Below are 72,089 nucleotides of genomic sequence, written 5' to 3' on the forward strand. Positions count from 1 at the left end.
TTGGACAGAAAGCTGTGTTACAAGAAAAGTAAAGAGAAACTTCAGCTTGTAGCATACAGTGATGCAGATTGGGCAACAGATCAAACCAATATGCATAGTACAACAGGTTATTGCTTTAACCTCAATAGAGATGGGCCTATTATTTCATGGAAATCAAAGAAAGAACAAACGGTAGCTTTATCTACGTGAGGCAGAGTACATGGCATCGGCAGCAACAACACAGGAGAGTTTGTACCTTGTGCAGCTGTTGAGTGGAATGGACGGAGAGGGCAAGTATGTGCCAGTAACAATATCTGAGGACAATCAAGGAGCAATCGCTTTGTTGAAGAATCCAGTAAGCCGACAGAGATGTAAACATGTTGACATTAAGTATCATTTTGTTAGATCAGCACTTGATGATGACAAAATAAGCCTTGAATATTGCCCGACAACGGACATGGTTGCAGGGAGAACACCCGACGAGAAAATCCGGAAAGCATGGATCCGCGAAGAAGACAGAAGAAGGTCAGCGGGTTGCAAAACCGACCATGCAGAAGAACCGGACAGAAGGCGAGGATGCCGACATGGGGAAAGCCATGCTGGAGGCCGACATGGTGGTGTTATCGGACGGCCGTGGTGGTAATGAGACGAGCAGGTGCGAAGTGGTCTTAGGGGGTAGGGGTGATGGGGATAGGGTGGGGGAGGGTTAGGGAGGAGTTAGGGAGGGGATAGTTAGGGGTTAAGTGAGGGAGGGGGGTTTAGGAGTTAGGGGTAGGGAGTTTAGGGGTGGGTTAGGGTAGGAGTTAGTAGTTAAGTGAGTTAGGGTTGGGGAGTAGGAGGAGGCGGGTTAAGTGAGTTAGGGTTAGGGGGAGTGGGTAGGTAGGTAAGTGTGTGATGATAGCTGATGGACCTGGGTTAGTGTGGGCTTGTAAGGATTTAGTAACTTGTGTTTTGTGCTGTTGTGTGTGTGGTGGGGATGGTTTTGTTTTGTTGTTTTTTATAGGGTTTCGTTGTTGTTGTGGTTATTCGCGTTATTTAATAGGTTGTGTGTGTTGTTCATGTTGGAGTAATAATTAATTGTGGGTGTGTGTGTGGTTGTCGGTGTTGTTGTGTTTAGATTATTATGTCAGGTAGAACCGGTTGCAGATATCTTTACTAAACCTGCTACGAAATCGAAAATTGAAAGGTTCATGTATTACGTATTTGGAATGTGAAGGAAGAGTTATTCAAAATATGTCCTTAAAATGTATTTGTACACAGCGTAAGAGCAAGTGGAGGTGTTGGCTGATAATAATAAAAGAGAGTGAATGATCGTATGTGTGCTCTTACACTGACTGTTGGTGTGGAGAGGTCAAGAGAGGTCATGTGACCATGTGCTTTATAATAAAAGAGAAAGCGAGGTTGTTCCCCTCTTCCATTTTTAACCAGATTGATTGCCTTCACGTGTGTTTATTTCCTCTGTAAATGTATGTTTAACCTGACTTTCTTGCCCTTAAGATGACACCGCCAACACCTACCTTGGTTTGTGATTTATTGATCTTTACTGTTAAAAAGAAGTGTGACTGCGAGCAATAGTGAGCAGAAACTACTGGGTGCCTTCACGCATGCCGTAAAGGAATTAAAGCTTTTGTCTTTCTTGCAGAACTTGTGCAGGCAGAACAACTTTACTGTACTTACTTTAGTATTTAGTTGTATATTGCTTGTGTAATTTTTGGTCATAGAAGTTGATTTAAGTTCTGTTTGAATTTTGTGGTTACAGATTTTGATTATTCTTTTCTTTTACAATATTTTATTTGTTTGAAGCTGAATATGGAGTCGCTAAATGAGTATGCAATTAATGATTTGCTAATGCACAAATATCTTGTAGAGTGTAATAAATATTATGCATATTTATTGATAACAGCTGATAACACTGGTGATCTGTGTTCCTCGTGTCAAAAGTTAGATGATTTGCTTATGATTGTCAGAAGTAAATCTAGACTTAATGATGATGATTGCACTTGTGCAATTAGCATGACTTGGAGAACTGTTGTTTCATATATAAATAACTGGACTGGTGAAATAAATAATGTTATGCAAAGAACAAATAGAACACATTTAGGAAATGGTGCATCTATTGTCTGCAAAGATCATTCAACCCCTATGAAACAAGATGATACCCCTGACAACTTTGGATTTCTGGATGCAAGTATTCGGCAATATGAGGATCCAGTTTGTTTAGAAGGAAACAAAAAAGAAAGAAAGGAAGACGTTCACAACAAATAACAAGGAAGAAAAAGAAACTGATTAATGTCTGTAAAGTAAAAATAATACATACTAAAACAACTCTGCTTTGTTATGTAACACACAGGTTACAGGGAATGATAATATTTTTGTATCAGAAAACTTTCAGTCTAAAGAAAAAGGCGTCACTGTTCCAAAAGATAAGGTAGAAAAAAGAAGCAAGGGGCAGGTCATAAGGAATAAGTCAAAATTGAATGTGGAAGGATTGAAGAACATTACTGTAGGAAAAAAGAAGAGATAGACAGATGCTGACTACATGGCTCAAGCTGTGGATTTACATTGCCAGCTGGATGACAATTTAATAAACGATAGAAACAGTGGCATTAATAAGACTAACAGTGATGAAGCTCTATCCTTTGTAATAATTGATAGAGCAGATATTACTGTATTAGAAGTTGAAGATTCCTCAGAGATGGTCAGCATGGAGATGCAATTACTAGAGAAACTGGTGCTTATATTTGCAGAGAAGATAATGAACATTGAATGGGTTATGCAGGAGCAAAAATAGAAGATGTGAGACAAGCCTTGGAACATCTTAATGTAAGGAAGTATGGATCTGTTTTTATTCATGTCAGTTCAAACGATGTCATCCGCAAGGATTCTGACTGTTAGTAGGGAACTGACAGCCCTCTTAGTATAGCTTGTACTGGCATTAGGACGTGTTTTTCACAAATCACCTATAGAAAGGATTGTCAAGTCACCTTGAATGAGAAGATTTTTTGGGAAAATACCTAAATGGAAAAAATGTCCTGTTTTAAAAAATGGAAATGTGTAGACCATCCTAGCCTAGTTTGGGGCACACGTGTTCAAACAGGATGGCAAGCATTTACCAGGGTCAGGGAAGAGGATATTTGTGCATTAGCACATTTTGCAATATCTGTCAAGCACTAAGCAGGAGTTTTGCCAGGTCAAAAATGTACCAGTTCACAGATGGCAACATTTGATGCATCTCTGATGGTTGTTAAGGCTAGGAGCATTAATAATATTTTTTTTTTATTAGAAAATTTGTTGCATTCCCACAAGACTGATGTTATTGTTTGTGAAACATAGTTAAAGAGCAAGAACTAGAAATCAGTTCTGTCAGGGTTTAAATGTTTTTGCTGTAACAGACATTTTAATAAAAAATCAGGTGGAGGTGTTATGATAAGGATTAAAGATAGTTATGAGACCTGTAATTATTACATGTTCAGTGATAACACCAATACTGTAGACTGTGTAACTGTGACAATAAAGACAACCCTGGAACATATAACAATTGTTGGAGTGTATAGGCCACCAGTGTAAAGTGCTGATGATCTAGAGGAATTCATACATTTCTTGCATGAAACACAGGAGGGAAGAATAATATTAGCTGCGGACTTAAACTTACCAGAAACAGACTGGAATAATATTGATTCAACAATGATAGTAAGGAAATTATTCAGAATGTATATTCAGGAACAACAATTGCTTCAGACTGTAAAAAAAACCTAGCAGGAGACTAAACATACTAGATATTGTTTGTGATCCTAAAGAAATTACTGTTACTTCAAGTCAAGTTTTGCCACCGTCGATTTGCAGTGATCATGGGTTATAAAACGTAATTTGTTGCTAGATAATTCTACCAAACTGAAATCTAATCCAATGCACAGAAGGTTAATTACAGATTACATGGAAGCAAAACAGTCACTATGTAAAACTAACTGCAGTGATGTAGTCAGCGGAAAAGCTGCAGATGGAATGTGGAAAGTTTTGAAAGAGAAATTGTTTGAGTGCAGAAAGTCAAAAAAATGTTTAACATCAGGATGTAGGCATATAGCATCAGGGGTATATATTTCTATAAGAACAAGATATCTGATTAAGATGAGAGACAAAAAAATATAAGAAATGGAAGAGCAGTCGAACTACGACTTTGAAAACTGAAATAACCAAGCTGGACAAACAGATTAAGCATAGTGTGAGACAAGATCAAGAAAAATTGAAGAAAATTTATATAAAGATATTGAGCATACTAGGAAACCTTTTTATAGATGCATAAGATGTGGAAGGAGTAAGGACATACAAAGTGATAAACTGTATGCAAATTCTAAAATTTATTCTCAGACACAACAGATTATAGATATTTTTTACAAAATCTTATGCAAAACAGTTTGGGTCCACAAAAGGGGTGATAAGTTGTCTTAGTGACATCTAGGTAACCCCAGATACTGGAATCAAATTATATTATATTGAAAAAGAACTGTGTAAACTGGATCCAAACAAAGCACATGGAGGAGATGGAATTAGTAACAATGACCTGAGAACACTTCAGCAAAAACTTACGATACCAATGTATCTATTATTCACCAGGTCATATAAATATGGGGAGATTCCTCAAGATTAGAGGCACATGCTTATTAAACCCGTCTTTAAGAGAAAGCCGAGTAGGGCAAACTCAGAGTCATATAGACCCTTAAGTCAATTTTCATGTTGTGGAAAAAAATGGAGAAGGTAGTATTGGATAAGTTATTGTCAGAATTGGATAGGCTGGGACTTGAAACCGTATATCAGCATGCATATGTTGAAAACAGATCTACTACCACCTGTAACATGATGTTCTGTAACAATATAATCACAGCTATTAATGAAAAATTATGCTGTAATGTAATTTATACAGCTTTAATTTCAGCATTTGATAGGGTCATACACAAAACACTGATCAATAAATTAGCACAACTAGGTACTGATGGACTCTTGATAAGATGGATTGCTGCAAGGCTTACAAATATAACAGGGCAAGTGTTATACAGCAAGTGGACAGGTGGAATCCTTGGTTATAGTCAGGATGTCCCACAGGGCTCTGTCCTAGGCCTATATTTGTTTAGATTGCATCTGTCAGACCTAACTTTTTCATCTGAGGTGTTCTACAGTCTATATGCAGGTGACCTGAAACTGGGTAAACTGATTACATGTGTTACAGATAGGGCATGTCTGCAAATAACTTCACTAAATTTACCATTTGGACACAGGCAAATACATGCTGATAAATGCATCAAAAACTAAGCATATGAGATTTGGGGGACATAAATCGAAAGGTGAATATTTAATACAGCACACAGTGATGGAAACTGTCGACTCATTTAAGGATCTGGGTTTATGGGTAGATCCAAGCAGATTTCCTTATCATATCAGCCAATTGGTTATTGATAGCTATAGAACTATAGGTTGTATAAAAAAGATTTGTAAAGTCTAGGAAATCAAAAATGCTGAAGTCGTTGTTTGTTAGTTACATCAGACCCAAACTTGAGTATGGAATAACAATATGGAAACCCTATAAGAAAACAAGCACGAGTAACCTGGAAAGAGTACAGTGGAAATGTACCAAGGGCCATCCATGTATGTGAAAATTTAAGTTATTATCAAAGACTAAAATATCTGAACTTGTACAGTGTCTCTTACAGATATCTAAGAGGAGATTTTATTCAGGCATATAGGCATTTAGAGACAACTACCTCTGGGAATGTTTGGGGTTCTCAAAAAGTACTAGACAATCATCAGACAACCCATGTAGAAGATTTTATAGGAATAAGAAGTTTACTATTTGGTTCTCTAACAGAGTAGCTGATGCATGGAACAGACTGCCAAATTACATTAAAGCAAGTACTAGTTTAGATTTTTAAGAACAGCCTGGACACTTATTATGGGAACAATTGTTTTGCTATATTGGCAAGCTAGAAGGGCATTAATGCCCATGCTTTAAATATTTATATGTATTTATTTTATGTAAGACCACACATTTTATTTATTTATTTATTTGCATTTGTTTACCAGGAAAGCCAACTGGGCTAGAAGCCCATTTTCAGTGGAGGCCTGGGAAGAAAAGCTCCAGATATAAAAGTTTACAAAAAGTTTACACTGCATACATACATGCATACTTGATTGAGAAACATAAGTAAAAATAAACATTAATAAAACATAAGTAAAAATAAGGCTCTAGTTAGTAAGCATGATTTCAAGAGGGTTCATAAACTTGAGAAAGAACTGTGGTAATTTGCAGAGATGCAAAAATCAACATTCATCATAAATTTTATAATAAGAGATCTGAGGGTGATGAGAAGAAGTGGTGATATAAGGTAGTATAGTAGGGAGATAAAGCAAAGAAGTGGGCTAGAAAAAAAAAAGAGTGGTAGAGAAGTCGGGTGGTGAGAAGTTGTGGAGACAATATGACAGAAGGGAAAATGAGAGAAGGGTGGGTGAGAGAGAAAAAAGGCGGTAAGAAGAAGAGACTACATTGAAGTGAGAGATTAGTAGAAGAGGCAAAGATTAAAGGGGAAAAACGGAATTTATCCGTTTGGCATAGCACAGGGACATATATGGGAGTTAAGAAGGTTTTTTTTTTAGTGAGAGCTTAAAATTCTTGAGGCAGTCTATGGCACTGATGGTTATGGGTAATGTGCTCTATAGTTTAGCAATAGAGTAAAAATAAAACATTGGCAACTCTTTTCGTGGGTCTGTGCACAGTTAGGAGTTGTTTGTTATCAGAGCAAAGAGTTCTCATATTGATGTAGGGATATAAAACAGTTTTTAAGGCAGTACAGCTTTCAGGTTTGTATATCATGTTTTGTGCTATAGATAGGTGTAGGAAGTCAAGGTGATGAGGGAGTTCAAGCCAGCTAAGTTTCTTAAGAGCATGACAGTGGTGTATGGGATATGATGTACCTGTGGCAAATCTGGAGATTTTGTTATAGCAGGACTGAAGCTTATTCTTTAATGACATATGTAGGTTGGTGAAAATGGGGGCACTGTATAGGAAAGAAGGGAGCTGATAGGTATCAGCAAGTGTTTTTATTTATTTATTTTTTTTGGTGGGAGTATCTATGAAATGTTTGTGTCTGTAAAGTGTTCCTAGCTTGAAATGCATTTTTTATGGCATTTTGTATGTGTTGCTCAAATGTAAGTTTATTGTCTTTGGTGCTGCCTAGTAGCTTTGTGTTTGTTACAGTTTCAGTCACTGTCTTATTAAAATCAAATGCGAATGATTTTGGTGGGAAAAGTAGAAGTTTTGTCTTAATCGGGTTGAAGAGTAGTTGTGCTGCATTGAGCTAAGATTTGACTGAGGCAAAGGCATTTTGTGTTATTTTTAGCAGGTGGTGGGTTTTATTTGTGGAGGAGATGATACAATCATTGGCATATTGAATAACAGAGCTTTGAAGAGTGGCTGTATGTAGATTATTAATGAAGATATTGAAGAGCAATGGTCCAAGGATGGACCCTTGTGGCACTCCAGTATTATTAACCAGGTAATCCGACAAACTGTTTTGCCATTTTACATATAGTTGTCTATTAGTTAGATAACTAGCAAACCACTGTTGGGAAGATTGTAAATAACCCAAAACAGAAAGTTGCTGTAGAAGTTTGTTGTGTGTACTATGTTGAATGCCTTTGACAGATCTAGTAGAATTACAGAGGCTATTTGACCAGAGTCCGTGGCTTTGCTGACAGCATCCACAAAGGAGATAAGGGCAGTGATTGTGCTGTGTGGTGGTCAAAATCAAATTTTGGGTAGGTGAAAGAAGGTTGCTATGGGTGAGATGGTTTAGTAGTTGTATGTATATGCATTTTTCCAGGAGTTTAGCTAGAGGGATGAGGATAGAGATGGGTCAATAATTTGTTAGATCATTTGATTTTCCACCTTTGTGTAGTGGGGTAATGATGGCTTTCTTCCAGAGGTTAGGGACGTGGGACTTTAATGGATTGATTGATTAGTATGCTTACAGGATAAGCAATTCCATCTGCAGCAAGTTTTAAATACTCTGAAGGAAGATTGTTGGAGGAAAGGGAACAAGGTTTTAGTCTGAGAATAAGCATATGTATTAATGTAGTAGGTACTGGTTGTAATGAAAAAGGATCAGACGGAGTACTAGATATAGAAGTAATATGGTAAGGGAGGCAGGGGGTGTTGGTGTTTTTGTGAAATGTTTGAGAGTGGGGTGGGGTGGAGTTTGATTTCCAGTTGAGTTAGAGTTTATTTTAGTACTAGAGTCTGATACTAATTTGAGTATGCTATCAATAAAGTGGGTGTTGAACATTTCTACTATTTGGGAGGGTGTTTTGTCTGTGGAAGGTGATGGATTTTGTTTTGAGCCTGGAGTAAGGAGTCTTGAGATGGTTTACTAGAAAGTTTGGGGGTTATTTTTGTGGATGGTCATTTGTTGGGAGAAGTATTTTTTTCTTATCTGTGATTACTGCCTTGTTTGCCTTATTAAATAGTTGCTTATATTTTAGTAAGTGTGTGTCATTTTTGTCTTTATACTATTGTTTCCAGGCTCAATCTTTGGTTTGTAGTATGTATTGTGCTTTTGGTTAGCCATGGTGCGTGGTTTGTTTTTGTTCTTTTTGTGTGCAGAGGGACTAGGCTGTTGAGGGTATCCAGAAATATTTTATTGAAGTGATTGACCGCATTATCAAGTGCTAGTCTTTTTAGCTTGAGCCATTTTTTTAAACTGGTATTAAATAGTTGTTTTTGAAATAAGTAATTAAAAAAAGAATGAAATCAATCACTTTTTTTAAATTCTGTGTCAGACAAAGTGAAAAAAATATTTTTTCACCATCAGATACTGTTTCACTGCTAATGAGTACAAAGAAAAAATAGCAGGTGATTTTGGGGAAGTGTAGTTCTACCAACAAGTATTAAACTGAATGCTGGTAGATTGAATTGAGGAAATATAGCTAAAATAACTTTCAATGATAGTGGAGTTTCCTCTTCTCTTCACTTCTGTTCAACCTGAGAGTACGTATATATACGTTTAGGGGGGTATGGATGTACACCTGACATGATAGTGCATGGTGGCTTGCACCCTGCAAAAATAATTTATTGCTAAGGATCAATTAAAGTTTGGTTAGGTATTTATTAATTTTAATTGCTATTGATAGATCAACATTGTCCATAATTTTAAAGGGTTAAAAGTTAAGGGTCTATATTAAATCAGCGAATGCTTAAAAAAGCAAACGCTGATTTATTGACCCCATGTAAGCGAAAGCTTACAATCCCGAACACTAAGAACAGCGATATTTTTCCAAGGGAAAAAATTGCTGTTCCACAAAAAAAAAATTAATAAATAAATATAAATTTTAAAACATTGCATAAAGTGGGGGGCTTTACCCCCACACACCCCTACTTAAACTCCATGATCGCACTACAGTGATGAAAATGGCAAATTAATGGTGGCAGCCAAGAGATTTCTTTCCCAGGGAAAGAAATCGCTTATATGCCATTTTGCTATTTTGCTGTTTCATGCTTTCAAGTTGGTCAATATGCATTCGAAGGGATGCATCTTCGATCATACAATAGGAACCCAAAAGTTAAAATGCATTGCTAAGTTTTATGTTCCTCTTAAAGTCAGAATACTCTAATCAAAACATTGATAGAAATGGTTTAACTGTGATGTTAATTTAAAAATATTTAGTATTTAATATATATGGTTGAAAACTCAAACATTCCTTAAATGGTGCTCATAATATTAGACTAATAAAACTATTTTACAAAATAATTATTTATTTTTAAAGTTTTGTATTTTTACTATCATTGCAAACATAGTGCTATCGTTTGAAATTACCTCATTAAAGTGATATTAAAACTATTGTGATACATTTGTTTAATTGCCTAAAGACAGAGTTAGAAATCTAGTTGTTTACAGATGGGATCAATGCTATCTTGTTGCTTTGTTTGATACCAGGCACACAAATTCAGTTACTGACATGTGAAGAACCAAATAGTAAGTCTTAAAGACTGCATATTATTGATTGTTTCAGTTTTGTTCAGGAAGTGAAGTATTTCATCAAGAATCTTCCTCCCCCCAAAAAAGCATTTGATCTCCAATAATACACAAGAAACCATTTGTTGTTTTTTTTATCCAGCTGTGTGCTGTGCCAAAAATTTAAAATCATACTTGAAAACAAAACTTGACCGTTTCTCTAATTTCCCTAATTAATATTCTTTTTAACCAGCCATGGCCTCACGTTTTTTAACTATATGAAAAAGCCTGCCTGTCAGAGTGTCCTGTGCTTCCAAGATATTTACTGTATGGTGCTGCTATAACTGACAGATAATGCATATATACTTTGTAAAGATGCACACAATCTAATTCTAGAAATGGCATAAAGTCCATTGAAACAACTTTTATTAGACAAGACATCCTTTCATTAAACAAAGGAGGAGTTGCCAATTTCAGTGTTCTTGAAACACACAAATGCGATCACCAAATTAGCCAGCTCCTACAGGCAAAAGCCACAAGGAGTAATCTTTCCTTAACGAATACCAGAAGGTGTGCCTACACCAATAAAAAGCAAACGAAACCACCGATACTTGAATAAAACCTTAACGCCAAGTTTATTTAAAATAACAAATGCGTTTTCGCTGAAGTACAACCACAGCTTCATCAGAGATTTGCAAATAGCCCGCCAAACTCAGTTTTTATACACACGTCATAGCGTGTGCCTAGCATAGATGTTAAAGGGCTATGCTTATAATTATGTATAAAATTTATAAAACATACAATCACTGAATTTAATGTGTATCAACTAGATATTCTATTAGCCATAATTTAAATACACATGGGACTAAGTAAAAACTACGTAAAAACTTTCTAACATACATAAAAATAAATACATTTAAACAAACCCTAACATGGTTTAACCATTATTATTAAAATATGTCATAACATTGCGTGTTGGTTTAATTTGCATAACATCAAAACCTGTCCGTCTTTATTTGACATTATTGCTTCCATCCCGAACTACCTATACATGATCCCAGGCCAACATCCCCTTAAAATTGGACAATTGTTGTTCATTATTAAATATGCCTTAAGACCACATGAAATACTTTACTCTAATTAACCGAATAAGTTTTAGTTGACATTATAATAGAATACCTTACATCTACAAATTTGTGTGACATATAGTTCTTGATGTAAATTGAATAAGTAAATATTTGGCCACCTTATGGCCAATTATATTAATGTGATAGTCATATTAAATGTACTAAGTATATAACAACCTCACCCTTCCTAAGCTTTTGCTACCCTGTATACTCTAAAGGGTGTTGGCCAAATCATGATATCTATCTTTTATAACTTCTTAGTTTGAGTATGCATGTTATATTACAATGCTCGTTCAAACCGGGGTATGAGAAGGCGTCCAACCTCAACTGCCATTCTAATTCTTTGCTTTCTAGAAACAGTGAAGTTGGTCCCCCTCTTCCTGTATTCAAGATTTGGTCAATAGGTGTGAATTCAAAACTGTGTCCTGCATTTTTTGTGGTATGTTTAGCTAAAGCGTTCTCAATGTTTTGTTTCCTCATAGCATACTGCGTGTTCGTAAATTCTGTCCCTCAGCCTTCTATCAGATTTACCTATGTAGAAGGCTGGGCAACAGTTACACGTTGCCAAGTAAACTATAGATTTTGACTCACAATTCAGTTTTTTGTTAATACCAAATTGTTTACCACGGATGTTGAAAACACTTGTTGCTTTCACTAGATGGCAATAGTTACACTGCCCACATTGAAAGGATCCCTTTAGTCTACTAGTGGAAATAATTCCACTGTGCCTCTGTAATAGGACTTTCAAACTATTTCCTCTTCTGAACGTGAACCCAGGTTTACTACCTAATTTGTCCAACAATTGATAATTGTTGGAGATGAAGTACCAATTTTTATACAAAATAAATTGTATTGCTTTAAAATCGGTACTAAATTTAGTGATAAAATTACAATCAAAAGTGTTCATATTGTGAACACTATGGTCAGTTGACTGCCTATGATCAATACTTATGGTTGTAGTTGCCTCTCCATTGGTAGTCACAACCGGGCTCACCGTCATATCCACCGTGTGTTTAGTTGGTAACAATGGTGAAAAATTCCCCAGTGTTCTTTTAATGTTAATCTCTTGTAGTAAATCGTCGAACAAATGTACCGGATAATCCCTGTTGATGGACATAATTTTTAAGAAGTCGCATTCCTTCTGGAATAAGACTTCGGTACTGCAAATCCTGGGCCTTGAATTAGTTGTCCCTTAATGATTGCTTTCTTTTGTTTGTATGGGTGACAACTCTTGAAATGTAATAGGGAGTTACAATATGTAGGTTTTCTGTAAATACTTGAAAAGTATTCACCCTTTATTACATCTTTACATAGTTTAATGTCCAAGTAATCAATCTCTTCATCAGAGAAGTGAGAAGTAAACCTTAAAAAAGATGTGGTGTCATTAATAGCAACCACAAACTCCTCTGCTTCTTTCTGGTCACCCTTAAACAAAATAAAGATATCATCCAGGTACCTGATGTAGAATTTAATTTTAGCTTTCCTGGACTGGCAATTGAAAATATTTTCTTTCTCCCAATGGGCCATAAACAAATTAGCCACACTGGCTCCGCAAGGGGACCCCATGGCGACCCTTGCTTCTGTAGAAAATATTTACCATTAAATGCAAAGTAATTAGATGATAAAATTATGTCCAGTAACTGAGTAACTACATTGATTTCTTTTTTATTTGCTTTCAAATCCATTAACATTAGGAAATCCATTCAGTTGCCTCAGAATGAGGAATAGATGTATATAAATCGATGACATCTATTGTTAAAAAATTAACTGTTTCATCGAATTCAATATTACTAATCTTATCCAGAAACATCCAGGAATCCTTACAAATGTGAGGTACTTCCTTTAGATATTTTGAAAGGATAGTGTCCACTAGTTGGGCACAAGGGTAAGTCAACGAAAGTCTGCTATCTATCAGGGCTCGAAAAGGGGGTTTCTTGGCATCTTTGTGGATCTTAGGGATCCCGAAGATTACAGGGGTTTTGGGCATCTGGATATCTATATAATTATAGGTGTCAAGATCGATGTCCCCATGCAAAAAGAGATCCCTAAAGTAACTTCTATTTCTTCTATATGAAGTGTTTACTTCATTTAATGATGATGGAATGTAAGCTGGCCCTTCAAGTATGGTTTCCATGATATTATCATATTTACATATATCAAAGATGGCCAGGCCACCTCCTTTATCTGGTTTTATAGCCCTTACTTGTGCTTTACTTAACCTATCCAGTTCGATAAGTTGGTCCTTTGTTGCATTTTTGCTGAAATTAAATCTACTATTTTTATTTAAATCAAGGTGTCTCATGTCTAATTCACACACTTTCTCAAAAAGAAGTAGACCTGTATGTAAAGGTGGGTTATAGGTGCTGCAAGCTTTAAGCCTGACCTAGCAATGGTCCCTTGGTTGTCAAACATCAATTTTAAGTTTAACTTCCTAACAAAAGTTTTTAGATCAATAATGGTCCTAACCAAATCGCAACCAGAAGAAGGGACAAAATTGTTCCCATAAGCTAGCAGTTCGACTAAGTTAGGGCTGATCTGAAATGAGGAGAAATTATAGATTTTAAAATCACCCTTCTGGTTGAGCAAAATAGTTACATCATCAGTATCACTAAGACTATTAACAGGTGATAAAATCAGTTCTTGTTGTTCCAGTTCTTTTTCTGGTACTGGCGACCTGTTCTTTGTCCTAAAAAACAGTCATTGTCAGCTTCCCCAGGTCTTTCCCTGTTGTCATTTTTGCTCCTGGTATTATAAAATCTCCTTCCATTATTTCTTTCAACTGTTGCTTTAGTCGAGTCGTTAGCCACCTGTCCTTCTACATACTGTTCACTTCTTTCAGATGGTGGAATGTCATTGCCATCCCCATCTCTTACATTATTATGATCAATATCATTAAGGCGGGGGAACTCCTTAAGTTTAGGGTAAGCAGAGTTGTTTTGGTAACTCAGTCTATCACGAGAAAGCTTTTATTCTTGGTCACTTTAAATTTTTCAATCACCCCATCGATGCTAGAGAAAATTCTGGAATAATCAAATTTGTATCTTTCAAATTCCAGGTTTTTCTTAAGCTCCTTGTCAAGTGAGTTCACTTCATCCAATAGCCTTGTTATCTCCATATTATAATATTTAACAATTAGTTCTAATAATTGTAGCCCTTGGTTGTCGAACAGAAGCGCCAGTTCTTTAAAAAAGTCATTATTAATAAACAAGGTGGTGGGGCAAAAGTTAGACCGTAGACCTTTCGGTATAAGCCTTTCTTTAATGCATTGGTTGAAGTAGGCTACTTCCAATTGTAATTTTTTTAACTTTAATAGTTTAATGTCAAAATCCTTTAGTAAGTTATTGATAGAAATTCCACTTACTGAAATCGATCCGGAGCTGGACCCTGGAATATCAGTGTGGTTGCCGAAAACAAGATTGTCGGTATTATGTATCCACAAGCCCAAGTTTGGAACACCAGTTATACCTGGAGGCATTGGTAGCGTTCCCGCATGCCCTGCTGTCATAGCATGGTTTTGGAAACCGGAACTGCCCCAAGGAATAGGTTGTCCAACCAAGACGCTTTCTTCGTCCTGCCTAGGTTGCCCTGCTGGTATGGAAAAGCCGGTATTTGACGAACTGGAAACCCCGGTAATTAACGGGTTATCGTCGTTCCTTCTACACGGCTCCTCGGCAAAATTAAGCCTTCCTGTGGTATTCAAACCACCCGTGGAGGTCCCGTTCGCTTTCGGTGCAGCATCAAGCCTTTGGTGGAGGGATTCCAATCTATCGGACATCTTATCCATTCTTGATGTAAAAGCCCTTATAAGGGCTGTTAGATCAGCTTGTTCGTTGTTAGAACTGGAAGTCCCAGTATTAAACATATTAGGGCTAGCAGAGATGGGTGAACCGCTAATAGACATACTGTAGGATTACGGAAAAAGTACAAACTCTTGAAACACACAAATGCGATCACCAAATTAGCCAGCTCCTACAGGCAAAAGCCACAAGGAGTAATCTTTCCTTAAATACCAGAAGGTGTGCCTACACCAATAAAAAGCAAACGAAACCACCGATACTTGAATAAAACCTTAACGCCAAGTTTATTTAAAATAACAAATGCGTTTTCGCTGAAGTACAACCACAGCTTCATCAGAGATTTGCAAATAGCCCGCCAAACTCAGTTTTTATACACACGTCATAGCGTGTGCCTAGCATAGATGTTAAAGGGCTATGCTTATAATTATGTATAAAATTTATAAAACATACAATCACTGAATTTAATGTGTATCAACTAGATATTCTATTAGCCATAATTTAAATACACATGGGACTAAGTAAAAACTACGTAAAAACTTTCTAACATACATAAAATAAATACATTTAAACAAACCCTAACATGGTTTAACCATTATTATTAAAATATGTCATAACATTGCGTGTTGGTTTAATTTGCATAACATCAAAACCTGTCCGTCTTTATTTGACATTATTGCTTCCATCCCGAACTACCTATACATGATCCCAGGCCAACATCCCCTTAAAATTGGACAATTGTTGTTCATTATTAAATATGCCTTAAGACCACATGAAATACTTTACTCTAATTAACCGAATAAGTTTTAGTTGACATTATAATAGAATACCTTACATCTACAAATTTGTGTGACATATAGTTCTTGATGTAAATTGAATAAGTAAATATTTGGCCACCTTATGGCCAATTATATTAATGTGATAGTCATATTAAATGTACTAAGTATATAACAACCTCACCCTTCCTAAGCTTTTGCTACCCTGTATACTCTAAAGGGTGTTGGCCAAATCATGATATCTATCTTTTATAACTTCTTAGTTTGAGTATGCATGTTATATTACAATGCTCGTTCAAACCGGGGTATGAGAAGGCGTCCAACCTCAACTGCCATTCTAATTCTTTGCTTTCTAGAAACAGTGAAGTTGGTCCCCCTCTTCCTGTATTCAAGATTTGGTCAATAGGTGTGAATTCAAAACTGTGTCCTGCATTTTTTGTGGTATGTTTAGCTAAAGCGTTCTCAATGTTTTGTTTCCTCATAGCATACACGTGTTCGTAAATTCTGTCCCTCAGCCTTCTATCAGATTTACCTATGTAGAAGGCTGGGCAACAGTTACACGTTGCCAAGTAAACTATAGATTTTGACTCACAATTCAGTTTTTTGTTAATACCAAATTGTTTACCACGGATGTTGAAAACACTTGTTGCTTTCACTAGATGGCAATAGTTACACTGCCCACATTGAAAGGATCCCTTTAGTCTACTAGTGGAAATAATTCCACTGTGCCTCTGTAATAGGACTTTCAAACTATTTCCTCTTCTGAACGTGAACCCAGGTTTACTACCTAATTTGTCCAACAATTGATAATTGTTGGAGATGAAGTACCAATTTTTATACAAAATAAATTGTATTGCTTTAAAATCGGTACTAAATTTAGTGATAAAATTACAATCAAAAGTGTTCATATTGTGAACACTATGGTCAGTTGACTGCCTATGATCAATACTTATGGTTGTAGTTGCCTCTCCATTAGTAGTCACAACCGGCTCACCGTCATATCCACCGTGTGTTTAGTTGGTAACAATGGTGAAAAATTCCCCAGTGTTCTTTTAATGTTAATCTCTTGTAGTAAATCGTCGAACAAATGTACGGATAATCCCTGTTGATGGACATAATTTTAAGAAGTCGCATTCCTTCTGGAATAAGACTTGGTACTGCAAATCCTGGACGATCTAATTAGTTGTCCCTTAATGATTGCTTTCTTTGTTTGTATGGGTGACAACTCTTGAAATGTAATAGGGAGTTACAAAATGTAGGTTTTCTGTAAATACTTGAAAAGTATTCACCCTTTATTACATCTTTACATAGTTTAATGTCCAAGTAATCAATCTCTTCATCAGAGAAGTGAGAAGTAAACCTTAAAAAAGATGTGGTGTCATTAATAGCAACCACAAACTCCTCTGCTTCTTTCTGGTCACCCTTAAACAAAATAAAGATATCATCCAGGTACCTGATGTAGAATTTAATTTTAGCTTTCCTGGACTGGCAATTGAAAATATTTTCTTTCTCCCAATGGGCCATAAACAAATTAGCCACACTGGCGACGCAAGGGGACCCCATGGCGACCCCTTGCTTCTGTAGAAAATATTTACCATTAAATGCAAAGTAATTAGATGATAAAATTATGTCCAGTAACTGAGTAACTACATTGATTTCTTTTTTATTTGCTTTCAAATCCATTAACATTAGGGAAATCCATTCAGTTGCCTCAGAATGAGGAATAGATGTATATAAATCGATGACATCTATTGTTAAAAAGTTAACTGTTTCATGAATTCAATATTACTAATCTTATCCAGAAACATCCAGGAGTCCTTACAAATGTGAGGTACTTCCTTTAGATATTTTGAAAGGATAGTGTCCACTAATTGGGCACAAGGGTAAGTCAAGGAAAGTCTGCTATCTATCAGGGCTCGAAAAGGGGTTTCTTGGCATCTTTGTGGATCTTAGGGATCCCGAAGATTACAGGGGTTTTGGGCATCTGGATATCTATATAATTATAGGTGTCAAGATCGATGTCCCCATGCAAAAAGAGATCCCTAAAGTAACTTCTATTTCTTCTATATGAAGTGTTTACTTCATTTAATGATGATGGAATGTAAGCTGGCCCTTCAAGTATGGTTTCCATGATATTATCATATTTACATATATCAAAGATGGCCAGGCCACCTCCTTTATCTGGTTTTATAGCCCTTACTTGTGCTTTACTTAACCTATCCAGTTCGATAAGTTGGTCCTTTGTTGCATTTTTGCTGAAATTAAATCTACTATTTTTATTTAAATCAAGGTGTCTCATGTCTAATTCACACACTTTCTCAAAAAGAAGTAGACCTGTATGTAAAGGTGGGTTATAGGTGCTCGCAAGCTTTAAGCCTGACCTAGCAATGGTCCCTTGGTTGTCAAACATCAATTTTAAGTTTAACTTCCTAACAAAAGTTTTTAGATCAATAATGGTCCTAACCAAATCGCAACCAGAAGAAGGGACAAAATTGTTCCCATAAGCTAGCAGTTCGACTAAGTTAGGGCTGATCTGAAATGAGGAGAAATTATAGATTTTAAAATCACCCTTCTGGTTGAGCAAAATAGTTACATCATCAGTATCACTAAGACTATTAACAGGTGATAAAATCAGTTCTTGTTGTTCCAGTTCTTTTTCTGGTACTGGCGACCTGTTCTTTGTCCTAAAAAACAGTCATTGTCAGCTTCCCCAGGTCTTTCCCTGTTGTCATTTTTGCTCCTGGTATTATAAAATCTCCTTCCATTATTTCTTTCAACTGTTGCTTTAGTCGAGTCGTTAGCCACCTGTCCTTCTACATACTGTTCACTTCTTTCAGATGGTGGAATGTCATTGCCATCCCCATCTCTTACATTATTATGATCAATATCATTAAGGCGGGGGAACTCCTTAAGTTTAGGGTAAGCAGAGTTGTTTTGGTAACTCAGTCTATCACGAGAAAGTTTTTTATTCTTGGTCACTTTAAATTTTTCAATCACCCCATCGATGCTAGAGAAAATTCTGGAATAATCAAATTTGTATCTTTCAAATTCCAGGTTTTTCTTAAGCTCCTTGTCAAGTGAGTTCACTTCATCCAATAGCCTTGTTATCTCCATATTATAATATTTAACAATTAGTTCTAATAATTGTAGCCCTTGGTTGTCGAACAGAAGCGCCAGTTCTTTAAAAAAGTCATTATTAATAAACAAGGTGGTGGGGCAAAAGTTAGACCGTAGACCTTTCGGTATAAGCCTTTCTTTAATGCATTGGTTGAAGTAGGCTACTTCCAATTGTAATTTTTTTAACTTTAATAGTTTAATGTCAAAATCCTTTAGTAAGTTATTGATAGAAATTCCACTTACTGAAATCGATCCGGAGCTGGACCCTGGAATATCAGTGTGGTTGCCGAAAACAAGATTGTCGGTATTATGTATCCACAAGCCCAAGTTTGGAACACCAGTTATACCTGGAGGCATTGGTAGCGTTCCCGCATGCCCTGTTGTCATAGCATGATTTTGAAAGCCGGAACTGCCCCAAGAAATAGGTTGTCCGACCAAGACGCTTTCTTCGTCCTGCCTAGGTTGCCCTGCTGGTATAGAAAAGCCGGTATTTGACGAACTGGAAACCCCGGTAATTAACGGGTTATCGTCGTTCCTTCTACACGGCTCCTCGGCAAAATTAAGCCTTCCTGTGGTATTCAAACCACCCGTGGAGGTCCCGTTCGCTTTCGGTGCAGCATCAAGCCTTTGGTGGAGGGATTCCAATCTATCGGACATCTTATCCATTCTTGATGTAAAAGCCCTTATAAGGGCTGTTAGATCAGCTTGTTCGTTGTTAGAACTGGAAGTCCCAGTATTAAACATATTAGGGCTAGCAGAGATGGGTGAACCGCTAATAGACATACTGTAGGATTACGGAAAAAGTACAAACTCTTGAAACACACAAATGCGATCACCAAATTAGCCAGCTCCTACAGGCAAAAGCCACAAGGAGTAATCTTTCCTTAACGAATACCAGAAGGTGTGCCTACACCAATAAAAAGCAAACGAAACCACCGATACTTGAATAAAACCTTAACGCCAAGTTTATTTAAAATAACAAATGCGTTTTCGCTGAAGTACAACCACAGCTTCATCAGAGATTTGCAAATAGCCCGCCAAACTCAGTTTTTATACACACGTCATAGCGTGTGCCTAGCATAGATGTTAAAGGGCTATGCTTATAATTATGTATAAAATTTATAAAACATACAATCACTGAATTTAATGTGTATCAACTAGATATTCTATTAGCCATAATTTAAATACACATGGGACTAAGTAAAAACTACGTAAAAACTTTCTAACATACATAAAATAAATACATTTAAACAAACCCTAACATGGTTTAACCATTATTATTAAAATATGTCATAACATTGCGTGTTGGTTTAATTTGCATAACATCAAAACCTGTCCGTCTTTATTTGACATTATTGCTTCCATCGAACTACCTATACATGATCCCAGGCCAACATCCCTTAAAATTGGACAATTGTTAAAGAACACAATTGTCTAAATGTTAAAGAAACTATTAAATGTTAGGAAATAATCAAAAATATAAACAAGAATATTAAACTAATAATGTTAACCATGTTAATGTTAAATTTTAAGTATTTAAAGTTTTCGTACTAGTCTATTTATTAATAATATGTGATAACAATTGTATGTTGTTTAAATTTATACATATATAAGCGCTTTGACATCTATGCTCTATGACTTATAAAACTGATTGGCTATTAATGCATTATTGATAGCACATTTTTGTTAATAAACTGGCGTTAATATTTATTGAAATATAAACGATGGTTTGCTTTGAGCAGTTCTATTATTAACTGGTTCTCTATGTCTGACACTTGACTGTTTAAAGCTTTGTATTTTAGTGTTATCAAGTTTCATATATGTGTATCATTTCGAATCTCTAGCTGTTTATACGTGGTTCGAGTTTCTGGCGCAATCTGGATCTTGCACTTCATTTAGGCTAATTTATCAGAATGAATAATGTCGTGAATCTCACCAAAACTGCTAGCAGGCTGGCACTTATACTCAGTGAAAACATTGCCGGATAATAAAGACACCGTTATTACGGGTTCAGTATATACCGCACGACGCAAAGGATGTGCTATTCGAATTTCGCTTACATAGTTAAGAATGCAATTCAATACTGTGTTAAACGTACTATACATCGCATTGAAGACTATTCGAGTCACGGATCAATCGTGGTGAACTTGTTTCATAACTAATGATTTTAATAAACTGTGTTAAACATACGAAATCTTCAACTAATTTGTAAATAGTTATAAGTCTGGCATACATGTATTGACATAAGAACTGCGTTTGAAAGATACTTAGAACTAATATTATGAAGATAACAGGCTTTGATATGAATCTGACAGGAGAAAACCATGTTGAAGATCAAAATTGTATCTGATGATGAGTTAAAATAAGTAGAAACTTGGATATCCAAAAACTTGATACAAGTTCCCCTGTATGGATCATGAATGTAGATGAGGGATATAATCAGCATCTGAAGAAGTGAACGGTGTGAAGGACATGACTAAAGACATTGAAAAATGAAGGATTTAAATACCAGAAAGACAACGAGACAAGACAATGACTGTTTGGACAGGCTGTAGAAAAGAACAGGAAAACACTGTAACAATGCTTAGTGATACTGATGTAACTAGTCTTGTAACGATGATAAATCTTAATACTGATTTAAAACAATACTGAACTGCAGCTTAACAATTTGTCTGTTGACTTTGATCTAAACTTTGTGAGTTAAACAAAATTTTGCAAACCTTATGGTCACTTAAAGACAACACATATCTGGTCGGCTTAATGCATATTATTAATAATAAAAAATATTAATTAGACATCAATGATTTAAATGATAGTTAATTTGCAAAATGCAAAAAGACAAATGACTGGATGGAAGTACAAGTAGGCATAAACAGAAGGAGGTGGCCTGGCCATCTTTGATATATGTAAATATGATAATATCATGGAAACCAACGAAGGCCAGCATTCCATCATCATTAAATAGTAAACACTTCATATAGAAGAAATGAGACTTTGGATCTCTTTGCATGGGGACATGATCTTGATATATGATACAGATAAACTAATCTTGGATCCCTAAGATCACAAAAATCTGACAGAGCTTGATTGCAACTGTGGACACTATCCAAATATCTGAGTCATTTGGATTCAGATGTGAGATTGGTTGATGAAACAGTTAGCAATAATGTATTATGTCATCTATTCTCATTCTGAATGAATTTCTAATGTAGGATTTGAAAAAAAGAATCGGTTACTGGACATATTATCTCATTACTTTGCATTTAAGGTAATATTTTCTGCAGAAGCAAGCCAGTAATGGCCATATAAAGAAAATTTTCCATCAAAGAATTAAATTACATCAGACCTGGATATCTTATTTTGTTTGGGGTGACCAAGAGCTGTTGTGAATTGACCACATCTTTGGTTTACTTCTCCTGATGAAAAATGAGCTGTAAAAAGGTGAATACTTTTCAAGATTAAAAACCATGTAACTCTATTCAAAGTTGTCACCCTAACAACATCGTGGACAGCTTGTGCTCTTAGTTGAAGAATCGAATTATGTCCAGATACGGACATTGTATACAAGATTGCTACTGAAATCACCATTACTAACACCGGATATACGAGTGTAACCAGGTGGCACACATAATAGATCATGTCAACTGTCATGTTCAACATATGTTAGATCACTAAATTGCCGATTTTAAAACAATTTATTTTGTAAACTTGCATCTCAACATATCGGTGTTGACAAAGTAAACTGTTCAAAATTGAAAGTCTGGTACAGGGATATTCTGCAACAAAAGGATCCTTTCAATGTGGGCATAACTGCCATCTGTGCAACAATGTGGTAAATTGGTATAACAAAAACTGTTGAGTCAAAATCTATAGTTTACGGCAACTAGTTGCACCCTTTACATGAATTGATAACTGAAAATGGGCTTAGACTCATTGAACAACATGCAAAAATGTAAGGACAATTTGAAACTGACAGGAAGAACCAACCGTTTGAAAACAAAGATTGAATGGAGTTGGATGTTAGGAGCAATATACTGAAACTGAAGTTATAAAAGAATCATGTTTGGCCAGCTGAGCAACAGATGATGTTGTATCTGTAATTTGACTATCACATAATATATTGCCAGTACTCATTAATCAAGAACTATGTACACAGGAATTCAATGACTATTTTAAAGTAAGGGTTAAATATTAAAATGAACAACAGATGTAAGCTGATTTTGTATATCAGATAAGCGGTGAAATTAAACCAATATGACATAATATGTTAAACCAGTTAGATTTAAATTATTATGTAGTTAGGATACGTTTTAGTCCCTTTTCTAGATTCTGTTGATACACATTATTGATGTTTAAAATTTTAACATAATTATAAGCATGCCTTTAACATTTAGGTCAGGCTTAAACTTTGCACTATGACACTTTAATAAATCTTAGCTTTTATTAAGTGTGTAGCATTGTGACACCTTGAATTTTATATGATTAACTAAACTGATAACAACTAACGGATATAAATGAATAACAAAGTTGTTAGTCATATTCAATAACTATTTAAAAATAAATAAATTTATTTTAATGTTCTCAATTTTTAATGTAGTTCAGAGATGTCTTAAAATTACTCTATGGTTGTAAGCTGTAATTTATGATGCATTTGTTCAAGTTTTACTTTTCCGTAATTTCAGTGTTCAGTATGAAGCTGCATATATCTGTAAATGGCAGCACCAATGAATTTTTATCACTGACACATGAGGAACAGGGGCTTTAAAAAGAAGAGTATTTATATGGGATAACATTCCCTGACTTCATCATCTGCAGGACAGGGGAAACAGGTGCTGACTTTGAGGGAACATGGGCTAAATTCTTGGCTATGCTTATAAGGGCCTCCAGGCCAATAGCCAAGTATCATCCTATGAACCTATGAATATGGATAAAGAATTATTTTAAGATAGGACTGAGCCCATTTGCCTTTAAGTTGATCATAGTGACTCCTCTAAACTGCCAAAGATGAGTGTGACAACATTTTGTTTAACCTGTCTGCCATAATGAACATTTGATCAAAATGTCCTGAAGCAAATATGAATGGACAGGCTTCTATTGCACTTGGTGCTTGATGAGTGTTGGCCATGTTAGTTATATTGCATTGAGAACATCCTTAATTTTTCATACAGCTCTATATCTCATAGGTAAAGCAAAATTCCCTAAATATGTTTAATAACATATAAAAGCATATGTTACTGGTAAATATTCGAAAAAATGCAATGACTAATGTTAGCATGCAACTACAAAAAAGATGTGGAATACAGCACAGGTGTAACAAAAAGAAGTGTTACAGTTATTTTATAAAGAGACAATCAAAAGACACTAAAGTGACTTGTGCAATTATTTTATTGGATGTGATTAAAACAATGCTCTAAATAGACTTAGATAAAAAATTCATGTTGAAAGAGCCACAACCTGGCAATGGTGTTATTGAATTATTGGTGTTCATAGGTTCATAGGTTCATACTAGGCTATCTGCCCTAGGGCATTTATTAGCCTAGCCAGAGTTGTGTGGCTTTCACCACCCCTTAGTTTGAAGAATACTATACCCATTAGTTTGCCGTGCCTCTGTCCAGCAGTGATACAGAGATGATCCCCGGGGTAAACCTACGATCTCCCATCCACTGGTCAAGATTCCTCTTGAACAGAGCCAGCGAGGTGCTCTGTCTCACATGGACTGGGATTCTGTTCCACAGCATAGGGAGTCTCTGGGTGATGAATCTGTCTCTCCGGCACGTCCTATTTATATCCGTGTTGAGGTTTAAGTCTCTTGCTCTTGTGGCTCTGGTGGATTTGGATTTTTTGAGGTGGAGCATGTCCATTAATTCCGGGTTGGACATGGCCTTTTATGTCAGGCACAGGTCACCTCTGAGCGGACGGTATGTGACTGAATAGAGCTGGAGTTTCTTCAGTCGGGCAGCATATGGCATATTTTTGAGCCCCGAGCCCCTTTATCCTTTTGGTGAGGAACTTTTGGGGTCTTTCCAATTGCTGCAGGTGTCAGGTAAGATACATTCCGAATGGGGCATTGTACTCAATCATTGGTCTGATAAGTGAAGAGTACATGGGAACAATGATCTGGATGTGAATCCCTTCATAATCAGGTGGACAATGTAGAAGGTCCTCCTAACCACTTTGGCAGTGTGAGTGTCAAAAGAAAGGTTACTGTCAACTTGGGTCCCCAGGTCCCGGATAACCTCTTCTGTGCTTAATGGATTGCCACCTATGTGGTAACTTGGGGTTACCTTGTTTTACCAAAGGGTATGACTATACATTTTTGACGTTTAGCTTAGGCCATGGCTCTGGCACCAGTTATCCGTTTCTATGAGACCTCTCTGAAGGATATCTGTGTCTGATGGATTTACAACTATGGCGCCCAGTTTGCAGTCATCCGCAAACTTTATCAGCCACAATCCCCCTATGTTTGCCTGCACTTCTGAAAAGTAGATGCCGAACAAGAGGGGGCCCAGGACTGAGCCCTGTGGGACATCGCTTGTGACCGGCATGGAGTCTGACATGGCACCAGCAACTCTAACCCTGTGGGTTCTGTCCTTGAACCGGTTTGCAACCCATCTTGTGACATATGGGTTTACATTTAAGCTGGTGACCTTTCTATGATACCCGAGTGGGGTATTGTGTCGAAAGCTTTTGCAAGGTCAAGGTAGGCTGTGTGAACTGCCTTACCCTCATCAATGGCCTTGGTGACTGTTTCAAAAAGTGACCAAGTTCAAGAGGCATGATCTGCCCTTGACAAAGCCATTGGGTAGGATCCAATGTCTGTAGGTCCCCTATGTCTTTATTTATGAGTTCCATTATGCCCATTCCTTTCTTTTTCAGGGGGCAGCCTTTTTGCCCGACCAGGCCTTGTTAAAAGCTTATTTTGGGCCGGTAAAAGATTACCAGGGTCCCGGGGGGAGGGGTAGATATTTCTCCTTTTGGGGGAGGGAGGGTTTTAATGAACAACAATTGTCCAATTTTAAGGGGATGTTGGCCTGGGATCATGTATAGGTAGTTCGGGATGGAAGCAATAATGTCAAATAAAGACGGACAGGTTTTGATGTTATGCAAATTAAACCAACACGCAATGTTATGACATATTTTAATAATAATGGTTAAACCATGTTAGGGTTTGTTTAAATGTATTTATTTTTATGTATGTTAGAAAGTTTTTACGTAGTTTTTACTTAGTCCCATGTGTATTTAAATTATGGCTAATAGAATATCTAGTTGATACACATTAAATTCAGTGATTGTATGTTTTATAAATTTTATACATAATTATAAGCATAGCCCTTTAACATCTATGCTAGGCTGCGCTATGACGTGTGTATAAAAACTGAGTTTGGCGGGCTATTTGCAAATCTCTGATGAAGCTGTGGTTGTACTTCAGCAGCATTTGTTATTTTAAATAAACTTGGCGTTAAGGTTTTATTCAAGTATCGGTGGTTTCGTTTGCTTTTTATTGGTGTAGGCACACCTTCTGGTATTCGTTAAGGAAAGATTACTCCTTGTGGCTTTTGCCTGTAGGAGCTGGCTAATTTGGTGATCGCATTTGTGTGTTTCAAGAGTTTGTACTTTTTCCGTAATTTCAGTGTTCAGTATGAAAGCTGCATATATCTGTAAGAAATGGCAGCACCAATGGGAATTTTTTATCACTGACACATGACGGAACAGGGGCATTAAAAAGAAGAGTATTTATATGGGATAACATTCCCTGACTTCATCATCTGCAGGACAGGGGAAACAGGTGCTGACTTTGAGGGAACATGGGCTAAATTCTTGGCTATGCTTATAAGGGCCTCCAGGCCAATAGCCAAGTATCATCCTATGAACCTATGAATATGGATAAAGAATTATTTTAAGATAGGACTGAGCCCATTTGCCTTTAAGTTGATCATAGTGACTCCTCTAAACTGCCAAAGATGAGTGTGACAACATTTTGTTTAACCTGTCTGCCATAATGAACATTTGATCAAAATGTCCTGAAGCAAATATGAATGGACAGGCTTCTATTGCACTTGGTGCTTGATGAGTGTTGGCCATGTTAGTTATATTGCATTGAGAACATCCTTAATTTTTCATACAGCTCTATATCTCATAGGTAAAGCAAAATTCCCTAAATATGTTTAATAACATATAAAAGCATATGTTACTGGTAAATATTCGAAAAAATGCAATGACTAATGTTAGCATGCAACTACAAAAAGATGTGGAATACAGCACAGGTGTAACAAAAAGAAGTGTTACAGTTATTTTATAAAGAGACAATCAAAAGACACTAAAGTGACTTGTGCAATTATTTTATTGGATGTGATTAAAACAATGCTCTAAATAAGCTTAGATAAAAATTCATGTTGAAAGAGCCACAACCTGGCAATGGTGTTATTGAATTATTGGTGTTCATAGGTTCATAGGTTCATACTAGGCTATCTGCCCTAGGGCATTTATTAGCCTAGCCAGAGTTGTGTGGCTTTCACCACCCCTTAGTTTGAAGAATACTATACCCATTAGTTTGCCGTGCCTCTGTCCAGCAGTGATACAGAGATGATCCCCGGGGTAAACCTACGATCTCCCATCCACTGGTCAAGATTCCTCTTGAACAGAGCCAGCGAGGTGCTCTGTCTCACATGGACTGGGATTCTGTTCCACAGCATAGGGAGTCTCTGGGTGATGAATCTGTCTCTCCGGCACGTCCTATTTATATCCGTGTTGAGGTTTAAGTCTCTTGCTCTTGTGGCTCTGGTGGATTTGGATTTTTTGAGGTGGAGCATGTCCATTAATTCCGGGTTGGACATGGCCTTCTATGTCAGGCACAGGTCACCTCTGAGCAGACGGTATGTGACTGAATAGAGCTGGAGTTTCTTCAGTCGGGCAGCATATGGCATATTTTTGAGCCCCTTTATCCTTTTGGTGAGGAACTTTTGGGGTCTTTCCAATTGCTGCAGGTGTCGGGTAAGATACATTCCGAATGGGGCATTGTACTCAATCATTGGTCTGATAACTGAAGAGTACATGGGAACAATGATCTGGATGTGAATCCCTTCATAATCAGGTGGACAATGTAGAAGGTCCTCCTAACCACTTTGGCAATGTGAGTGTCAAAAGAAAGGTTACTGTCAACTTGGGTCCCCAGGTCCCTGATAACCTCTTCTGTGCTTAATGGATTGCCACCTATGTGGTAACTTGGGGTTACCTTGTTTTTACCAAAGGGTATGACTAAACATTTTTTGGCGTTTAGCTTAAGGCAATGGCTCTGGCACCAGTTATCCGTTCCTATGAGACCTCTCTGAAGGATATCTGTGTCTGATGGATTTTCAACTATGGCGCCCAGTTTGCAGTCATCTGCAAACTTTGTCAGCCACAATCCTCCTATGTTTGCCTGCACTTCTGAAAAGTAGATGCAGAACAAGAGGGGGCCCAGGACTGAGCCCTGTGGGACACCGCTTGTGACCTGCTTGGAGTCTGACATGGCACCAGCAACTCTAACCCTGTGGGTTCTGTCCTTGAGCCAGTTTGCAACCCATCTTGTGACATATGGGTTTACATTTAAGCTGGTGAACTTTTCTATGATACCCGAGTGGGGTATTGTGTCGAAAGCTTTTGCAAGGTCAAGGTAGGCTGTGTGAACTGCCTTACCCTCATCAATGGCCTTGGTGACTGTTTCAAAAAAGATGACCAAGTTCAAGAGGCATGATCTGCCCTTGACAAAGCCGAATTGGGTAGGATCCAATGTTTGTAGGTCCCCTATGTCTTTATTTATGAGTTCCATTATGATCCTCTCCATAGCTTTGCAGACCAGGCTTGTTAAGCTTATGGGGCGGTAATTACCAGGGTCCGTAGAAGCACCGCCTTTGTGGAGTGGGACCACAGTTGCCATACGCTACTCTTTGGGTACGTATCCTGTGGTAAGGCTAAGATTAAACAGCAGCCTTATGTGTGGGTTGAGTTCCTCATTGAGTTTGTGTAGCACACAGCCGGGGACACCATCTGGTCCCATTGATGCTGTGTTTTTAGCTTTAGAGAGAGCAGCTCTCACCTGGGCATTTGAGATGTTTGGGAGGCTACACTCTGCTGGGATAGATATTTCTCCTTTTGGGGGGGAGGGAGGGGAGAAATTTTCACTGAACCTGTCTGCCAGTATGTTTGCAATGTCTGTGGGTTCAGTGATTTTTGTATCATTTTGGACTAATTCTGAGCATATCTGGGAGTTTCCACCCAGATTTCTAACATAGCTAAAGAAGGCCTTATGATTGTCTTTTGAGTCCTTGGTGATTTTTCTCTCAAAGTTGGCCTTGGATGATTTTATAAGTGATCGTAGTTTTTTACTAGTATTGATCAGAGATGTCTTCCCTTTTAGGGATTTTTCTCTATCTTGTAGTAGCTTTCTCCTCTTGTTGTAAAGTTTGTTTATGGCTGGGGTCCACCAGATCGGGCGCTTGCCTTTGGTGGAAAGGGTCTTGATTTTATTTGGGATTGCTTGATCCATGCAATCCTGGAGGTGCTCAGAAAGCATTTGTAAGGGATTCAGCAGCGTGGGTTGTGGTTTCCAATGGCTCAGGGGCCTTGAAGGATACCACACCAGTCTTAAGAAGTGTGAAGTTGGCTTTTGAGAAGTTCTTCACTGTGGTCTTTTTTGTTGGGGGTGGGGGCGGGATGTGGATCTCCAGTGAGATTAGTTTATGGTCTGATCTCACCAATGAGGGGTATACTTCTGGTGTGGAGCATTTTGTCCCCATGTTTGTGATGATCAGGTCTAGTATATTTTCACCTCTTGTGGGAATGGTGACAAGTTGTTCCATAGCATTTGAGTTTATGAACTCCAGGAACCTTTGGGCTAGGGTATTGGGGCTTGAGTAATGTTCCCAGTCTATGTTTGGGTAGTTGAAGTCACCCAATATGATGGTGTTTGGAGAGACATTTATACTCTCCAGTGTCTTCAGGAAGGCTGTGTGGGGTTCCTGAGTTTGAGAGGGTGGCCTGTAACATGCTACAAACTGTAGAGCAGTTTTGCCTATGGTTAATTGCACCTGAATGGTCTCTGATGCTTCGTGAGTTGCCACCAGCCTGGAGGTGTGGGTATCCTTGATGAATATGGATACACCCCTCCTTTTGTGGTACGGTCCGGGTTTTGGGGCGGAGCATGATATGAGGTAAAACCTGATAGTGCCGGGGTGCTCTCAGGAGCCTTGAACCAGGTTTCAGTCACAGCACAGACATCGATGTTCTCCATACTGAGGAGGGCTTCGAGGGCGTGCATCTTGAGATTTAGACTTCTGGCATTGAACAGCATTACCCTTAGTTTTTTTTCCATTATTGTTTTCTAGGGCGGTGGGTTTAGAATTTGAGCCTTGCCTAAAAAAGGCACTATGGGGGTGGCAAGAGCCTTTGCCAATATCCGGAAACCCAGGGGTGACAGGTGCAAGCCGTCCCTTGCAAAGCAGCGTGGCTTGTCAAGCATGTCATTCCAGGCAGACAGACATTGGATCCCCTTAGAATGACACCAGAAATTAAGCCAATTATTAAAACTGATCATTTTGTCTCTGTATTGTGGCATCATTTTTGGTGAAGGTAGGATACTGCTCAGGGTCAGGGTCATACCAGCCTGGGCTACATAATCTGAGAGCTCCTTTATGTCTCTTTTTATGTAGTCCAGGGAGGTACGTCTCAGGTCATTCACACCGGCATGGACAATGACTGAGTCATACTTGTACTTGCTGTGGAGTGACCTGAGTGCTTGTGTTATGTGGCGGATTCTAGCGCCCGACAGGCAGCTTACTGTGACCCTCTCCTTGTTCAGTCTGGTGAGTGGGACGTCAGTGTGTCTGACTATGGAGTCACCTATGACAAGTGTGTCAGGCATTGTGTTTGGCCTTAAGGGCTGTGACTGATTTGCACACTGACTTTGTGATCTATGTGTTGCTTGTGCTATGTCATGAGGTGGCAGTTGTTTGGGTGTCTGCTTTGGAGGCCTCTGCTGTTTTGGTAGATTTTTGATCAGTGCCTCCGAGTATGTCTTTGTGTATTTATGTGTTTGATTTGTAGTTGTGATAGTTCTATGTGAGACTGGGTTTGTGGTGTGTGTGGTTACCTTCTCCTCCTGTCTGGTTTTGCCAGTCCTGAGTTGAGAGAGCTCGGCCTCCAGTCTGGCTATATAGTTGCATCTCTCGCATGTATTTGTGTTTTGTGAGAGGAGGAGAGGGTTGTCTGTGTACATGAGTCAATTGTAACATTACCTCAATATTCCCAGATTCACCAGCTGAGCAGGAGAGGATGCTAGCAACTGACCCTTTGACATGCTAGAAGAAATGAAAAAGTTTGCTGTGTAACTGAGTCAGGAAGGACCTATAGGGAAGTGGGTACTCAAGGGGGTTTTAAGCTAGTGAAGTACTTTGTATAATATAGAAGTGCTTTACCTGACTAAAAAATGCTTTAGGGAACAAGTGCTGAGCTTTACAGATAGAGAATAGACTGTTTAGATTACAAGTAGAGCAGTTCTAAGGGAAAAAATGAAGAGCAGACTTTACGGAGACAGAAATAGTTTAACCTTGTTTAACCGGCGCTGCCCGATGGTGCTCTAGTGGCAACTCCGCACTAAATGCAGAAAAGGCAATAAGTCAGTGGTACAGGCTAGCACACTTTAGTTGGCAGCCAAACAATTAAATTAAACAGCAAACAAACACTTTTCGACTTGAATTAGACTAATTTCGACTAAAATGTACTTTTAAGTGCAGATAATAAAAAATGCAGTAAATAACTATGAAAACAGTTAAAGCTTGCTCTAGGTAAGCAGTAGAAGGCAAAACAAATATAAAAAACAGCAGGATACTTAATCAGGAAAGCAGTCGCTTTTTTTCAGTTCTCTGTAGCCAGGAAGACTCAACAGGACCACGTGGAGCTGTGTCTGAGCAATATGGCTTCAAAAAAATGCCAGAGGCAGATTTTAACCAGGGAACTTCAAAAGAGCTAGAAATGGTCCAAAATGACCAATTACTACAGCTTCTTGTGCTGAGGTCACTTCCCTCAAGGACAGGTAGGCTATTCAATATGTTGTTATTGTTATTATTGAAAGTGTGGGATTATAATACCTAAAGTACTTTTATATGGAGAAAATATCCAATATTTAATAATTGATGAGCAATTTCACTTTATAATGTAAGTTTGATGTGTTTTATGACTGGGTCACAAAACAGTGAACACAAGACCTCAGAATTATTCGACTTCAAACCACAGTGAAAATTAGTAAACCATAAAAAAGGTTGCCTCTCTGAACTCCTGCATCTCATAATAGATTTATATAAACTAAAGGGTAAAAAGGTCACACAGACAAACCATTACGTAAAAACTGCTAGGGAAAAACTACAAGAAATGAGGTCAATAAGAAGGCCAAAGCAGTCTATTCACAGCTAGTGGGATTTGCTTTATTAGCCTGAATATATCCATAAAGACTTAAAAAGTAAAAAGTCATGAGCATTCAGAAGTCATATAGCTGAAACACTTAATGTCCTTAATGGATCATTAGTATATATCCCATGGGCCTCAATTTCAGGAGGTTTAAAGTATCACACAATGAAAACACTAGCTTGGCTTTTTTTTTTTAGTATATATATATATATATATATATATATATATATATATATATGTGTGTGTGTGTGTGTGTGTGTGTATATTGATTCACTTGATATCCTTGAAATACTGAAATGTCAAAATTCAGTATTTCGAGGCCATAAAGTCGAAACCTAAAAACAACGAAAACTCAGAAGCGTCAAATTCAAAATCTCACACACCAGAGATTTCAAATTGGTGCTTCTACTCCACACACACACACACACACCTTCCTCCCCACACAGAAACACAAGCTCTCTACTACATAAAAGCAGGGGGGCAAGCCCCCCTGCACCCCCTACTTAAATATTCTAACTCCGAGGAAGCACTACATACAAACACACACAAAACACCACCACACAAGCTACATTCTCCTCGCCCACACGCATCACAGCAACAAAACACACTAACACACACCACAGCCCCTACCCAAAACCCTTAACACATACACACTTACCTGAATCCATAACCGCAGTGAAACACCAGAAGCACTAATTGAAAACTTCCGGTATTCGAGCATTGGAATTTCGCGCTTCTGAGGTTTCGCTCTTTTCAGGAATCCACCTTATGGGCTCGAAATACTGAATTTTGATATTTCAGTATTTTGAGCTTCTAAAGTGAATCTGTGTATATATATATATATATATATATATATATATATATATATATATATATATATATATATATATATATACACATTTATAGGTTTACTTTATAATATTAAATGGAGGTGCTCCACAGACCGAAAACTCGAAACATGGATGTTTGATTTTCCGTTTTGCTGAACATCTCTGTTCGAAAGTTCATATCAGTGAACCTATATAGAAGATTCTATTGGAACGAGAGGTGTACAAATTGGGTCTCTGACAGAGCAGCTGATGCATGGAACAGACTACCAAATTACATTAAAGCAAATACTAGTTTAGATCTTTTCAGAACAACCTGGACATGTATTATGGGAACAAGTGTTTTCATAGGTTCAAAGGTTTGTACTTGACAAACTGCACTTTTGAGCCAGTTCCAAGCCCAGTCAATTACTCCATGTGAGAATCAAACCCTGCACCTTGTGCTTATAAGGTGAACACAAAATCAACAGTCCCATACCCTCCCTGTCCATTAACCTCTTTAATTTTACTCAAGTAACCCCACTCCATCACCAGACCCAATAAAACAAATTCTCCAGGATCCACTCTTGACTGGATCTTAGTCACCCATCCAAACAAAAATTTCTAACTCTGACACCATGCATGACTCTATTAGTGACCACCTCCCAGCTTTCATTTACCATGCAACCACCTCCCATCCACACCAACATCAATATATTCAGACCTGCAACCTTAGTAAATTTGACCCTAAAACCTTCACTAACTATCTCAAACAAATGAATTGGAACATTCTAAAAACCTTTCCACTCGATAAAGCCATAGACCACTTTAATTCTACTTTCCTAGACACTCTAAATTCCCTAGCTCCACCAAGGAAAAAAGAATAAAAACTGTAACTGCCCCTTTTCTAACCAAAGAAACAAAGCAAATTATGCATCAAAGAGACAAACCCTGGAAGCCTTACCAAAAGAATAACCTTCCCAAAACCCTTCTCCAATATACATTGCTCTGTAACTTTGCAAAAAAACAAATCTTCAAAGACAAAAAAATCTTACTACACTAAGCTCCAGTCCAACCACCCCCAAAACCCTAGGCTTTTTTGGAACTCCATAAACTCACTCCTCATACCAGGCTCCAAAAATAACCCCTGTCCGGACCCAAGTAAATCTGACCTCGAATTAGCCTCATTGTTCAACTCTTTCTTCATAGAGTCAATATCTGACCTAACAAAAACTTTCCCCAACAACGACCCATCTCTCCTACATTCCACCTCATCTAATCCCCAAATAATTTTCCCCCTGTGTTTGAGCTTAAACCTGTCTCCACTAACTGCATAAAAAGACTTCTATCCAAACTTAAACCCTGCGCCAATGCACCTGACAACAACCCCTCTTCTTTATCAAGTCTGCTGCCAATGGTATAGCTCTCCTAATTAGTATCCTGATTAATAGAGTCATAAAGGAATCATATGTCCCTAAACTCTGGCATTCCACCTTTATTCTTCCTCTCCACAAGGGAGGCAAAAACACTAACATTTCAAACTTCCGCTCTATAGATCTTCTCTTGCCAGTCTCCAGAATCCTAGAAAAATGCATCCACCTCCAACTTATGCCTTTTCTGACTAAAATCCAACTTCTAACCCCTACCCAACATGGCTTCCAACCAGGCCATAGCACAAGAACAGCTCTACTCTCATTCTTAGAAACTGCCCGTCAAGCCCGAGATTCTGGGAACTTAGTATCCACAGTGCTCCTAGATCTCTCTAAAACATTCAATACTGTTTCCCATAAGCACCTTCTGTCACCTCTCAAACCTAAATCTCTCCCAAAACACTCTTTCCTGGTTCTCAAGCTGTCAGATAGATCTCAGGCTGTGAAATGGAAAAAAGTCACCTCACCTTTCTTACCCACCCATACAGGAGTACCACAGGGGTCCATCCTTGGACCAATGCTGTTTTTTTTTATCTTTATCAATAACTTTCACTCTGCTATTCCTAATGCCAAAGGCATCCAATATTCAGATGACTCTACACTTGTCTTCTCTGCCTCTAACCTCCCTGAGCTCCTGTCTAAGACTCAGACTGCCTTCTCAACTACTGAGATCTGGATGCACCAAAATCACCTTTCTCTCAATGCTAGCAAATCTAAACTACTACTATTCACACCCTCAAAATATTTCTCTTTTGATAAAATTTCCTTCCAAGTCCTTAGCCAAAGCAACTCTCCGATCGAAGTTGTTCCCTTTGCCAAACTACTCGGTGTAACTATAGACTAACAACTCAAGTTCAACATCCATATTCAGCAAAATATGAAGAAAACCCGCCAAAAACTAGGTATGCTATACAAGAAAAAACACTTCCTCTCCATTTCTACCAGGCATATTCTGGCCTCCTCTTACCTCCTCCTTCCCTCCATTCTGTACTGTGCCCCTCTACTAACTAACCTATCCTCTTCCATCACTTCCAAACTTGAAAGCTGTTATAACACAATTTCTAAATTTGCCACCAAAGCCAAACATTCCACTCATCACTGTGTCACCCTCCAATCTCTCAACATTTTAGAATTCACAAATTACCTGGACTTCCTTCAACTCACTACAGCACATAGACTAATATTTAATTCAACCAAATGCCCTGCACTAACTAACATCCTTCCCCCATTCACCCCAAATAGAACTCTCAGATCTGAACACCAAAACTTAATTACTGTCCACAAACCTAAATGTCCTGCTGGACAACTTCTCCTCTCCTTCTCCTTAGGTAAGAAATGGAACTCTCTCCCTTCCACACTAAGGACAATGTCAAACACAAACAACTTCAAAACTCAGCTTTATACCTACCTCTCCTCCAAATGGAAATGTAACTGCATTTTCCCTACCTAGAACTCTTTAACAAAAGCCCCTGGGAAGGTATCTCCTGAGTTCCTAAGCACCTTATAGCTGGCTATAACCTTCTATAGCTAATTCCCATACAATCTCTCACACTCTGTAAATATTGTAAATAACGTTTGACTTTTGACTTTAACTGTGTGAATTTGTTAAAATGAATTTGCACAATATTTTTCCACTATGGGCAATATTGCTCACGCTTTGTATTATTTGATATGCATTTGTACTTGTACTTTTATTTTTATTGGACTGCTATCTTTACTGTAATCTGTTTCATGGAGCTTTTCTCCCTGGGCCTCCACTGAAAATGGGCTCTCCGGGCCCAGTGGACTTCCCCGGTAATCAAACTGGAAATAAATAAATAAACACCTTAACCAGTATGCCAACCTCCCACCATTATAAATTACTACCAGGCTAACTGCCCTTGTGGACCATTGCAAGCCTAGCCAATTACCCCATGTGAGAATCAGTTTCTGCACCTTGTGCCTATAAAGTGAACATCTTAACCGCTATGCTATCCTTGGTGTATTGGCAGGCTAGAAGGGCATTAATGCCCATGCTTGAAATATCTGTATGTATGTATGTAACTGGGCATTCCTAAACTTGGAGAAAGCATATGACAAGATCCAAAGAAAGGTGAACTGGGCAGCCTGGTGGTGCTTCAAAGTCCCAGAAATATTGGTAGAACTAGTGCAGGTTATGTACAAGGATCCACTGACTGAAGTATAAACAGTGTTAGGTCTCACAGAGAGGTTTACAGCGGGAGTGGGAGTGTATCAGGGTTCATCTCTGAGTCCACAGCTGTTCATACTGGTGATGGACTATATTAGCAAGGAGGTCAGAGTGGGCAGATCAACAAAGTTGCTTGAAGCAAACGATGTGAAATTACATACAGACCCTGAGGAAAAACTTCAGCAAAGGGGAAGGATATGGAATGCAAAACTGAAAGTATATGGGATGAAACTGAGTACAAATAAAACAACTGTAATGGCATCAAATGGAAATCAGAAGAATTTGGGAATTTAGATAGAAGGGAAAATAGTGGAACCGGTTAACAGCTTCAAGTATCTGGGAGGAGTGTTTGAGGAGAAGGGAGGACAGAATGATGAGGTCAAAGATAGAATAATAGGGGCTGCAGCAAACTGGGAGAGAGTGCCAGGGGTAGTGTATGACAGGTGAATGCCAAAGAAGCTGAAAAGTAAGGTGCAAAAACAGTTGTGCTATCAGTACTACTGAGTGGTACAGAAACTAGGGCAGTAAAGGCAGAGCAGTTGAGGAAGCTAGAGGTGATGAAGATGAAGTGCCAAGAAGGGTGGTAGGATGCACACCGTGGGACAGACAAAGAAACAAGGACATGACAGAAGAAAACAAAGTATCTGAAATTGCAGTGAAGGTCAAAGTGAGGAGATTACAGTAGTTCATGAACATGTGCAGTAAAGCAGAATACAATCTGATAAAGAAGATTTGTAAAAGACAGAAAAAAGGTAAAGGGACAGAAGGACTGTGTGAGAGAACACCAACAACAGTCAGGCATGTCTGTTGAAGAAGATAGGAGAGTGGCATTGAACCAACAGAGATGGCGATGGTTGACATGACACCCCAACCCCATGTTGATAATGGGAAAAAGGGGGGTGATGATGATGGTGGCCATGGAGTCCCAAAGGATCTCTATCACATTATTGCAAATTTAAAATGTCGAATGTCATAAGAGCGAAAATGCCGAAAACTCGAAGTTCCGTTTTTGAGATCTCAGTACAGTGAAGATTGGGATATTTGTCCTTTCCTCACTGTAGTGCGATATTGGAGTTGGGATATATATTTAGTGGGGGGGGGGGTGCAGCTCCCAACAATGCAGAGTTCGAGTTTCAGCATTTTCACTCTTTTGAGCGTTCAACATTTTATGTCTTCGATAATATGACATAGACGTGTTCCAAAATCTAAAGTGCAAATGTGATTTAAAAAATAGTTTTTGAAGAGATAAGGAATGCTGAGGCATATGCTAGCTTACAAAATGCATGTGAAATGCAAGGGGGAAATTTTGGAAAGCTTACTGTATATGATGCCCACTTGTTAGGGCATTGCATCCAGACCAAATGAATGAGTTTTAGAGGTGAACTTGTGTGCCATGGTAGATGTTGATATAATGACTGCTATGAGAAGGCCTGGTAAATCAGTCTGGCAAACATGGCCATGTTTTCATTTTGGTATGATTTTGCACTGCAGGTTTTGTTTTTCTGTGTGGCTTAGATTCAAATGTCACTAGGTACATTGTTTAGAAGGTATAGTGCTGCGGATACCTATTCAGTAATTCAAAAGATCTATGCCTCAAAGGAAAACATAATCTGTTTGTAAATTATGCATTTGTCTACTCCTTACTTAGTACACAGTAAAAGATGACTTGAATGGTGCACAGCAAAATAGTGACTTTGGCCATTCACTGCAGCTTCACATTGAGTACTCCACATCCTAATGGTACACCACATATCAGAGCATTTAAAATGGACATCACAACAGCACTGTTCATCTTACAAGAAGCTGTTGCATGATGCATAGAAAGGCATCAACATATAAAGGCAGTGGACTATAGCAGAACAGCAATACGCCCTTTCAAGAATATAGTTTATAATGCATGAAGGGACCAATAACGTGTGAAGGAAGAGAGAGCACTGCAAAGCAGCACCCTGTCCCTTACATGTATATAGTGCTCAAGGTTTTGGGGATCGGTAATGAATGAAAAAGAGTGCACCATGTTCTGCAACCTATATAGATATAGCACCCAACAGTACTGATCGGAGAGTAACACGTGCAAGTAGATTACATGACAGGATAATATTTTCTACAATACACTATACTGATTCTTTGACATGTGATATAAGGTCCTTAAGGTTGTGTGTGTGTGTGTGTGTGTGTGTGTGTGTGTGTGTGTGTGTGTGTGTGTGTGTGTGTGTGTGTGTGTGTGTACGTCTCCCTATAAACTGCAATGCATAGCAGCACTGTGTGTTTTATATCTGCGTGGTGCTATAAATGCCACCTAACTCAACATATGGTTGTGTAGCAACCAGCACTGTGTAACCTATTGATAACAAAATAACTTTTGGGATCATTTGTTATGTGAGATGACAAAGACATGGTGATTGGAGGGTGGGATGAGACAAAACACTGATTTTTTACCAGTTTGCAAAGTACAATTTCAGATAATAGAGTGTAAAGTACTGTGGAATCTTTTGCGGCAGACACAATAACCATGGATTATTTCATTGCTATCTATTATTACAGTGAGACTATTTCTGTTAAAACAAAGAGTGCTATTTAATGAAAAAAGAAGGCAAGTTTCAAGTATGAAGTCTCAAAGTCTTCAAAGAAGATCGTTCTTACATTAGTTAAATATGTATAAGCAAGGCAGCAGAAGACCATCTGTAAAGCTTGCCTAATTCTGCAGTTAAAACGTGTAGTCGACTTCATTTTGTCAGGAAAGGGCAAAAAAGAGAAACAATTAGGGTGGAAAAGAAAAGAGAAGGGAAGAAAAGAATTTTAAAATAAATGGAAGACAAGCAGCTGGTTACAGAGCATAAGAAGAAGGTCAACATCTAAAAGAAGCAAATCATTATGGAAATGTTTAAATACATAGAGAGAGAATCCATAGAGTCAAAGTGAGCACTAGCTTTTATAAAGAGAGGTCTGTGAGAATAAGAGGACATTCTGAACTAACAAGATGGACTACTTGGGTAGGGGAACAAAAATGATGAATTATTTAACTGAGAGAGTGGTGGTTGATTTGAACAGCCCTCTGAAAAGATAATAACACGAGAAACAACAATAGAATTTCAGAAATGCATGGAACTTTCAGAAACTTATCTTTGCATATGACGGGAAAAGGACTCAAGCTGTAATTGATCCGGGGATCACTTCTGTGTCTCTGCTCAACAGTGGCACAGGAAAATAACTTTATTGGGTGGCGTAAGCCAGGAAACCTTGTTGGCTAGGCTTACATAGGCCCTTGAGCCGATAGCCTCATACCTACCTATGAACCTATAATTCACTATATAAGCAGACAAATTGGGAGACTAGGTTGGCCAGGTAGTCCCTTCCTTAATTAAAATGCATGCTTCTCTGTTTGTAAATAGAATTTTTTCAGCAGTTGATATGCAGAAAAAAATGGCATAAGTAACCTACTGGAAGCCATTTTAGAATGGAGCAAATAAAGTGTTTTGTTTAGAAGAGACTTTTTCCTGGTCAAAGAAACACAGTTTGTAAGTACAGGTGTATATAGTTAAGATGCAGTTGGGTACTCCAAATATCTGAAGACAGTTTAGTCAACTACCTTGCTTGTTAGAGAATGTCTTTGTTGTTTTACTGTAAGAAACGAAAACTTCCAGGATTGTTTAAAAATATTTTCACATGAGAACCTAACTGCATGTGGCATATTTAATTTTCTTTGTTAGCTGACTGAAATCCAGTAGGTTTTGGCCTACTCATTTTACAGGAGCATTGGCAAGTCTAGCAACTGTTTTACTTAAGAGGGAAATTAGTGCCAGCATCTAAAAATGTCAAATTGACAGCATTGATATCCTGTCTCTCTTGCTGTCTCTCTCTCTCTCTCTCTGCATCATTTAACAATTGTTGCATGTTTCTGAATATCCAGCATGTTATGAAGCAGGCAGAGAGTATAAAGAAAATAATTTACCTTATATTTCCTGTATCAGCTACACTCTTGCCATTCATCGCTAATTTCCAAAACAGTCCTGGCTCACACAAGTCAGTAATGTCCCTAGGTGTTAGCTGGCAGCATATAGCTACATAATGCATTAAGTTAGTGTTAGCTGTAGGGAAGTATGTCTTACAATATCAAAGTCTTCCTATAAACTTATGTGGTTGAATACTAATTTTAAACAAGAAGTGAAGTCCTATGGTAACTATCACTGATCTTAATTTTTATCCATAGTGCCCAGTTTTGCACGAATGCAGATGTCAAAGCATTATACATATTATTCTGGTGTTCAGTACACCATCTAGATCCTTTGGAAGATGATTACATGATTCTCTGTCTTACTTCAATAAAATACATGCAGCCTGTATTCTTAGATCCAGGCATGTCAATCTATCTAGGTTCCACTATGTAAGACCAAAGGAAACTCATCCAAAAGTAACTGTCAAATCTTAAAAGACTGAGCTTCACCTCCTTGAATACAACCTCTTAAAAGAACGTCCATGGCTAAAACCTAAAACTGTCTTTTTTTGGAGGAGGGCAAGTTCCCCTGTACCCCATGTGGTGAACATCACCCCCATATTCTTTTATGTAAATCCACTACCTCCTTTGTCACACTACCACACGGAAAGTGGAAACACTCTTATTAAGGTGTACTGAGTATCCACATTAGCTGGGATATTGCAGATCCATTACTGTAGTAGCAAACATGATTATGGGAACACAGAGTCAGCGTAATAGGAATGGGGATCTCTTGAAATCAACTAAAAAGAAGCTGACCACTTGCAAGGAAGATATATGTCTATATAGCTAAACAGATATTTTGTCTGTCCTGTCTTTGTTTTTTTTTTTTTTTAATTGATTACCAGTGAGAAGTATTATATTTTCATGGAATCAAGTTACAAGCAATAGCTAAGATAAAAGGTTTTCTAAACTTAGTAACAATCATTATGGAAGAAGATTAACTCTATATTGTGACTTAAAATATTTGAACTTCTATGGATAATATTCAACAAATTAAAAGTCAGGAAAAATGCTTACAGGTAGGGTTGCAGCTTTTCAAATGCCCAAAGTGGAACATTTTTGGTACAAACATCAGATTTGGCAGGCTGAAACATACCCATGGCCAGTACAAAGGAGAGAACTTCACTTCTTTGCCTAAATAAAAGCTTATTCTTGTAGCATTTTAGTTGCCTATTCTGTTTCTTATAACATTTAAGTGTTTCAGATACAGAATAACTATTTTATGCAACTATTACATAACATATAGGAAATAATTTTGTCCTAATATCTCAGGACATTTGCCATTTTTACAATTCTTTGCAGGACACAACTGCCCAAAAAGGGACTGTCCCTCACAACGTAGGACAGATGGTAATCCTACTTACAGGCCAATACAGCTTTATCCCATTTGAATTTACAAAGCAGTGGCAACACTCCAGCTACCAGGTATTAAAAGATGATAGACAAAGAAGAAATCAGATGGAACAATCAGATAATAAAATGCTAAGTATATTTCAAGAGAATCAGACTGTATCAGAACACATAGAATAAATATTCATAATTCAGGCAGATTTATTCATAAAATCAGTGTAAGAATGTTATAAGAAATAATAAAGTAGTTTGTTATTGAAATGTAAGGCCAGTTTAGCATCCTGAGCACAACTTTCTGAAATTAATTCATAGTTAACAGTAATGCCCCAAACAATATTATAATTTATTGATATCATATTTCATACATTATTTTTAACTGAAGATTGCAATCATATATGACATTTTTTACACTTAACACAGCTGCTTCCTTATAATTGATTATCCACAGAATATTGGAGTGCAATAAAATAATTATGTAAGTGAATAAATGAGGATTGCACTTTGTGGACAACAGCCATCAAAACTATACCTTTAGTAGCATACAAAAACACTCTACATGAAAAATGAACAAAAGACAACTGATTAGTATAAATGATAAGTACAAGTCTCCAAGAATGAGCATGGAAGTACCCTTATCAGATCTTGACAAAATCAAGCCTAGATACAGAAATGTTATTACTAAATGAAAAAGTACAGATCTACGGATAGGAAACAGAAAATTTACCCCCAGATGACCCCTGTACTACTAATGAGCAGAGGCAGCTCCTAAATGCTTTATCACATGCATGGGTCCCCTCAAATTATCTATGGTATGATCCCAGTTATCCTAATTACGGGTAATATACAACTATCAACTATGGGATAGGTAAGGTCAATCTCTAACCAAATGGAATAAGTTAATTTGAGCACAAAAGAGGGAAACTGGCTAGGCCTGAAATATCCCACAAGGGCAGCTAGCCGAGTACCTACCTATGAACCTATAGTAATTACCCATGGTGCACAAGAAACTAGCCTGCAGAAAGGTATCCTGCCATGATCATGTGTGTTGTCTATTGGCCTGGGCAAGTCCTAAACCAAAACATCTGTAAGATAACATTTAGTAGTAGTTTTTTTCCCTATAAAAAAAATGAGTCAACCTTACTGTGGCAATCTTCGGGTCCTGGCCAGACTGGAGGACGTAATAAATATCTAAATTTTACTTTACTGCTTTTCTGTTAATATTTGACAGCACAATTTCTCATCAAACGCCATGGCCAGATATGTCATCAGACATGAAATTATAATTTTTTACATAAAATAATTTGCCTTCTGGCTATTGGAAACTATTCATAATAGCAATGGTACAACCAAGAAATAAATTGTAATGTTATATTCATTTTTAACCAACAAGCTCTTAACCCTGTGTATTATTCCCTTGTGACCAGTACAGACTTTTCTGTATTGAAAACATTGCTCATTAAAGCTTCTGACAGACAAACGATAGACACCAATTAGTCAGTTCTCTGTAGCTTTAAATTAGTACTCTCATTTGTTTTCCATATCACATGCAAATATTTTCTGTGCTTTAGCTTCTGGATATGAAGCCTTAATCACTAGATTTAATTGCTGTGTATAATCCCTCTGTACAGTGATGCCTTTTGCTTTAGAGTTACAGTACTGCCATTATTCTATTCTCTTTCTAGTCAGTGTCTGCTGCAAACCTTCCCACTGTATTTTTCACCTTTGTACCTTAATTAGGTACTTAGTGGTACAAGCTGACTGCCACAGACAGCAAGCAATAAATACCCCAATTGCTTCTAATCTTTCTAATTAGTGGTACATGGTCTGCTTTCTAACAACAGTAATCAGAAGCAGAAGTCAACTATGAAATTGTTTTTTTTTTTTGCTCTTTGGGTATACAAGAAACATCTGGCCTTGTAAACTGATGAGTGGTGAAGCCAGTAGTGGGAATGTAAGGTCGGCTGTATGACTGAATAGTTTTTCCAGTATTTTCATGTGCCCTATTACATATTATATCTATCTGATGCCTTCTGATTGGAGCAATACAACATTCATCATACTTTTCTGCTTCTTGGTCAAATAAAAACAGTATAAAAGGTTTACAAAGAACACATTGCTCATTTTGTAGGTTATGTTGAATAATTTTTGTACTTATATTTCCCTATTATTTGTCTTTTTTCTTTCTTTTTTTTGTTTAGTTTTGAATAGTTGTTGAAAATATGGACGTCTAGTATTTCTTGTACATTTTCAGAACAAATAGCATGAATTTATGCACTAAATATCATTCATTTTGTAGATAATATCATGCTGAATATCTTTCATGGTTATATTACAGCTATTCAGAGCCATAACTAGGGAGGGCCAAAGGGGTGGCTGATCTGGATACAAACTGTCCGGGGAGCACTCAGCAAATGCTGATGCCAGTGATGTAGGACTCCAGTATTTATGTCAACAAATGAATGCTGACACTACTTTCATGGCTATGCTGAAGCACTTAGGACAACATTCTTGCAACACACACCTCTGTATTTCAATTATGGTAATCTGTGCAAGAAGAAATGGAACCACTTCAACCTGTACAGAAAGCTAATGTGGGTAAGTCATGGTATGTGTGAATGGGAGTGGAAATGTATGCATGTGTATGTCTGTATATGCAGCATATATGACAATACTGGAAAAATTTGTGAATTGGTCCATGAGTATCTGTCAGTGAATGGCTCTTTCAAGTGTGTGTGTGTGTGTGTCTGTGTGTGTGTGTGTGTGTGTGTGTGTGTGTGTGTGTGTGTGTGTGTGTGTGTGTATCTTTGGATAGTGGTGCCAGTGCTAGTGTTTTGGCTTATTAGCATCTATGATGTTCCCTTGTATGGTGGTTCCAGCTGCACACTGAAACAATTCATAGGCATGCCAATTTCAACCTAATGAGATGTTGCTCTTTTGCAAATGTAGATGAGCATGAATTGGTAACTGGTACTGCACTGCAGAGCTATAACTAGGGATGGATGAAGGGGGACACTGCCCTAGCAGTAAGCTGTTATGGGGTATGATTAGTAAGTGCAGAAGTTCAGAACCAGAATTCACCTATGAAGCTAGGAGAATGTCACAGCTTCAAAAATGAATGACAATACTGCAGTTCTACATGATGAAGTGCTCTGTATAACTGAATTATAGCAAACTACCTGTCACATATGCATCAAGCAGCTTGCTACAATTTTAGTTCAGCCTTTTTTTTATGTCTTTGACTTTTTGCCTTAGAGAAGATTTTTTCCTATTAAAGTTGAGAGGACATCACTTCAGGTAACAGCACAGGGCACCAGATGAGATAGCTGGAGTTCTGCTACAGAGCACCTCAGCAACTCAGCTCATCAGTGTAAGGTGACAGTCGTCAACACCATTTACTATGAGTACCAGGCATTTTGTTATGGAATGGAAAGAAGAAAGCTCATGGCCCCTGTCTTTTATGAAAACATATATGCTGTGTTTAAATTAAACATCATTCATTCTAAAGGTGCTTTAATGTGAAACATCCTTCAAATGCCAAATATACTATTGCCTTGTTTTGTTTTAAATGTATTTTATTTATATTTATTTATTTAACATTTGTTTATCGGGTTAGTCTAGCTGAACAGCTGGTGTCCATTTTCAGTGGAGGCCCGGAGAGAAAAGCTCCATACAGTCAAAAAGAACAAGTTGCACAGTAATACAAAAAACCTTAAAGCAGTAATCAGAAGATAGCAGTCAATTTATTTATAGCAGTAATAACATTAAAAGTAGCAAATGAAAAAAGTAATCTGCAATTGGAAAAACATCATCAAAAAAGTAAACATAGGAGTCAAAGCAGTTTACAGTGAGTCAACAGTTGATGTCACAGTATTTTTCCTTAGAGCAACTTAAGGAAGTAGTAGCTATGCAAGGTATTGAAGGGGTTAAGGTGGGTCAGTGCAGTTACATAGCTGGTTGGTAAGGAAGTATGACTTAAGATGTTTCTTGAAAGTTGCAGTGCTGTTTTGAAGTCTAATGTCAGGAGGGAGGGTGTTCCAGATTTTAGCAACTGCACTGGGGAAGAGGGAATCCCCAGAGCTATTTTTACAAAGAACTTTGTCAACTAGGGCTTTGTTGGTGGGGCAAAGCTATCTATTAGTATTGTGAAAGTTTAGTAATTCAGCTAGGGCAGTGATTTCCTGAGGAGAGTACAGTATTTGGTGAGCAAGCATGAGTTGGTGATAGTGTAGTAACTTGTCAAATTCAGACCGCTGTGTAGTATAAGTAAGGATTGGCAGTGGTGGGAATGAGATTTGGAACTGGTTGCAAATCTGGCAATTTTGTTGAAACATGTAGAGAGTTTATCAAGGTCAGCCTTGCTTAGGTTAGTTAGGACAGGTGATGCATAAAGTAGTGTAGATAGGTGATGGGTTGGCTATTCTAGACTCGGAAGGCAAGATAATTTTTGCTGTGGTATAAGGTACCTATTTTTTTCTGGAATTTGGAGATGGTTAGGGATATATGTTTGTTGAATCTAAGTTGTTGGTCAATTGTAACTCCTAGTAATTTAGCTTCTGGAATTGGGGTGATTGTGGTCCTATTAGCTGAGGATATAGTGAAGTTGAAAGGGTTGTTATTTTTTGTTTGGAGAAATAGCATGAGTTGGATTTTTGGAGGGTTTAATATCAGTTGAGATACGTTTAGCCAGTTTTCAACCTCAGTGAAGGATTCCTGAGTGTATTTTTGAAGAAGCTGTATGTTTGGTGCAGAGCAGATTAGAGTGGTGTCATCAACATATTGCAATATTTCTGCTTTGGTAGTTGCTAGATGGAGTTGGTTTGTAAAAATATTGAAAAGGAGGGGGCCAAGGATTTTGCCCTGGGGGTACACCTATTTTAACTGGGAATGGGGGAGGACAGGGAGTCAAGCTATTTGGCAGATTGGGAGTGGTTGTCTAGGTAATTTTTAAACCAGAGTAGGGTGGAGCTGTCAAAGTTGACCTGAGTGAGACAGATTAAGAGTTTGTTGTGGGAGACCATATTGAATGCTTTATAAGTCTAGAAAGGTAGCAGAGACAAGCTGACCTTGGTTTCTATGAGTGTTAATGGTGTTGGTGAAGTTAATTAGGGCAGTGCTGGTGCTATGAGTAGGTTGCAAATCATGTTGAGTTTTGGATAATAGATTATTGTTGAGGAGATGGGTAAGGAGTTGACAGTGAATGCATCATTCTAGAATCTTAGCTAGGGGTGATAGGATTGCGATGGGATGGTAGTTGGAGAGGTCTGTGAAGGGGCCACCCTTGTAGAGGGGAATGATATGAGGTTTTCCAGAAGGATGGGGTGGTGTGTTCAGTGATATATCTATTTATCAGTAAGGAAATGGGGTAGGCTATGGCCCTAGAGGCCAGTTGGAGGTACTATGCAGGGAGGTTATTGGCAGCGAGGGTGGTGGGTTTGAGTTTGGATAAGAGGTTTTGCATAGTAGATGTTGGTACCGGCTTGAGTGTGAATGGGGATTATTTATTGGAGGTGTAGAAGGTGGGGAAGGGTTGGAGGGATTTGTCTTGTTAATAAGTTTAAGTATGGAGGAGGTAAAGTAGTTGTTGAAGCTGAATGCTATGTCATTGCTTGATTTGTCTGTGTTGGGGGGAGGAGAAGTGGTACGGCTGGGTTGGAGGATGTTGTTCACTGCTGACCAGAATTGTTGTGGATTGGTGCCATGCTTTTTTGTAGTAAAATATAGTGATTGTGTTTGTCTGCCCTAATTTGTTTTTTTAGCCTAGTTATGGAGCTCAAGGAAGGCTTGCCTAGTTGTGGGTGTTTTAAGCTGTCACCAGGCCTTCCAAACTTTGTCCCTATCCCTGAGTAAGGATCTTGTGGATTTCTGTAGCCATGGGGCTGGGTTGCTTTGGATTCTAACTGTTCTGAGTGAAGCTAGGTGGTTAAGGATATTTAGAAATGTGGAGTTAAAGTATTCGACTGTTAGGTCTAGAGGAAGTGTTTTGATTGGTGACCAGTTGCATGATTCTAAGGCATCTAGGAAGTGAGAAGTGGAGAAGTTTTTCTGGGAACGGGTTTGAAGTAGGGTTGGTGGGTTGCTGGATTTGATTTTATGTCTGAGGATATAAGTGGGGTTGTGGTCACTTAGTGAGCTTGGTAGGATACAGCACTGATGGGCAGTATGGGGGTGATTAGTGAGAATCCACACTCTAGTATGGATTCCTTTTTAGTGGCTTTGTTGGAGCAGGTGTGTGTGTATGAGTTGGGCAAAGTTGTAAAGGTTAATATGGTTAGTAGGGGTGGGAGAGTGGATGGTGTTCCAATCTATGTTTAACATCGCCTAACAGGATAGTTTCATGAGGTAGGGAGTGAGAAGCCCAATGGAGTATTGATTCTAAGGCAGTTGGGTTATTGCCTGGGGTATATAAACACAGAGTAAGTTTAGATGCTTGTACTGGTTTATGAGGAGTTTTACAGGTAGTATTTCTGCATTTTTGAAGTCTGGGGTTTCGTTTTGCAGGAGCTGGATCTTTAAGTTAGTTTTATATAGTAGGGCAATGCCACCTCCTCTTTTGGCTGGCCTGTTAACTCTATGAATATTATACCCAGGTGGGGTTATAGAGTCGTCCTTGATGTGTGGTTTTAGCCAGGTGTCTATAAGGATCATAATGTCAGGGTTGTATAGTGAGATTGCGGCATGTAGTTCTTCTATTTTGTTCATAATGCAACAAATGCTTATATTAAGTAGTAGTAGGTTAGCAGGTTGATGGTGGAAGGGAGGCTGAGAGTTATTAGTGGTGTTTAAGAGTGGTGATGGGCCAGGGTTGGGGTGGATGTCACCTCCTAGTAGTAACTGAGTGGCAATACTGGTTATTTAGATTTATTTGTTGAAATATAAACATACATATTTTAGTACTTCCACTGTTTCCTGTAATTAAGAGATCTGTGTGAATAAAATATTACATACTTATAGGGAATTTTGCACTAAATAACACAGGGGTTAGTTTTAAATCTACTTACGGTTATAGTAAATAACAGTTGTGGTTCAGTTTCCTGAAACAACAGTTACTGTAAAAGAATTTACAGAAAATGTAATGAAAACATTAAATATTTCATAGTCATTAAGTGGAAACATCTTATACTACAGTAAACCTAAAAATTTAAAATTCTTAAATACAAAAATGATGTCTTTAAGGGGGGCTAGCTTCCTTGCACATCCAATGAGGGGCTTCACCCTCTTAGTAATAATCTGACTACAAGGTCTATACTATGTTAAGCAAGTGCAGTCAAAGACATGCATAACAAAGCTAGAAGTATTTGTTACTCTCATAGGCATTGTCACACTGCCAGCTCTGCTATCTGGAATTTTGTGAATAATTCTATGCAATTTATGAATATTATTAAGATTTATACAAAACTGTATGTTATGTACTGAGCTAAAATGTAACCACAGCAAGTTCAGCTGACTTAGAACAGAAAATAAGTTGAAATTAGATTGCTTTATGATTGTGCTATGAAAGTTCCATTCTCAGTTTCAGTATAGCAGACACAATATTTAGCGCTAGAATTTTTTTGTATTGTCTTAAAATAGAAGTAATTACTAGGCTTAAAATGTAAAATGTGTTTTATTGCTTTATGACTTCCTAGCAGCTGCACAGCTCTGAGAGATACATATTTTTAACACAGATATGTTAAATTCTGTTAGTTTATGTTTTAGCCTGGAAACTGAAGTCAGGTGAGAAAAAGTGATGTAATCCAAGCTAACACAGAAGTAATATTTGATATTGATTTAAGAACTCTCTCAGAGAAAGACTGGACATTTTGTATTTTGTCTTGGACCTAGCAAAAACATCCATTCATCACCACCTTCTTCACTTGCCTTGCTGTAAGTAAGATTTAGGGCATAGTATCCCTCTTATATATAGATAGGAATACAGTAAAGATTAGTTTGGATGTTTTCTGTATTTATTTGAGACTGTCCTGCAATGTTGTTTTAAAATATTTCCTGTGATTTTGAACTCTGAAGTTACTTTGTTGATTGATTGAGTATTGTCTTGTACTTTTATTATTTATTATTAAATATATTTAAACCTATCTTTGTGGCTGATATTTGTGAGACATATTAAGCTCTTAGAGTACTTGCATATCTGTTTGGTGACACTGTACAGGCCACTCCAGTAGCCTTGCTTAGTCAGACTACCATTTGGATTAATAGTAACATTACACAGTAGGACAGGACACCCTTTGTAAGGGCCTTATAGTAGCTGATAAGGATGGTTGGTGGCAGCTGGAACTACCTTATAGTCTGGGCAAAAGAGGGCATAGCTAGTAAACCTGTGCCAGCCTTTCCCAGGTGTGTGTGTGTGTGTGTGTGTGTGTGTGTGTGTGTGTGTGTGTGTGTGTGTGTGTGTGTGCGCGCGTGTCTGTGTGTGTGTCAGCTACTTGAGCAGGGACACAAAACATTGGTTGGACAGAGAGGGTGCTGGATGTTTTGGCTTGGCCACTCAGCTGAGATATCAACCCTGTAGCTGTACCAGTGGGGAGTCTTATTGGGGATCTGGAGAAAGAGGGAGAAACCAGCCCCAGACTGAGTGTGGTTTCTGTGTGCTCTTAAGGGAAATTGCACTTTACTGTGTGGGTACTTGTCATCCTCCCAATGTGTACATCCCCTAGTTGTTGTCAGTGGTGAGGACTGAGACTCCTTGATTACTGGGCCAGTGCAGGGGCATCACAAGCATCATAGTTAGAATAATAAGGGAGATGTCAGGTTAAAGCCACTCAAACTGTAGTTAGCAAAATTCTTGCTTCCCTACACCTCCATTTTGCATTTAAGCATTTTACCTTTTTCTTAACATTTTCATTGCAGTGTTTTTTCACGTAGTAACTTAAAAACCATGGATAAGTGAGGCATTTATATTGTCTTGTCAGAGAAGCTGGCATACTTACTTTAACACAGCTGCATTTGAAATTCTTCAAAACGTTTAGCAGGAACAATGAAGAACCATTATTTGCTGCTTTATGATTGACCAGATCCAGCAGTTACTACTGGAGCCTTTAGAATGCAGAATCATTATTGTATTGTGACTCAGATGAGCTTCAGTGAAATAAATAATGTTGTTTTCACTATTCTAAAAGTACAGTTGTATGTGGCACTCACAATAATTCTACATGATTGACTTCAGGCTGAGTCTACATAAATAACAAAGTACAGCTATGCATCTCTCATTCCCAGCATCAAACCCAACAAAATATTTCCCATCAACGTATTTTCTCTGTCAAAGTATAGCAGACCTCAAAAGTACATTTCAAAAATGCTGATAATATATAAAATTCAAGGAAGGTAACACTTTTACATATTTGGAGCTGCAACCCCTAATTAAAGTGCAGCAATCACCAGCTTCACGGAGACATTCAAATGCACCTACTGTTTTGGTTTCTATTGCAGCATATAAATGCTTAAGTAAAAAAAATCAAACCAGATCCCCGATGATACCCCACATAGCATCCATCTCTAGAATACTAAGAACCATAAATGGGGATTGATGCTTTCCCTGCATGCCTGAGCTATAACACCAGGCAAGATGCATTGCACCATTACACAGTTATTTTCATTATTAGGCCTTGATTTGTGCACCAGATATGGTGACATTTTTATATATTTTTGATCACCTCAAAACTCTAAATCAGGCATTCCATTAAGCAACCAATCAAACCACAAGGACAGCTCAGCTATTGCATAAGCCAAAAAAATAGTGGCTAGTATGAGGGAAACATCCAGAGAGAGACAACTATCCTTTACGTCATCACAGGGTTGTCTGCCAAGGAGTTTTACTTTGAAAGTGTAAAGCTGTGGTGGATTTCACCACTATGTGTAGGAATGTGGAAACCAGTGGAGTAATTTTCAGGGTATTTCCTTTTTTCTCTACTATGGTGTGACCATGGAGATGGTATATATAATTTAGGGGGTTGGAGTGGAGATCCCCCCCCTTGTGGTGGTTGCAGGAGACAAGTCTCCTGAAAAAAAAATAGATTTTTTTGTATCTTTTTAGGAGTTTTGACTGATTCCAATACTCATTTTTCAAAAACCAGTTTGTTGAAGGATTGTGCTGCAAAGACTCATAGGTAAAGCCAGAGGGACTAGAAAGGAGGGAAACACTTATAGCAATGGAGAGTGGTAATAGCTGTACTGCATTACTTCCTTTACTCTTGTCTCTCCAAAGTAATCTTTTATGGATCAACAAGATAGCAATATTCTTGTAGTGGAAAATGGAGGAAGATTCCCTATAACAAATATCCAAAAAGAGAAATAAATTTCCTGCTTGAAAAAAAGAGGAATATGGCCACCCCCAAAAAAAATGCAACAACAGTTCCATGGTGCAAATATATGCTAGATACAATCAAAGAAAGTAAGCCTCTTTTACTGGAATTTTGAAACACAAGAGAAGACATACGAAAGTAACCCCTGGATCCCTTCTCCTTATCAGCAAATCAACACAATCATTCCCAAATGGCTTAGCGCTGAAGCACTGATCTCTATAGGAAACACTGTAACAAAGAAGTCTTTACCATAAAAATTACACTTTCTTCCTCTGTCCGCAAAATCAAAACATCTAATAGCACCTGGAGGTACTAGTTCACAGACTTCTCTTCTTCTGCACTACTTTCAAACTCTTAAATCAACAAACCCAGGTACAGCCTCGAAAAGACATGAAGGTTTTGAATTACAAATAAAAAATCCAAATACTAAACAAGAGTAAAGTAAAAACCAGCTTACAATGGACTAAGCTTTATTATATAACATCAGATCAGAGTAAGCACTTTCATTTCCCATTACTTTAACTTAGAAACTTCATCAGATTGTGCATGAATAGATTGATTAACATTCAAATAAATTCTGATGGCATGTGCTTGTGACCTATACAACAGGAAAAATTAATTATAATAAAATTGTTGCTAAGAATCCTTGACTAACATAAACATTACTGTAGGTATCATAAAAGCAAGTGATACATTCAAAATATCATTGTACAAGGCAAGTAGCTCAGGAGCCATCAGAAAATACTAAATGCAAATATTTTAAAGTATGTTAATGTCTATCTGGCCTGTTTTTCAGGAAACACCAAAAGCTTACAAATTTGTTCAGTATGGAAAATTAAAAGCATTTAAAAGAAACCGCCATCAATATTCCTTAAAATTACCTAGCAATCTCTTTCTACTACTATAACATCTCCAGATTGAAAATGAAGCACATAAAAAGATATGTGTTACACCTTATATACATTGTATGTAACTGAATGTCTAGGTAATCCATTTAAGCTATTTCTGTTTGAATGGAAACTATTTTTGTTTGAAATATCTATCCGTATATTTATTTTGATTTTTATCCTCTGCTGATCAGGTTAGTCCTCATTTCAGAGGACACCTGACATGGTATTTATACTGTGATGGCCTTTCTATCCTGGGTCAGTAATCAAGGAGCCTCAGTCCTCACCACTGATACCGGTGGAAGAAAGTCACTAAAAACAGGAATACATTTATACAGTATTTTCAGATGCAGCTCTCTGTATCAAGCAAAATTTCCCCAAGAGCACACACGGAGCACACTCCACCCCTGGGACTGGACTCTCTGTCTCTCCAGATCCCAAACAAAATTCACTTTGGAGCACTGTGTCCCAGTTCTAAGTAGCTGACACACCTGATACACCTGAACCTGGGTATCTGATTTTCACACACACACACACACACACACACACACACACACACACACACACACACACACACACACACACACACACACACACACACACTCCTGGGAAAAGCTGGCACAGATTCATTAGCTGTAACCCTTCTTCGCAGACTATAAGGTAAACCATGCCGCCAGCATGTCACTCACTCTAAGGCTCTTACAAGGGTGCCCAATTATACTGAGTAAAATCAAACTAAAACAGCAAGGCTTTTTGCAGTGGCCAAGGTATCACTAAAATAAGCACAGGTACTCTGAAGATGTTAAGAGTATTCTCTAAAAGACCAGCCACAATGAAAGGTACAAAAATAGTTAATAATAAATAATAAAATAGAAAACTTGAGAATACTAAGTATCTAAGTACAATAAATACCAGAGTTTCACTCACAGGAGAAATAAAAATTACACAGTTGGACAGATTCACACAGATGGAGAAAAAACAATAGTTAATTAATCTCACTGTACTTCCTGACTGTCTAAAGGATAACTGTTCCCTAAGTAACTTAATTAATACAGCAAGGCAAGATCAGATGCTGAGATGCTTACTTCCACAAAGCAAGGCGATGAGCATCTAGCGGACTGAACTGAACTGTGATAAATGTGCTGACTGAACTAACTGACTGTGATAACTGTCATAGATTTTTATATCAGGTTCCAAAGAAAACAAAACAAAATAAACTGCTGTGTGAGTTCCATCCTCTCAGTGATGGTTATGGAATGACATCATATTTGATCACCTGACTCTGGTACAATACATACTCAAAGCTTTGCTAAGATCTGTTGCAGTATCTGAAAGCTATAGAACAATTTCAAAAACTTCTACTCTTCCCTTCCAGAATTCTTTGTTCAAACATAAACATTTGATCAGTTATAATAACATTGTTGATACATTTTTTAACACAAGCATCTGTACAAGTCATTGTGATGGTCAAATGACATAAAATTATTTACAAAACTTCAGCTTGTACTGCCCTACACTACCTGGCAAAGATGGCAATACCTCACACCATCACATCTCTCCTCCCCTTTGAAGACTCAAGCTAGTTTTTCAAATGATCCTGGAAAAACATTGCTTGAGAGAAATGGGCCTATCTGGGAACACATTAACATATACCCTGTCTTGAAAGTCCATCTGTACTGGCATGGATGACCCCACTACAGTGTTGCGCTGTCATGTCCTATGCCTGCAACCTTAGGCTCCACCTTAATAACTTGGCATTTTGCTGACTGACTGTATGTAGCCATGTTAAGGGATTGTGATCTGTAACCACAGTGACTTTCATTCAGGACAGATATGAATGAAGTTTCTGCAGTACCCATACTATGGCTAGACATTCTTTTTCTACAGCTGCATAACATTCCTCCCTGGGTTGGAGTCTATAGCTGAGATAAACAACTGGGTGCTCTACTGCTCTTCGCCCTCTGAGGAAACCTGGCTAAGTACAGCCCCCACCCCATGGTTTGAGACATCCAACTCCACAACAAATTCTTTGCTGAAATCTGGACTGGCTAACACAGGGAATCCTCTCAAAGCCTCTTTAAGCTTTTAAAATTCCTGTCCACAGGCTGGTGTCCACACTACCTTATCTGGCCTGTTTTCCTTGCTCAGGTCTGTGAGGGGAGCAGCTATGGTATTATAACTTGGAACAAACTTTTTATAGTACCCCACTGTCCCTAAGAATGCCCTCACCTGCTTTTTGGTTAATGGAGCAGGCCACACCTAAATAGCTTCCACTTTGGCAGGTTGTGGCGTAATCTTACCACTCCCCACTCCCCACTCTATGTCCCAGGTAAGAGATGTCTTCCATACTCACCTGACACTTACTGGAGTTAATGGTCAACCCTGCTGTTTGCAGTCTGCCTAGGACCTTCCTGACATGCTGAGACTTCATTATTTATTTATTTATTTGCTTATTTATTGTACATTTGTTAACCTGGAAAGTCCGACTTGGAACGAGCCAGTTTTCAGTGGAGGCCAGGAGAGAAACACTCCAGATGCATGTCTTTGTAATGTGGGAGGAAACTGGAGCACCCCAAGGAAACCCACATGAATCCAGGGAGGACACCCTGCCTCCTGCCTAGCAGGTTTAGCCTGCAATTATTTTTTATTATTATTAATTATTTAACATTTGTTGACCAGGAAAGTCTGACTTGGAACGAGCCAATTTTCAGGGAAAACCTGGGGAGAAATGCTCCAAATGCATGTATTTGAATGTGGGAGGAAACTGAAGCATTCAGAGGAAACCCATACAAATGCAGGGAGGACAAGCAGACTCCACACACAAGGCACCCCAGCCAAGAATTGAACCAGAGAAACTCTTGCTGTGAGGCAACAATGCAAACTGCTGCACCACTGCACCATCTATTGACCTTCCTTACCACTTCAAAGTGTCTCTCCCAAGCTGCCTGCAGCTTATTATGTCTGACAGCAAAAAGCACCATATCCTACTGTCCCACAGCATACTCTCAGGCTCGAGCATTCCTGTCATACTAGACCTTTTCCTGCTGTGGGCTCCTGCCAGGTTCTCCTGGGTCAAGCCTATGAGCTGCCTAAGCCTTGTTGTCAGGTTTAGGACATATGCCACAACAGACTACTTGTGGCATTCACACTCACCCTCCCACTCATCATAAATCAAATCTAAAGGTCAACTCGCCCTATGCTCATACAGCAACTCAAAGGGTGAAAAACTTGTGGATTCCTGGGATACCTCTCTGTATGCAAACAGTAGATGGAGCAAATATTTGTCCCACTCTCTCTCTCTTAAACTGGTCTGCAAATGCCCGTAAAATTGTCTTTAGTGTAAAGTTTAACCTCTCCACAACACTATTAGTCTGGGGGTGGTTGGGGGTGGTCTTTAGGTGGTTCACCCCACAACACTTCCACGACAAGCCAGCAGGTCTGACATGAAATTGGCACCTCTGTCAGTCAGTATTTCTCTCGGAAAACATACCCTGCTGAAAATCTCTAACAAAGCATTTGCCACCTTCTCTGCCTCAATGGAGGACAGAGCCACTGCCTCAGGGTATCTAGTAGCATCATCTATTACCACCAGTATATACTTCTTTCTTGTGGAACTTGGGGTATTCAGAGGCCCTGCAGTATCCATAGCTGCAGCTTTGACCTAATCCCCTGCCTTGGCTACCTTTTGGCAGTACTCATAGGTCCTTCAGTACCCTGTTACATCATTTACAATCCCAGGCCAATAAAAGATTTGCATAATATGTCTTTTGGTATGCTTTATGCCCATATGACCTGCAAAATTAATGTCATGGGCTATGGCTGGAAGTGCCGGACAGTAAGCTCTCAGCACTACCAACTGCTGTATTCCCTCACCCTCTAGCCCTTCCTCAGGGGTCCACTCTCTGTACAGTAACCCTTTGTTCCAGTATACAGACTCCCCTTTTCCTTGAGAGTTAGATGCCTGCCTAGCTACCTCCCTCAAGCCTCTTAGTGTAGGCTCCATGAGTTGAGCCTGTCTCAAATCTGCTTTTGTGACCTATCCCAGCTCCCCTTCCACAGGAAGGCTAGTATCGTCTGATAGCTGTGCCTCACTGTCAGCCTGGGTATGACCACTCACCTTTGTCCTTTCAGTCACTCTGTCTATGGGAACATCAGTACCTACCAGCAGCTGTGGCTCACTTCCAGGTTCACTGTTACAGAGTAGCTCCCTCCATGAAATATCCACATCACCAGCCCCAGCTTCAGGTGTGGGGTCTGTCTGGGTCTCCCCCAGCCTACCAAAGCTAAATGCCTGTCTTCAAGCTTGACTATATGTAACTGGATGCACATAATGTACTCCATTATCAAAATCATTCCCTCTCAAGACATCTGCAGGAAAATCCTCAAATACAGTACCTGTTTGCTTCCTTTTCCACCCTCCCCATCAAGGTGAACCCTGGTCAAAGGTATTTAGAATGGGATCCCTCCTAAAGCTCTGATTGGAGTGGACTACCCAAGCAAGTACTGCTCCTCTTTAACCACTGCAGGATTCACAATAGTTGTGGCAGAGAAAGTGTCTCTCTTACCAATGGCCTGTTTTCCATCCACTAAGATAGGATACAAACTCCAGTGATAGTTTGGGTCTATATTATAACCTCGAAACCTCACATAGGCAAATACAGAAACATCGACACATATTGAGCGAACAGCAAAAACACCGAACATCCTGAACCGCGAAATTCAAAATGTCGAATCGGCATAGTTGGCCAACCTCACCACCCGCTACGTAATACCTACCCAAACAAAATAAATAATCCACATACATACACTTAACAAAACCCTACTTCTAACCCTAAACTAAAGCTTACATATATTACTATGTATGCACTTACCTTAACCTGCACCCTAACCCTAAGGCACGTAACTACTGCACAACTACATTAAGGAGCTATACCCAAACAAAATAAATAATCCACATACATACACTTAACAAAACCCTACTTCAAACCCTAAACTAAAGCTTACATATATTACTATGTATGTACTTACCTTAACCCGCACCCTAAGGTCCATAACTATTGCCTACTTACCTTAAGGAGCTATACCGGAGAAGGGCCAACTATGACAATTCGACATTTCGAATTTTGTGCTTCAGGATGTTCGGTGTTTTCGCGGTTCACTCAATATGTGTCGACATTTCTGTATTTGCGCAACTGCGGTTTCACTGTTGTAATAGATAACGGATAGTTTGGTACCCTGTTGTCTCCAGACAACTTACTACTGGCACACTGTTATTCCTACTTGCTGGCTCCCTCACCTTTTGTTCTCCACCTTGCTGCAGAGGACATTTGTATGCTACATGGCCCACTCTGGTTACATTTAAAATATCTAACCCCCAATTCTGGCAGGGTCCCTAAACTAGTGGCTTCCCCTCTTACTGTAGACTCTGTTGGGGTGATTTAAGCTGCTCACTATAGGTTCCCTTATATCCATGTGCAGCACTGCGTATCCCCTTCTTGTGTAGTGATGCCCTGGTTCCTAAGCAGAGATCCCCTTTTCTCCCCAGCTCATCTGCTGAGTTACATTCCTGGTCTGCCAACCAGATTCTCATGTCCTCAGGCAAAGTACTAAGGGCATGTTCTCCCACCAAAAGGTCTGCCAGTCTTTCAAAAGTGGTGACCTGACACCCACTCACCCACCTATAAAAATAAGTGCTTAACTCTGCAATATAATCACATGCACTTTTATCTGCCTTGCATCTATTCTCAAGAAACATTTTTTTCTGTAAGCTTCTGGTGTTAACTTATAACAGTTCAATAAACATTGTTTTACTCTATCATAGTTTAAACAATCAGCAGGCTATAAAATATTCAGACTAGACAGACTAAGAAAAAATCAGGCAAAGTTGCTACTTTCTATGGAAATGTTTTAGATCTCTCCACCAGCCATGATATTATACACACTTTCAATAATGTTTAACTTCTCATCTCACTCCTCAGACTGAATACTTATAAATCTCTAGCCATTATAGGTCAATGCATACAACCTAGTAACAACATTCACATTCTGTAAGATACAGTCCCCTGGATCTCCACCAGCATAAGATTGGAAACCATCTTACTAGGACATGAAAACTTAAAGTGGCAAAAGGTAGCCCTAGAAAACCCAACAAATTTAATTTAGCTATGCAACTTCTCTCAATTAACCAAGACTCCAACTTGAATTAACAAAGTCACATCTAAAGAATCCATCCTAGAATGGATTCTAACATCCTTCCCAAACAATGTTGCCTCAAGTGGCACCCTACCCAATAGCCTAAGTAACCACCAGCTAAGTTACATAATCAGAACACCCAAAACAGCCCCACATGGTTCATCACTGCAATACAGTCAGAAACCTCAGAAACTTAAATAAAGAAATGTTTACTTCCAGCCTGCTCCACATCAGCTGGGCTCCACCTAAAACTCTGCCTCTTGATTAAGCAGTTCACACATTTAATATAATATTTCTAAATATTACTGTAGAGCAAGCACCATTAAGAACCAAAAGAGTCAAAACAACCAGCCATTTCATTAACTAAAAAAAGCAACTCATGTAACGTAGAGATAAAGCCTTGACGTCATGGTTACAAACCAAGTCTCAAACACCCTGCAACAATATAAGCAGTTAGAGAACCATAGCAAAGAATGCATGGAACAGGACAAAAAGATTATTATAGCCAACACCCAAAATTCATCATCAAACAATCCAAAAAAATCTTTGAAAATCTGTAAATACATTGTTCAATCCTGGAAAATCAACCCAACCCAGCTTATCCCCAGCCAATAACTCCCAAATCATTGTTTCACAGTTTAACTGACATTTTATATACACAGTAACTTCCAAACTTCAGATCACAACTACTACAAATCCTGTTATCCCACTTCAGTCATTGAAGCCACAACTCACTCGAGTGTCATTATCTGCAATTTAAAACATTTAAACAAAAACCACTGACTCTGACCTAATTCCATCTGAATACCTCAAACCTGCCACAGATAGACTTGCACATCCTGTCTTGATTCTAATAAACTGCTCTATCCAAGAATAATATGTTCCCACCTTATGGAAAAAATTCTTTATAGTACCCCATCATAAAGGTAGCTTATCTGCCAAGCTCGCAAACTATAGACCAATCGCCATTCTTTCACCCTCATCCAAAATCTGGGTAAGATGCATTTGCTCTCAACTTACTGCATATATTATATCTCATAACTTCCTCTCTTCCTCACAGCATGGTTTCAAACTCAGTCACAATACAACCTCTGCCTTTCTAAGGTTCACAGATATAATAAATCACAATATAAATTCAGGTGTTTTAATCTTAGCCTTATTTGTGGATCAATACAAGGCATTCAACACTGTCAATCATTAAATTCTCCTAACTAAATTCTCTTGCTATAGGTCCCAAGTAGTGAAATGGCAAGATGATTTTTTTCTTTCCTTCCTATATCCATCAGAATCCCTAAAGGCTCCATCCTAGGAACACTACTGTATAACTTATTTATCAATAACATAAACACAGCAACTAGAGAGGCCACCATAGTATAATACATTAATGATACCACTCTAATATGTTCTGCTAAGACACTTCCTATGCTCCAAACACTAGCCCAGAAATCTTTTCCTCCATCAAAGCCAGACTCAACAACTCAACACCTTCTAACTTCTAAATCCAAAAAAAAAAAAAAAAAAAAAAAAAAAAAATTAAACCACTACAAAAAGACCAATATTGAATTGATATCTCACACCACATCACACTGTCTGGTGTGATTATAGACAGCCACCTGAAATTTGATCACCTTCATCAAGTCATAAAGAAAACACACCCAAAGCTAGGCTACCTTACTGACTGCTAGACAAAATATAGTCACTTTTTTTCTACTTACTGCCCTATTATATGCCTATCCTATCCTAACCACCCTCATCTCCTCTCTGTCAGTCAAACTACCAAACTAGAGAAATGATACAATAAAGTGGCCAAAGTCACAGCCAACCAAAAATATGGATCACATCACTGTCTCTTTCTAAAACAACTAAACTGGCTCAGACTAAATAATTCTGGAGTGTATGCATAATTAATTACAACCTTCAAACTACTGTACAACCCTGAAAAATTCTAATCTGTTCACATTCTCAGTCAACCTTACACTACTAAGAGACATCTATGGTCCACTGACAAATCATTACTCTCCATAACTAACCTAATAATAATTCAGGAACCCTTATTTACACTACATTGATAATACCTCACTCCACTTAAGAACAGGCTGCAACCTGAAGGGCTTTAAATATCAACTGAACCAACACCTGATAGATAAATGGCTTGGCACCTGCACCACCACTGGTTAAACTGGCACTTATATAGTTATATGAATGTGTGCCATAACTCTCTGCTACACAAAATTTAATCATAACGATAACTTCCTCTGTCATCTCATCTCTTTTATCTTCCTAGTGCCCCTCTCTTTCCATTGTTTGGGCTTCCCTGACTCTTTATCTTATCTTATCTTCCAATGTCTTATATTTTGAACATGTCTTTATAGTACAAAATATTCTTACATAAAACCCTACAAACTGTGCATACAGATGATATTGCACGTTATATACATTCCTGTAATAATTCTTATACAACCCATGTAAGTGTTATTCTTAAATCAAAGCTGTTTGTAAATAATGTAACTGATGTCAAGGATGTCTAAATAATGGAACTGCTGCTCGTGAATGAAACTGACTGTAAATGATGAAATAATATAAATTATGTACGTGATGACTGTATAATGGAGATTTTCTACCTGGGCCTCTTCTGAAAAAGGACACTGCTCAGTTTGACTTTCCTGGTAAGTAAATGTCAATAAATAAATAACTAGAGTTTATGGACCACGACACCAATCTTCTAGCATGATGACAGAAGCAGGTTCAGAACTCCAATCAGGTATTTTGGAACACTATCTACAAGCAAGCTTCAACTCACTCTCTACCTTGATTACAAACAAAAATCTGCTCCTTAACTCATCCAAGACCAATATATAACCTTTTTGGGCAAAACATAGACTTGCCAAACTCACCAGTACTTTACCTATCATAACTGTGGATGATACTTACTTTGAGAATATCAATTTCATTAGATACCTAGGATTATGACTGGACTCATCCCTCACCTTGACAGAAAAATAAAATACTTTCTATTCTGAATCAGGAAAATATCCCACTTTATGTCATATTCTTCCAGATCTACCATATGTAAAGTATCCTTCTCTTACAACTGGAATATGATCTGCAAATTATCATTTTCTCTTCTTTTTCCCATTTACACACCACGTGGTACATATGGCAGCAAACACCTTTCAGCACTCATTGTTTCTGTAGCAGTTACAGGTTTTACAGACTCAGATTGATAGCGCAAGGCCCAACCCTCCTTTGGAGGGTGCACCACACACATTCACATGCACACACCTATGGCCAATTTAGAGTGTCCATTCCACCTACTGCATGTCTTTGGAATGTGGGAGAAAAACAGAATACCCGGAGGAAACCCACAGGAAAGCAGGCAGCACCTCACCAGCCCTCTTCAAGAGAAATCTTGATGTGTGGATGGAAAATAGAAAATTCACCCCGGGGATCACTCCAGTGACTCTGCTTGACAGAGGCACTAGGAACTAAGGTTGGGTGGCACGATGCCAGGGTAATCCTATGGACTAGGCTTGTAAAGGCTCCAGGGCCATTAGTGTAGTACACACCTATGAACCTATGAACCTATGAACATGCAGACTCTGCACAGAAGGCCCCCTACCTGAGAATTGAACTGGAGAACCTCTTGCTGTGAGGCAATAATGTTAACCACTACACCACTGCACTGCCTACCACTTATCATTGCTGCCTCAAAAAAAGAATGAGTATGCTAGGCAAATCCTTTCAAACAAAATATGTAGACTTATCACTCTCTCCTCCTAACATAAACACAATTGTCTAACAATAGAAAAGGCCAATATGTTTGACACAGGGCTATCTCTTACTGGCCTCTCAGTTAAGTAAACTCTTGCACTTGGATTCCTTTACTCTTTTAGTTGCTCATCCTACTCCAGTGATATCCTGCTATAACAGTAAAAGACATGACCACAGTGGACCTCTTCTTGAAACCCCAAGAATCAAACTTAAGTATATCAAGCATTGCTTCTCTACACTTGGTCCAAAGCTATGGGAGTCTCTCCCTTCACATCTCAAAGAAATCACCCCTTGCCTATCATTTCAGACTGAGTTGAAAGCCTAAATCTTAAACCAAACAAAATGCTAATGACATTATTCAGGAGATGTGACATAACACATCCATTCACATCTGTTAAAGTATTCACACATATAATGTTCAACTGTCAGTGTGCTATAACTTCAATTCTGTTATCATATATTCTATCCTTTAACCTTAAGCTTGCCCATACCACTCAGCCTCCTAAATTCCTTTCCCCTTTACCCCTGTTTATAAAAACACATTTTTTGTATATTTTATATATCTATCTATACTTCTTCTTCTTCTCTTTCAGCTGTTCCTGTTAGGGGTCACCACAGCAGAGCATCTGTTTCCATTTCTTCCTGTCTTCTGCATATTGCTCTGTCACACCAACCACCTGCATGTTCTCTCTCACCACTTCCATAAACCTTATCTTAGGCCTTCCTCTTTTCCTCTTATCTGGCAGCTCCATCCTTAGCATCCTTTTCCCAATATACCCATCATCCATCCTCAGCACATGTCCAAACCAATGCAATCTCGCCTCTCTGACTTTGTCTCCAAACTGTCCAACCTGAGCTGACCCTCTAATATACTGATTCCTAATCACCCTCTAATATGCTGATTCCTAATCCTGTCCATCCTTGTCACACCCAGTGCAAATCTTAACATCTTTAACTCTGCCACTTCCAGCTCTGACTCCTACCTTTTTGTCAATGCCACCGTCTTCAACCCATACAACATTGCTGGTCTCACTACCCTCTTGTAGACCTTCACTTTCAATCTTACTGGTACCCGTCTATCATAACTTACTCCTGACACTCTTCTCCACCCATTCCACCCTGCCTCTACTCTCTTCTTCACCTCTCTTTCACACTCACTATTACTCTGAATTGTTGATCCCTAGTACTTAAACTTATCCACCTTTGCCAACTCTACTCCCTGCATCCTCACCATTCCTCTATCCTCCCTCTCATTCACGCACATATATTCTGTCTTAGTCCTGCTGACCTTCATTCCTCTCCTCTCTAGAGCATATCTCCACCCCTCAAGGGTCTCCTCAACCTGGTCCCTACTCTCACTATAGATCACAATGTCATCTGCAAACATCATAGTCCATGGGGCCTCCTGTCTGATCTCATCTGTCAACCTGTCCATCACCATTGCAAATAAGAAAGGGCTCAGAGCTGATCCTTGACGCAATCCCACCTCCACCTTAAACGGATCTGTCACTCCCACTGCAGACTTCACCACTGTCTCACTACTCTCGTACATATCCTGTACCACTCTAACATACTTCTCTGCCACACCTGACTTCCTCATACAATACCACAACTCATTTCTAGGCACCCTATCATATGCTTTCTCCAAGTCCAAAAAGACACAATTACATCTACATATACATATACATCTCTCTCTCTCTCTCTCTCTATATATATATATATATATATACATATATATATATATATATATATATATATATATATATATATATATATACATATATATACATATATATATATATATATATATATATATATATATATATATATATGGCCCTCTTCAAGAGAAATCTTGATGAGTGGATGAGAAATAGAAAATTCACCCCAGGGATCACTCCAGTGGCTCTACTCAACAGAGGCACAAGGAACTAAGGTCGGCTGGCACGATGCCAGAGTAATCCTATGGGCTAGGTTTGTAAATGCTCCAGGGCCATTAGCCTAGTACACACCTATGAACCTGTATATATATATATATATATATATATATATATATATATATATATCTATATATATATATATATATACATACACGTGTGTGTGCGTGTGTGTGTGTGTGTGTGTGTGTGTGTGTGTGTGTGTGTGTGTGTGTGTGTGTGTGTGTGTAAATGTGTTGTACAATATGAAGCTGTGCAGTAATCTCTTTTATACAATCCTTTAAGTGTGTGACTGAACTGTGTTATGTTTTTTTTTTTTTAATTTAGGCAACTGTAACTATCTTGAGTTCACTGTAAGATCTTGTATATTTTGTTTTGATATTTTCTATACTTTAGGCTGAGACTGAACTCAGTCCACTAGGGTCAAGGCTCTACTCCAGTAAATACATTTTATTAAATAAATGCATATATACAAGAATAAACAAGCAAACAAACAAACAAGTGCTTACATTTTACTCCCTTTTTAACCACACTAATATAATTACTTTTACCAGTAAACTCTTCTTCATCAGCACTGACCTGGCACATAAAATTATTTTTCATATTATTACATCAATAGCCAAATCAGGGGTTGCAGTACAGGGCTTAACACTATTCTAAAAATGCCTCAAATTCTACACTTGTTGGGGATAATCCAGTTCCTCACTGTTAAAACAAAAAGTTAGAAGGTCACACTGAAAAAACAATCAGAAAAAAATAAAGGGTCATTTGCATATATCCCATGTGCCTCTTTTGCAGGAGGTTTGGGAGGTCACTCATTGGAAGTTCTAGCTTGGCTGGAGTTTTCATTTAGTTCCTCACTGTTAGCAATCTAATGTTTATAACCCAGATAACCACTCTCCTAAACTACAATGCATCTCAGTAGGCTGGTTTTAACATTGTGACACTGGCCAATCTCAGTTATTCTACATGTTGTAACAAATTTATTTAAAGTTTACATTTCATTTTTTTCAGATTAGCAATCCCTTTACAAAATTTAACAATGTAACATCTTCCTTCACTTGGAACAAACAAACATTATTTGCTGTATTTTCTTTAACTGAAAATGGCACATTTGTTAATATAGTTCCAGTTTTAAGAACAGGCTTGGCATTTCTAAACATTGGGTCATCAAATTGCAAATGATCCACAGTTAATAATTTATGAATTTTTTTGGAATCACCTTTTAATACCAGTTCAATAGGTCAAGTTCTAAACACTTTTAACATTTTTCTGTACTACTCCTGTCAACTTTAAGCAAAATCATGAACATGCACTATACACTTAAAACTTTATGAATATTAACAATCTTAGTTAGGAAATTTTACCTCTTGAACCTCAGTGGTTATTTCATTAGTAACTAATAATTATTTTTCATTATTACCATGACTAGTCTTGTTTATGTCCGTATGTGACATAATTTGAGTTTTCAGTGTCATTGGCTAGCCCAATTAGCTATTGCTGAAATTATCTAAGCTGTTGACGATTCTGTAGCAAATCCTCCGTAGTTACACTTGTGCAAGAGCATGCAGTTAGTATTGTTTTCTATCCACAGTGAAAAGAAACATCGCTAAAGAGAGGAACACTTCACTTCTACATCTGTATTTGCTTTACTACCAGTTCTAAGACACTGGTTTACTCCTTAATAAATAGGGACACCACACTACCCTGGATATAAACCCAGTTACTCTTCTACCTTCCCACAGATAAGGGGAATGTACTCACTTGGCTAGCGGCAGACTGTCTCAGCACTTCAGGCTTCAAGTTTGTGCCTGAAATGCCCACTGATTACTCAATCTGTTTAGGATCTAGGAAGACACTAAAGACAGGACATGCACATATTTTCACAGTTATGTAATCATGATATTAAAATCATGCATCATTTCTCATCACAAAACACAAAATAAACAATAGCTTCAAAATAGTTTAGTCTGGTTGCCCCAGAACTTGCAGGATAGTCTTAAGCTGTAGGCCTTTTTCCTTGGTCTTACATTTAACTCCAAGTTCATATGTTTGAAGCAATGTGTAAATATGCTCTAGTCCTTTCCACTAGTCCCCACTCTCAGTTCTAGAAATATGATCAAGGATGTATAGCTTTTTCCTATGCCTAACTCACAACTCCAAAAATCAAGCACAGTCCACAAATGAAATTAAATAGTCTAGCCTTGACCGGCCTCTCTCAGTCCATGCTTCCAGGTCTTCCATTCAGCACATCACACTGTTCATTCAGTAAGGAACTACCTTATTCTGATTGTAGCTTCCCAAGCTCCTTTCCTTTATAGTGAGGTAAAGTCCATATGATTGGCTTATTGCTTACGAAACCACAACAAGAATATTCCCAAGCTCTAGATATTTAAAGTTACATACATATATTTTCCATTGAACATGTTACAAATCCACAATTAAACAAAATTTTACATAGTATTATGCACTCAGCAAGCAATAATGCTCAACAGGGTGTGTGTTACTGTGTAAATAACTCCCACCCAAGGGTGTTATGATGCCCAGTGCAACAGGTAAACGCACACATACACCCCAGGATTCATTAAGCACCATGCAGGAATAGTGCTATTCCTGCATGGAGCAGATCGTGCCCATGTAGAGCAGCAGCATGCCTTGCATATTAATGAAGGCGCGGTGCTATATGCTCTACATAGACATGATCCATGTATGAGTGCAGAGGGCATGTTTGTGCAGTGCACGGACACTAAACACACCCCCTACTTTCAGAAAGTGCCGTACAGCACTTTCTAAGCCTATACTGGCATAATATTAGAGTGTAGCTCTAATATTATGCCAGTATTTCAGTGTCCACGGACACTGAAATGTAAAATAAATAATTTCAGTGTCCGCAGACACTGAAATAAAACCAGCAAAGAGGAAAGCAATACAGGGGGTGTGTCACAGGTTCTGTGACACACCCCCTGTATTGCTAAAGTGCCGTATGGCACTTCGGCATTCTGCAGAAGCAGGAAATGTTTGCAAATGCACACTGTACCTCTCAACTGTACAGATTTTCACAGAATGTCCAGATAATCATGGAGTTTACCTCACAACAATCTTTGAAATGTGTACAGATATTTGACTCATATATTATGATGTGTTCCACCTAAAATGTGTACCTTCCTGACTCTACGGGACCAAAATATTAAGCTAATGCAAAACCTATGTATTCTATCAATTTTCTAAGTTTGTAAGAGCAATACACAGATAATGGTGCGGAAAGCAATGTGAAATCCCCTACAGTAAATAAAAATAAAACACATGTATTTTTTTTTCTGTCCACAATAAAGTTTAAGCGTAGCTGAGCGAGAGTGTATGTCATGCAGCTATGCTCAGCCTAGCTTACACATCCCAATGAGCTAAACACAAATATACGGCAAAAGCTGAGTAAAGTGAAATAGCGTAGTAATTGTAGCTTTTGCTTAGCAAGCAGGCATTCACGGTTCGAGTCCCCATTCAGTCTATTCATTTTTAGCTGTTAAAAAAGCACAAAAATATATTTTGTTATCAGTAGGTAGTGAATAATATATATATTTGTTAACCAGGGTAGTGAAGAAGGTCCAAATGTGAGGTGTCAGTGTAGTACAGATGTGAAACTCCCATAGAAACACAAGTGTCCCATACAGCATAGCCACAAAAGAATGTAGACTGTATTGTTATGAAAGCACATAGGGGATGTTAGGGAAGGTAGACATACATATCTTAATATGTCATTTATGAGGAATCAACACCACAATGCTGATAGTCTGCAAAAGGAAATATGAACAATGCAATGTTGTGCTCAGATATGCTTAGCCAGTATAAGCATTGCTTAAATTTAAATTTTAAGCAAGAATTAGTGTAGCTATTAAGATTTGCACACTGTTAAGCAGTGCTTAGCATCTACCCCTTTAAGCAATGCATATACCAGCTAAGCAGGTTTGCCCGGTACTTAGCTTAGCTCAGCATATTCAAAACCATGCAATCATGGCAAAGGGTGGGAAATCAGCCATATTTAAACCTCAGGTTCCGGCATGTAGCTCGCAAGACATTTCCCTGCAAGCTACATCACCAAAACCAATTGGCTGCAGCAGCAATTTGCCGTAGAGCATGTACCATGTTCCGTATTCTCATGTAAGGAATGTTGCATTCCTTACATGAGAATATGGAATGTGGTACACATCTAGTATGGCCGTCACTGCTAGAATATGACCGGGCAGCTGTCTGTAAGGATCGCCACCAGCTGTAGAATTACTGTGCATAGTGTACAGCTGCAGCAGCTATGCTATTCAGCCATATTGCTCTATGGCAAATTGCTGCTGCAGCCAATTGGTTTCGGCGATGTAGCTTGCAGGGAAATGTCTTGCGAGCTACATGGTGGAACCCTTAAACCTTGCAGGTGGGAATATAGCTCATAACCAGTTGTAGCTCCCCACTGTAGGCACTGTAGCTGGTGCTGGAGAGGGTGTGCACTTTCAGCCACAGACCTGGGCATACAGGAATCCAGGGTCATGGTTGGCCTCCTTGTAAAAAAACATGATCTGTGGCTACTGCAGGACCAGTATCAGGGCTCCCAATACAAATCAGAGGCCTGGGAAAGTATCGCCCATGATCTCACCAGTGCCACTGGCATCCCTTGGACTGATGAGCAGGTTTGGCACCACTTTGTCAACTTCAAGTGGAGGAAGAGGGAGCTCTTGGACCAGTGAATCCAAGATGCATGGCAGAAGGATGACCCAGGTGTGTGTATGTATTAATATCAATAACTGTTTACCAAAGTCCGGCCTGTGTATGTGATGGATAGGTATGCATAAATGTTTCTCTATCTTCCTTAAAACTCCAGCTGAGCAGGCTACCAACCAGGAAGTCCATGCAAGCAGGCTGCTAAGGCTGCATTATGAGGCTGGTGAGTAACAATCTAGCTTGTAGTATTCATACCAAATAAATATAAAGGAGTAGAATGTCACCTTGCAGTATTAAAATCGGTATGGTTTGTACTGAATAAACCAAACAATATTGCAGTAATAGTGTCATATAGGTTATATATAAATAAAACTGTAACTGCCTGTCAATAAAATTCAAAACCCTGGACTTGTTGTGTTTACTTTGGTATTGTATGAATTGAAATGTGTACAGGTTATGCACAGCAACTATAGTTCTGAAAGCATTAAACAATCAAGTCACATCTGACAAAGTTAGTGTTTTTGTAAGACATGAGATTAACTGATATGAAATGCTTCATGTACCAAGATCTGATATATGAATAGTAATGTTGTGTTAACCACTGTTTTTCACACTGTGCTATGTCAAAAGGTATGTATAGGAATGTATGTATAAGAATGTCATAAGTACAAGGTCAGATTGTACAACCAAGAGAGTATTAGATAGAAAACATTCAAGGAAGAGACAGCAGTTTCTCAATAGCTTTTTCTAATGAAACACAAAACCTTTTGTTGTATTTTATGCACAAACAGGCACAGTTTGAATCCTGGGAGTCGTAGTAAGCTGTATGCATAATTTCATCTAGGATTTTGTGAATATGTGTAGAAACAGTCAGGTAGTGTTAACAGAAATTACCTCCACAGGTCTGCCAGGTAAGAAAAGGTATAAAGTAGCTATAAGAATGATGTAATTATACACTGTGTACAAACATACAACTGCCCAACCCAAGGCCATAGGTTGTTGTAATAATATATGTAGAGTAATGATTAGAGCACTGATCATTAAAGCTGTGAGCACTGCAAGAATCTACATTTGTTAATTGACATCTCTGACATGTCTCTGTCTCTCTCATCCACCTTATCTTCACCAATAATCTAAACACATAAATGAATGGGTATGTTTTTCACCAAACCTACCATTGGGACATGTGTCCTATTGTTCTACAAATATTGAAAGGTTTTCCAATTAATTTTCCCTGTTCAGATGCTATCACTGGTGGCCTGTTGCTATCAATGTAACCTGCATGCTGGTGTAATGCCCACTGTGGTTCCATATATCCATGTGTTCTGTTTGCTATGCAAATGTTCCAAATCTTTTGTTTTCGGTTAATGGGAATACTCATGCATGCTGTTATAACTAATCCTGGAATGTGTTTTTTATGATTAACCAACATATGTTTTAAAACTGCAACACCATAGCACATCTGGGAATGCCGATCCCAGTGGATCGACCGCTCCCACCTTGTCTGGCCATGGCACCAGGCCCCAGCACATCTGGGACCCACCCCGAGACTTTCTCAGCTGCTGGTCCTGCACCACCTTCGGGTGGAACCACCTCAGGGATGGGAATTATCCCCGCTGGGTGCGGGTGCAGACAGGATCCTGTCACTTAAAGCCAGGTCCAGGGTCTGGTGTGTAGGGAGCTCTGCAAAGAATTGGGATATCTGCTATGCCAGCTTGAGGGCCGCATGGTGAATTTAGAGGGTCAGCCTGTCCCTCCTGCTCAGGCCCCAGTGCAGCCACCTTTGGGGCAGTGAAGGTGCAGTGGTGACTGCCCATGGGTTGGGACCTCAGTCCCACTGTATCCATTTGGGGGCTCATGGGCTTCTGATTATCAAACACCCCTCTAAGTCCAAGATGTTTAGCCTCACATGTGTCGTATGTATGTCAGCTATAATGTGCTAGCTCTAGAGTGTACTGGTCTATGTATTTAACTAACGATACGGAGTTTGCTAGCTTATAATTGCTATCTCTGCTAAATCTATTACCTGCTATTATTATGAGGGTATTAATATATTCAAACAGACAAGCTCTTGTTATACTTCAAATGGGTTTTTGGCCAGTTGGTGAGCTAAATGTTAAAGTTGGCGCTCAAGACGCCATTACTCAATAGTAATTAACTATTACCTGCAATGATTGTTTTACTTTTTACTCATTTGTTAAATGATGTCTGCTGCTATAGTAAATAACTATTAGCTGCAATGATTGTTTCACTTTCTACTCATTTGTTAAATGATGCTTGCTGCTTTTACTGTTAATACATGCACTA

The sequence above is a fragment of the Protopterus annectens genome, chromosome 1.part1 (genome assembly GCF_019279795.1).
Source record: "Protopterus annectens isolate FY-2018-M chromosome 1.part1, PAN1.0, whole genome shotgun sequence".
Lineage (NCBI taxonomy): Eukaryota > Metazoa > Chordata > Ceratodontiformes > Protopteridae > Protopterus > Protopterus annectens.